General features: G+C 34.7%; 4 protein-coding genes across 4 annotated transcripts; all 4 read left to right on the top strand.

The window, feature by feature from the left end:
* Positions 1-5,071: 5,071 nt before the first annotated feature.
* LOC123549313 (uncharacterized protein K02A2.6-like) lies at positions 5,072-9,070 on the top strand. Its single transcript, XM_053551971.1, has one exon. It carries the CDS (start codon positions 5,072-5,074, stop codon positions 9,068-9,070), a length of 3,999 nt encoding a protein of 1,332 aa, XP_053407946.1.
* Positions 9,071-17,518: 8,448 nt separating this feature from the next.
* On the top strand, positions 17,519-25,250 carry LOC123547662 (insoluble matrix shell protein 6-like). The gene is made up of 4 exons (XM_053550735.1): positions 17,519-17,677; positions 22,319-22,448; positions 24,235-24,378; positions 24,971-25,250. Exons 1-4 carry the CDS (start codon positions 17,638-17,640, stop codon positions 25,017-25,019), a joined length of 363 nt encoding a protein of 120 aa, XP_053406710.1. The 5' UTR covers positions 17,519-17,637; the 3' UTR covers positions 25,020-25,250.
* A 25,705-nt stretch (positions 25,251-50,955) lies between these two features.
* Positions 50,956-58,670, top strand: LOC123547661 (probable cyclin-dependent serine/threonine-protein kinase DDB_G0292550). The gene is given in 5 exon segments (XM_053550734.1): positions 50,956-51,114; positions 52,159-52,309; positions 55,244-56,510; positions 56,512-57,296; positions 58,481-58,670. Coding segments are annotated over 5 exon segments (2,280 nt in total). The 5' UTR covers positions 50,956-51,074; the 3' UTR covers positions 58,518-58,670.
* Positions 58,671-62,163: 3,493 nt separating this feature from the next.
* LOC128559382 (putative uncharacterized protein DDB_G0286901) lies at positions 62,164-70,292 on the top strand. The gene is made up of 4 exons (XM_053550733.1): positions 62,164-62,336; positions 64,574-64,721; positions 65,740-69,506; positions 70,098-70,292. Exons 1-3 carry the CDS (start codon positions 62,297-62,299, stop codon positions 68,468-68,470), a joined length of 2,919 nt encoding a protein of 972 aa, XP_053406708.1. The 5' UTR covers positions 62,164-62,296; the 3' UTR covers positions 68,471-69,506; positions 70,098-70,292.
* Positions 70,293-72,089: the final 1,797 nt, after the last annotated feature.

Here is a 72,089-nt window from a genome sequence, read left to right as displayed (position 1 = left end):
CACCACATCTGAACTTGGCAAATGCTGACCTATGAGTACGAGGTAAAACCACATTACAGTATTCTTCAGTACAATACTCTTTTTTGAAAAGACAATAAGTTCTTAGTTTGTTTCTACCATTGCCTCTTACAGCATTTGTTCTGCTTACAGTATTTTTCCAGTCATTTTTGTATTTTCAAACATAGTGCTAGAAACCTTATCACCAGGTTTTCTTTTTGATACAGTCAAATGACGATTACAAAACATATCTAAATCTAACTCTATAAAAGTTTGTTTTACACTAAAAACCCAATTCTTACAACTAGGCTTTGCATTATCTCTAGTCCAGAGAAAAATTCTACTATTGAGACGACTGTTATCCATTGTAATTAGTCTATACCACAAATTACACACTGTTTTATATTGTTTAACTAAAGGTGGTAGCCATCCCATATCACCAGCCACAGCGGCAGTCGGTGTGTATTTTCCAACGCCAAGAAAGAATCGTAATGCTCTGTTCTCTACTGCATTAATACACGAGTAAGACCGAGTACCCCAAATGGCAGATGCATACGAGATGACAGGCCACACAGTTGAATTATACAATTTACTAAAAACTGAAAAGGACATACCACCTAGACTCTTATATCTGGCTATAAGTAGACCAAGAGCTCTACTGGCGCTTTGAGCCACAGATTTGACTGTTAGATTATAATCTAAATGCTCAGTGAGTAGCATTCCTAAGTATGTATATTTAGTAGTATATTCTAATATATGATCTCCACACTTAAACACAAAATCTGACCTTGACAAGGATTGTGGTCTGAAATGAACAATGTTACTCTTATTACAATTGATAACCATACTATTCAATGTACACCAACTGTTAAGAACATGTAACATGGACTGTAAGTCCTCCTCATTCTCAGCAATCAATACTAAATCATCAGCATAACACAAAATGCAAACCTGCTCATTATCAATACTAATACCTTTACCAACAGCCTTGATCTGCAATGCTAAGTCATTTAAGAACAGGTTGAAAAGCAAAGGCGACATCGAGCATCCCTGACGTAAGCCGGAACTAACCGAGAACCAGTCTGTACAAAAGCCATTTATCCGTACACATGCAGATACTGAATTGTATAAAGACTTTACTGCCGACAACATTTTAGAAGATACACCAATGCTGTTCAACCTCTTCCACAATAACGCTCTATCAATACCATCATATGCTCGCCTAAAATCAATGAAGGAACAGAATGTTGATTTACGTAACTTTTTGCGAACTTCAATGATATTTGTAAGTGTAGAAATGTGATCTATTGTACTACGTCGCTTCCGAAAGCCATTCTGTTCATCCACAATTTTAGCATTTAACTCTGACCAGCGGGATAATCTATTATTAAGAACACTTGCATAAAGTTTATACATACTAGAGGCCAGGCTAATGCCCCGATATTGGAGAGGGTCTCTTGTATCAATGGTGCTGGACTTTGGGATTGGGTTAATAATGGTCTTTCCCCAAAGAGACGGTACCATTCCGGTCTCAAAACATACACAAAATAATGAGTGCAAAAAAGTGACGGACATATCATTTTTCAGAACCTCGTTAGGAATGCGATCAATGCCAGAGGCCTTATTTAATTTTGCTTTATCAATAGCCGCTTTCACTTCAAAAATTGAAATGTGACTATCCAACTCAGGGTCTGACACATGACTATCTTCTCCCAATAATGACTGATTAGAGTAGGAACCATTACTCGTCTGATTCAAGAGATTTGAGAAGTCACCTTTCCACCTTTCTAAAACATCTTGTAATTTGGAAGAAACCTTCCCATCATCCAGCACCACCTCCACAGGTATACTCTTCTTACGTTCTTGGCCAACCCCAACAGTACCAATTGTTTTCCAAAATTCTACATCATTTTCTTTAGCCAAATTTGTAAGCTTTGTCTGAGTAGTAAACCAATGGAATCTCTTGGCTCTTTGAACCTCTCTATCAAATATTTTTCTAGAGTTAACATAAGCAGATTTAAAACGGACTTTATCAGCCTTACCATTACATTTTAACCATTGCCTTTCTTTCATACACATATCTGACCATAAGTTGTTCAAGGTATTACTCCACCAAGGCTTACCAGTCCGTTTCTTCCTCATACTAGAATCAAAAATTACTGGTTTAAAAGGAATACTTTCATACATTTCCTGGTGAACAATATTACACCAATCTTCAAAAGCTGTATTAATATCAGTTTGGGTTCGATATCCTTGCTCTAGTTCAGAGATACAATTGTTAATTTGCCAAACTACCTCTTCACCCAGCAAAAAAACTATCGGGTACATTTGAACAGTCAAACTTGTCTACTGTGGGACAGCTTAGATTTATCTCATTATCTGAGGATCTGGCACCCATATGTATTTCCCAACTCAAAATCGAATGATCAGAAATGTTTGAAGGACTGATATTATTGGATACAACAGAACTATTCATAACGTCTAATATTCTATGTACATAGAATTGGTTGAACAATGACAAATTTTCATGGGGTATAATACAGTAATCTACAACTGCGCACCCCTTTGTTGATACAGATGTAAAATCATTACAAATAGTATTCCGACCATTCAAAATGCAAAAATTACTATTTATTAAAAAATCTATTAGTAATTCACCATACTTATTTGTTTTAAAATCAACAACCTCTCTCTCAGTAATATTGTCTACACCTGCTATGTAATCTTCCAGATCCCCACAACGGCTGTTAAAGTCACCGCAAATAAATGGTAGTCCTAGACTTTGGTACTCGTATAAGTGTAACAACAAAGTGTCATAAAATACGTATGGGTCCACCTGCCTTGAAGAGTTTTCGGGGGGGGGGGGGGGGAAGGAAAGATAACATACACAAGGCAAAAGACAAATATTGTCAGATTTATGTGTGAGCTTTAACCATAATATATCTTCACATGAGTCATTCAATACAGACACAACAAAATAATTTAAAATAGAATTTCGTATTAAAAAACCAACTCCTCCAGATCCCTTTCTAGCATTTACATGAATTTTCTTACGGTTGTTACCAAACCATGTAAAATTAGGTACATCAATAAAATCAGAATTTAATAAATGTGATTCTGCAATGCCAATAATGTCAAGATTCAAAGATAACAATGTTTCCTCTCTAAGGATAAAATTATCACTTGAGCTATTACTGCTCCAACCGTGCACATTCCAAAAGCCTGTTCTTATCTAATGTCCCTTCCATCCCCGAGCACTGCCCCTCCTCTGACTTCCTTGCTGTTGCCATCCCTGATTATTACCTCCACTACCACGTCCGTTACCGCCACGCCCACGCCTGTTACTAGCTCCACCACGCCCAGGTGGATTACCCTGACTATGGGAACCATTGTTTGAATTACTTTTGTTATTAAAGCTATTAAGATTAGTATCATTATAATGGTCACCACGAATGTTTAATTTATGTATCACTTTATTACCGCGTACACTGATTCCACTAGATTTCAATGCACCTACTACAGTTCTGAAGTTATTCATCATCAGACGTTCCTCACGTGTCTGGTCACAGTGAATAAATACATCTGAGTACTTGCTACTATCACGGAGGTTAGGTTTTGATTTCAACACTTTTTGCCGATCTTCGTATGAGTACATAGTAGCAATAACTACCCCTGGTTTTGAATTATTAACACTAGGTTTCCTTTCAGTATTACATACTTGAACACTGCACTTAAGACCTTCTTTCAACAAATTATTCACTTTGGTGTTGAGATTTTCACCTTGATGAAAAGGTAGACCACGGATAGCCAGGTTTTTCGAGATATCTGGTCGACCATGATCTGAGCCTATTACATGAACTGAAGCACATTTTCCTGTAATTTCATGAAGTTCTCCGTCAATCTTTTCCTTAAATGATACTAGCTGTGATTGAACATCACTCTTAACTTTACTTAACTCTGTGTTCACACGCTTATCTAACATCTGCGCAAATTTATGTGAAAGTTTCTGCTCAATAGAACTTTCAAGCTTGTCAATGCGCTCATTAATAGAAAGATTCATACTGTTTATATCTGAACTAAGTTTACTTATCAAGAACTTCAAGTCTGAATAATCACCACCTGAACCTTGCTGGTCATCCGTCAATGTTGGTAATAGGTTTTCATTAGGAGTCCCAAGACCATTTGTCGGCTTTGGTTCACTAAACTCACTGTCTGATTTAGCCTTCTTTCCTGAGCTAATCCCTGGGGATGAATTAGTGCGTTTCCTTGAACCCTGACTGGATTTCAATGGCGTATAATTATTCACCTTTACAACTGATGGGCTCATGATAGAGTCTACATATGCACTAGCTTCGTCTCTTACTTGATTAGCCATTTTTAGAATAAGTGTATTTAAATGTTCCACTATTACACAAGCTCACTGCAGTTAACAAAATTCCACTAAAGCTAACCAATCACAAATATGGTATTAGAACCTCTCCGCATTAAATGTTACCGTGCACTCACTTTTATTTGTAACAATTAATAACTGTCTACGCTACAATCAATATATCACTCAAAGTTCTGCAGTGTTTTTATCACGAAAACTAGTGACACAACCAATCGAACCGGTGACAGGGTAAATTGTCCCCCGATGGATGAGTCCTTCCGAGACAATACTTTATTTTTTATCCCAATTACCGGATTTATCCGCTAGGGATCACTATCAAAGAGTCCTGTGCTTCTAATAGTCTATATGGCAGATTACCTAACAAGAAATCGCCGTTTATCTCTCAGAAAACTTTGAAATTTTTCCTCCCTCGAAAAAGCGCGTGCTGATTCAAGGTATCTGTAGTAAATTAATAGTTTTACACCTTAACATTTAGTGGTTCTTAACCTGAGTAAGATGACAACGATATTGTGTTATATTCTAATATGTGTACTAGTATTCGGAACTCTTTGTCTTTATCGTTGGTAAAAGGTCGATAGAAAATTCCGCCAAATAAATGTGTAAATCTTGAGAATTTCTCTGCTTATTGTGTTCCCAGAGGTGCATTTACAAAAGTGGCGACGAGTATAAACATTTGTAATCATCATGCCTTTGTTTGGGAAGATAAGTGAATTCCAGGATGGCCAAGAAAGCTTTCTAAACTATGAGGAACGGTTGGTACAGTTCTTCGAAGCCAACGAAGTGCCCGATGAGAAACTGGTCCCTGTTTTTCTGTCCGTGATAGGATCGACAGCGTATGGGGTCCTCAAGAACTTGGTTGCTCCTGCACTCCCCAAGGATAAATCTTATGCAGACTTGGTCAAACTGTTGAAAAATCATTATAACCCCAAGCCGCTCACAATTTCAGAAAGGTTCAAGTTTAATAAACGCAATCAAAAAGAGGGGGAAACAGTATCTGAATATGTAGTCGAGTTGAAACGATTATCTACACATTGTGATTTTGGAACATTTTTAAATGACGCATTGAGGGATAGGTTTGTCTGCGGTCTACGGTCAGAAACGATTCAAAAGAAACTGTTAGCCGAGGAGGAGTTATCATTTGATCAGGCCATTAAGATAAGTACCGCTATGGAAATGGCTGAGAAAGACACTGTGTCCTTTGGTGGTATGGCAGCGGCAGCTGTTAATAAAGTGAAAATTAAGTCGCGTCCTGTTTCAACACCGTCTGAGCCTAAACCCGTAAAAACTCCGATGAAGAAAAATGGGTGTTATCGTTGTGGTGGGAATCACCGTTCAGATTCTTGCATGCACAAGAAAAGTAAATGCTATAATTGTGGTAAAATTGGTCACTTAGCAAACAATTGTAGGAACCGGCAGTTTGCGAAGAACACTAACTTTGTCGAAGAATCAAGTGATGAAGAGCTTACTTTGTTTGTTTATTCTAATTCAGAAAGCAAATCAAATCATCCGTTTAAGGTGAATTTTATGCTTGATAATGAAGATGTGTTATTCGAACTAGACACGGGTAGTTCAAGAACTCTAATCAATGAACAAACTTACCGCGCACAACTAGGTGGTAATAATCTTCGTCCAACTAACATTAAGCTGAAAAGTTATTCAGGTCAGAGCATAGACACTTTAGGTGAAATTACTGTATCAAGTGAAGGGAAATTACTGACTGCTGTTGTTGTCAAAGGAAATAGGCCAAATTTGCTAGGTCGTGATTGGCTGAAACAAATAAAACTTGACTGGAAAACAATCTTTGCTAGTGTTAACAAAGTAGATAGCTCTGATCCGGTAGAAACTATGAAACAAAAATTCTCAGAAGTATTTGTGAAAAATGACAAACCGATTTTAGGTTTCAAAGCAACTATTCATTTGAAAGAAAATAGCAAACCATGGTTTCATAAAGCCAGACCGGTACCCTATGCATTAAAAGACAAGGTGACTGAGGAATTGAAAATTCTTGAAAAAGATGGTGTAATTGAACGTGTCGATAATAGTTCTTGGGCAAGTCCGCTGGTTGTCGTGCCAAAGGCGGACAAGAAAAGTTTACGACTATGTGGGGACTATAAAGTGTCGGTAAATCGTGAAATTAGCGAAGATCAGTATCCGCTACCGAACATTGACGATATGTTCGCGACCCTTGCTGGGGGTAAAAAGTTTACTAAGCTGGATCTTACGCAGGCCTATGCACAGCTAGAACTTGATGAGAACTCCAAGGATCTACTTACAATCAATACACACTTGGGATTGTATAAGTATAATCGGTTAGCCTATGGAGTGAGTTCAGCACCTGCGATATTTCAGTCAGTGATGGACACTGTACTGGCTGGTCTTTCTGGAGTGGTGTGCCGTATAGACGATATACTTATTACAGCTCCATCCGATGACGTGCATCTACAGCGACTCGAGGAGGTGTTGCGACGCCTTCATACACACAACATCAAGTTGAATGCCAACAAATGCGTGTTTATGGCAAAGAATGTAGTGTTCATGGGACATCTTGTAGATGAAGAAGGTATTCATCCTACTGACGACAAGGTAGAGGCTGTCATGAAAGCGCCAGTGCCTACCGATGTTGGAACCCTGAAATCTTACCTGGGACTCCTGAATTACTACGGTTCATTTATTCCGAATTTGTCAACAATGCTTCATCCGTTACATCAACTGTTACGTAAAGGAGCAAAGTGGGAGTGGTCGGCTGAGTGCCAAGAAGCTTTTGACCGCTCTAAGGACGAACTCTCAGGTACAGGGGTACTCATTCACTATGATGAACAGAAACCTGTGATTTTAGCTTGCGATGCTTCGGCATACGGAGTGGGGGCAGTTATCTCCCATGTTATGGAAGATGGAACGGAGAAACCGATTGCTTATGCTTCTCGGACACTTGCTCCAGCCGAAAGGAACTATTCTCAGGTAGAGAAGGAGGCGCTAGGAATCGTTTTTGGAGTAAAAAAATTTCACAAATATCTCTATGGGCGCAAGTTTTCTCTACTTACCGATCATACCGCGTTGACAACAATTTTCGGTCCTACCAGGGGGATACCTACCTTAGCCGCGTCACGTTTGCAGCGATGGGCTATACTCCTATCGGGTTACCAATATGACATAAAATATCGGAAATCGTCTGCGCATGGCAATTGTGATGGGTTGTCACGGTTACCTGTAACCAGTAGCGAGGTTGAAAGTACAGATGACTTAGTATCTTTCATTGAGGAACTTCCGGTTGAGGCAAGAGTGATTGCTGACGCAACTCGAAAATGTCCAATTCTGAGTAAGGTCATTGACTTTGTATTAAGTGGGTGGCCAAAACATAACGACGATCCCAAAATACGACCATATTTTAGCAAACGGTTTGAACTTGGTGTTGACCGTGGTGTGCTACTATGGGGTCTACGTGTTATAATTCCAGAGACTCTGCGGAATACTATTCTTTCAGAACTTCATGATCAACATCTTGGAGTAAACAGAATGAAATCGCTGGCTCGCGGTTATGTCTGGTGGCCTAACTTGGACTCTGAACTTGAACACCTTGCTGCCACCTGTGGAACCTGTCAGTCGTTGAAAGCACTTCCTGCAGAAGCACCGCTGCATCCATGGGTTCGCGCTTCACGCCCTATGGAACGAATTCATATTGACTTTGCAGACTTTAAGAACCATTCATTTTTGATACTAATAGATAACTACAGCAAGTGGTTGGAGGTTATACCAATGAAAAGTACCACCAGTGAAAACACTATAGACAAACTAAGATCTATTTTTAGTTACACGGGGTTACCTGAACAACTGGTTTCTGATAATGGCCCACAGTTTACATCAGTTACATTCAAGGACTTTGTAAAAACGACAGGCATTAGACACACTCTTACTCCGCCCTATCATCCATCGTCAAATGGGCAGGCAGAAAGGGCCGTGCAAGTAGTTAAAAACGCGTTGAAAGCCAGAATTAAAGATAATGCGAAAAGTGTAAAGTCAGTGAGCTTAACACATCTCCTTGCTGATTTCCTGCTGAAATATAGAATTACACCACATACTACCACCGGTATCGCTCCATGTGAACTGTTCATGAATCGTCAGTTACGCACGAGATTGAGTTTAGTGAAACCATCTAAGGACAGCAAAGTGAAGGACAGTCAAATGAAAATGAAAGCTGTTCATGACAAGTCAACTAAAATGCGAACATTTGAAAAGGGCGATCAAGTGGCAGTTAAAAGCACAATTCAAGGGGGAAAATGGGAGTGGCGGCCAGGCGTTATTCATAAGGTACTTGGAGCAGTTTCGTATCTGGTGAAATGTAACAACCGAATTCGATACTGTCATATTGATCATTTGGTTACCCGGCATGCAGAGTTGCCATTCAGTGAGACTTGTTCTGTGCCATCAAATGACTTAGTGGCTCCGGACGTTCATGATAATCATAAGTCCGTACTTTCCGAATGTTCTATTCCTACGACCGAAACTCCTGTGGAAGTCTCCTCTTTACCACCTGGACCAGTATCTCTGCCAGGAGAACCTTCGAACCCACCATCTCCGTCTGTGCCATCTACTGAAAGTACTGATTCTAGTCCAGTGAATGAAAGACCGAAACGTACAATCAAAACACCAAGGAAATTGAAAGACTATGTGTGGGAAAAACGCTAGTGCATACACAGTGTAAGGGCCATAATAATGCCCGTGGTGCACAACAGAACCTTGGTTCTGTATATCTGTCATTCACAAATTTGGATGTATATAAAACTTGTATGCAAAAGATTCAATCATAAGTTTAATAGTTTTTATACAAGGAATAGAAACATAATATGGTGTCACCACTGTGCTTAAGGGTCAAAATAACACCCGTGGGACACAACAGAACTCTGGTTTTGTATTACAAAACATATACTTACAAAATCAGTAAGCTTGAATATGCAAAACTAGATTTTATACTTTGTGTTAATCAATAGTTAGTTCTTACTTTGTTTTCTAATGTGAACTGTTTTGATCTTGTGGAACTGATTACTGAACTGTGGTTTCAAAGACATATCTAGTCAAGAAGAAACAGTATTAATTTTTAACCAGTATTATGCTTTATTTGATTACATGAAAGAATCTTGTAATTTAATGTTTCTACTTTAAAGGGGGGAAGAGTGTAGTAAATTAATAGTTTTACACCTTAACATTTAGTGGTTCTTAACCTGAGTAAGATGACAACGATATTGTGTTATATTCTAATATGTGTACTAGTATTCGGAACTCTTTGTCTTTATCGTTGGTAAAAGGTCGATAGAAAATTCCGCCAAATAAATGTGTAAATCTTGAGAATTTCTCTGCTTATTGTGTTCCCAGAGGTGCATTTACAAAAGTATCCTTTAAGTTGATTTGTCAAATACGTGTTTGATGTATAGCTTTAAATAATAAGTTTTAGCATACGCAACAGAACATATATATATCACGTATGCAAAATTTGTGATCTCCAACAAGCATTGTACAAATGATTCCATAAAGCTGTCTAATAAAATCTGTAAAAAAGATCCCCTGGCAGCATAGATTGCAACCAAAAAAAAAAAAAAAAAAAAAAAATTAATAATAGCAGACTCGGTTTGATTAAGTTTTTTCATGAGAGGTAATGAAAAGTGCAACATCTCTCACGCCCCCTAGCTCCGGCATAAGCGGAACTCTATTACACATCTATTGAATGGACTCCGTGATCCCAAAGGACCAGAAAATATAAAACACTGAATCCAAGTACAGGGAGACTTTATAGGACTTGTGAATAACAAAAGTTAGTGTCATTTAGATATCATACTTAATTTGACACGTAACCAAAGTAGTGCTACTTAGTGCGTTTCCAGGCCAAAAAGAATTTCAAAACACGCTAAACGGCGTCATATGAAACTGTATCAGAAATATTATATCAGTAATCATATCGTGTACTATCACTATTTCAATGAAAATGTTAGGTAATCGTTTTATCTTTCACTGAGGTTTTGTAGCTTATTTCCTCTCTCCACTTAAAAGTGCGATTTACAAACCGAAACAATTTACTTCTGAATAATACGTCTAATGCATAACAATTCCCTGACATGTTCAGCATACTGTAGTAGATAATATAAAACTTGACATTTTTATATATTTGTTTCAATAATGTTCAGCGCAACTGTTTAAGTATCGTATCTTACGTGAAACGACTGTAGCTGAATGCAGTAGATAGTATTAAACTTGACAACTTTATACTGTATATGTTTCTCTGTTCAACTTGTCAAAATGTGAGAATTCAGCCGTATTCTTGTAAAATATGTTAATAAATAAGTGATTTGATATTGGCCCTGTTGTTTGTCAGAGGGCAGTCGTATTGGCCCGAGGCCGAAGACCGAGGGCCAATACGACTGTCCCGAGGACAGATAACAGGGCCAATATCAAATTACTTATTTATTGACAATTTTATTAAATAACTACATGTACTTAAAAGATTCAAAATTTAAACACAATCAAAGAACAACTCTTGTGATTCCTGTATGTGTGAATAATTTTGAGAGAGATATATTCCTTGACATAATCAGTAATAGCTGGAACTTACCTGTTTTTTTTCTCTAGTGAGTGTCTTTCCATTTGAGCTGTGATAGAAACTGCTTTAAATAATATTTCTTTGTCGGCTGCAGGCAACGAGACATAAAATTGTAAGCATATGTGTTGATCAAGATAATACAACCAACCAATCACATATTATACATCTCCATGCCTCGTTTTATTCTTGTCCGAAATTGTTTACAGTATACAACTGAAAGTGACATTCGAGTTCGCTATATTATTCATCCGCTTCCCACCCAGCATGTGAATCGCTATTATTATTGAACAAATAATTGATCCAAGTAAATAAACGGCTTGTATGTGATTTAGTGAAAATTTTACGTTGTAAATGATTACATACCAGTAAATCGTGTTGTTCTTGTACGCTAAAAATATTATTGAATAAATTATGTGCTAAAAATGTCAACGTTTACTGTCTTTAAAAGAAAAATGGCTGTCTTTTCCGAAATTCCAGCTGTGAATCTATATCACTTTTTTGGCCCTATCTAATTAGCCAATCAAATTCCTTAAAATGCGGGCTTTATATCTATATCACATTTCGGTCCGGGGCCGCTGACTGATATAGATATTGGCACTGTTATAGAGGAGGCCTTTGTGCTATTGGACGAGGCAAATACTGTGTTTAAGGGCTAACAATTAATAGTTATTAAATAAAAATCATTACTGAATCTGACAATTATAAACAATACTTAGTACATGTACTGTAATAGCAGTCAGGTTTAACATTTTGTAAATTTAAAAATGGTCCTGACAGGCCCCGAAACAGCAGTGACGTCGTCAAAGAATATTGCTGCTGTAAGACGTCTGATCAATGAAGACGCCAGGTAAATTGTGTCCGATATAGCGTCTTTTTTTCGTATTTCAATGGGAAGAACTCATTAGATTCTCACCAAGCACTTGGGTTTAAGAAAGGTTTGTGCCGATGGGTGCCTCACACGTAATAACCGAAGAGCAAAAGGCTGTTAGGGTCAAATGTGCCAAAGAAACGCTGAAAACGTTCTTAAATCTATATTATCACTAAATGTCACTTCAGCCTCTGACAGAAGATAAGACCTGGTACACTTTTATGAACCACAGCGTCACTGAAGAAAATTCGTAGGGACTAAGTATTGAAGATTGTTAAACGAAATGTACACGAAAAATGCGTCCATAGACTGGTCTTCACGGTTTCAAGTTTATCCATGACAACGCTGCGAATCAAAAAAAAGCGCCAGCTGAGAGAGAGGAATAAATGGTACAAATCACTCGTTCCGTGACTTGTTCTCTTTCGGATGTGCAGGCTGACCACGATCTTCACTGGTTGCGAGGGCAGAATCAATCGTGTCCAGCATGATACTGATTAATATAGTTTATGTCCTTATATGAGCAGTGACGGAGTATTATTGTACCCTTTTAATCCTACAATAAGGTCGTCAAATTGAAACATTTTTTTTTTTCAAATGTTTACTTTTCTCTCTGACGACATGTAATAGTATATCAAATGGAGGAAATGGTAAGTATTTATCCGCTTAGATATTAAAAGACCTTTCCAAAAATGTAGGTATATATACTGTCTAAACATTTGAGGATTGCATAAAGCCCTATTATTTGACTTGGTTGTGTTCTTTTAATGGCTCTTCTTTGCCTGACTGTCTTTACGGTAGGTGTAGTTGGAATGCAAATTAAAGTAAAGATGTACATTTATGCTTAAATTCTTTGCTAAGATTTTGTTTTTCACTGTGGTGTTTAAACATTTAGACTACAATAGCTCATTTAAAGGTGCAGTCTACAGTTCCAACCGTGCCATAGGTCTTTAAATCAAAACTTATGGTTATTACTGATGTTGTTTTAAACAGACTAAATTCTCTTGTTAATTAACTAATTTGAATATTCATGAATATTAATGAGACTGTTACAAAATTACAATATTTTTAATCAATTTAAATGTAACAAACAGATTTGATCTGTTTTGAAAGTCTTCCAGTGTTTTCGTAAGTAGTATTTTGTAACTGTGTTGGTGTTATTTTTACTCCGAAATAGGTATGTTTTGCTAATTTGCATAAAATGAAACACTGCCGCAACCAACGTCTCTGAAAACAGGATACCACAAAAATTGAATAAAGTGATATAATTAATTGTTAATTTCTTATCAATAAAAGAACACTTATGTGAGCTATATAGATTAGAAATATAGTTTAAACACCTTTTTGAAGGTGGAATCAGTTTGTAATAAATTTTACACAAGTTACGTTACCATTTCAATAACCTTGTTTTATTACATCAATTATTTAGAAAATGTATATGAGATCTGGTCTTAGTTTCTCTCAGTGTTTTCTAGAATAGTACTTTGTTACTCTGAAGGTATTTTTTTTCTACTTGAGTATTTTAGCTAATTTGCATAAAAAAGGAAGAATAGGAACAAACGATTCTAAACAATGAATGATTACATGTATATTGTATTTAGATTTCTACATGCCATATATCAGTTTTGCATTGAGCCCTTTTGGATGCATAGTTTGTAATTTGTGTATCCAAAACATTTCTTTACTCAAAAGACTAAACTCATTACTAACAGTATTAAAAGGTATAAATAAAAAATCACTAATTGAATGTCCAGGCGAATTAAAGTGCGCCGTCACGTGAAAAGAGTAAGTCGGGTCTAATAAGTTTTTTTTTTTTTATATCAAAACGATATTCATACGTTTTGAAACATTTTGATTAGTCTGACCGACATATTGTTTCTGACATTGTATACATGTAGCTAGATATATCACATTCTTTGAAGTACAGTCAGTATTACAGTTATATCAAATTTCTCACCGGTAACTGAACTGGCATTTTTCGACAAGTAACAACAATGGGAACATCTACGTCTATTACATTTAAAGGAACTGATACTGTCAATGCTGTGTTCTGAAAATTTAGATTTAACCTACATGTCCTTTATGTTCAGTGGACGTTCGATGGCAAAAATAGGTTTGTAAGTATGCAAATGTTTGACACTTTTACTGTTCGATAACCGTAACAGATCCCATTACTTATGCACAATACCGCCCATATTAGGCCATGATGGGTTGTAACTTACAGTAAACGGTACACAAACACTGTCATTGTTTTCACTCCGGATAAGCGCATCAGCCTGTGATATGATTCTTACTCACTGGAAGACTCCACATATCAGCTGTATGATCATATGAATGCACAGATTGATGTTATTGTGTGTTTTATTGAAATTCCATCTAAAATTATAGTTACATGGATGGTGCAATATATATTTAGGCAAATTCTGAAATAATAGAAGAAATACATATTAAAACTTACCTCTAACAGTTCAGATAAATCAGTATATGATAATTATGGCTTCAATTTCTTCTTAAATATTTTTTAAAAAGCAACGGTAGTGGTAACGTATTTTAAAGTGTGTTACGGAAAAAATCTCATTGTGTGACAAGTAAAAAAGCATATTGTTTTCTTATAGTACAAAATAACTAATATTAATTCTGTTTTTAGAATATTTTCTGAATAGTTGATGCAATAAAACAAGGTTGTTGAAATGGTAACGTAACATGTGTAATGTATGTTACATTATTATTCCTCCTTTAAGTGTTAGCGCCATGTCTGCAAACATTATAGATCACATAAAAGTCGTTATTTCATTGATAACAATTGATTATATCATTTAATTAACCCGCCCGCATAGCTCAGTGTGTAGAGCGTCGGTCTACGGATCGCGGGGTCGTGAGTTCGATCCTCACGCGGGGCGTATGTTCTCCGTGACTATTTGATAAACGATATTGTATCTGAAATCATTAGACCTCCCCTTCTGATTCATGTGGGGAAGTTGACAGTTACTTGCGGAGAACAGGTTTGTACTTGTACAGAATCCAGGAACACTGGTTAGGTTAACTGCCCGCCGTTACATGACTGAAATACTGTTGAAAAACGGCATTAAACCCAAAACAAACAAACAAAATTTAATTAAGTTTTAGTGGTCTCAGAATTTTATTCGTTGTTTGTGGCACTGGTTCATTTTATGCAAATTAGCTAAGCACACCTAGTTTGGAGTAAAAAGAAATACCATAAAAGTAACAAAATAATATTTAAGAAAACACTGAGAGACTTTAAGACCAGATTTAAACGGATTGGTACTTTTAAATTGATTTGAAACTTAGAAAAGATTATTTTATCTAACAAAATGTTGTCATTTTGTAACATTCTCATAAATTTTCGTGAATATTTAAATTAGTTTATTAACATAAAAGTGCTATTATTTTAAGACCAATGTCTCAGCTCCATTTTGACACCATTTGTATTGTTTTATCACCAAATACTGACCAAGATGTGACTGATATTCATATATATGATTGTTCTTTCCAAAAATGAACGGTTGCCATGGAAACAGTGAACTCATATATAGTTCAAAAGAGTTTTTTATGCAATGCTGTGATAATACAAGGTGCTGAGTTGAAATAAATTTACTTAATGATTTCAAAGTTATATCCCAGACAAGAATGTTTTAAACTTCGAACAATATTTTAAGAACATATTTAATTTCTTCTGACTTTACCTTGAAATTGAGGCAACGTTCTGTGTACTGTTGTGATATATACTCAGAATAAATAAATTCAGATTAAGAGTAACAAATGCCCGAACAAGGAATAGTAACATTTCGTAAATACTTGAATATTAAATAACAATCTGTTCAATTCAGTCCACAGTGCTGTGACAAGTACGTTCTGTGAAGTTACAATACACCCGGAGAAGGGGCTATGACAAGAAGTGTGTGTGTTCGGACGCGAAAACACAAGTAAAAAAAGAACAGACGGACAAAGCTTATATCATAGGGTTGACCTTAATCAGATCCATAATTATCTAATCATAGAGTTCAATGTATGTTTACGTTCTCTTTGAAGTGAACACTTGAGCTTTTTCGGCTCTTATAGTCTTATTCCAAACATTTAGTTGCAGTACTGTACTTGGATTGGTAATTGCAATCAGTATTCAATTTTCGATTTGTAATATCACTAAGGCATTAATCTTGGAGAGGTGATAACAATCAGTTTTGAACTCTGTATTCGTAAAATCAGTTAGTCTTTAACTTTAGATTGGTAATAACAATCAGTATTTACCTTTGTACTTGTAAGATCAATAAGCCTTTAACTTTAGATTGGCAATAATAATTAGTATTTAGCTTTGTACTGGTAAGCTAAATTTAACCTGTAACTTAGTATTGGTAATAACAATCAGTATTTAGCTTTGGACTGGTAAGATCAAATAGCCTTAATTTAGGATTGGTAATAACAATCGATATGTTAATCTGGACTGGCAATTTTACTTAGAATTTACCCTTGGATTTTTATAAACAATCAGTGATTAACTAAGATTTGTAATATATCCTTCTTCTTTAATATTGAATGGTAATTAGAATAATTATTTAATCTTGGATCGGAATTAACAGTCTTTTATTTAAGGTTTTATATGGATGATAATGCGACTGTTGTTCAAATAGTAGTCCAGATGTTTATAAGACTTTCAATTCACTTTTAAATTATAATGAAATCCGTCGAACTAAACTGCATTAATATTTGCAGAAAAGCATATATAAATATTATATATTTATGAGGCTATGAATTGCGTGTTTAGTGCAAAATTAAAAGACATTTATCAAAAGTTGAGGATTTCTGACAGTTTATGAACAGTTAAGCATAATTTGCATATAAAAAGTTCTACTAAATTTAAATATATATTTGCAAGTATTGTTAAAGACAATATGATAATTCACATGACTTAAAGTTTTAATTTTCTTTTAACAAGATTTTACACTGTGATCGTTTATAAACATTAGATTGGTTATTTACACCCTTTTACATTCAATGTTAGATCTATAAGATATAACAGAATAATATATACAATTTACTCGCACTAACAACACGTTGATTGCTTCCCAGAGGTAGTTTGACTTTCAGAGAAAAAAGTCTTTCTATTACAATATGTTTGGAAAATAGTATTTTGGCCTATGTTGTTTTAATTTTATCACTAGAAACATATTACAGCACTTATTTTGTTCCTGTCTTACTGAATTATTCCGTTTGCAGAGATGAATAGCCAAAAACTTGTCAACAATTAAGGTGAATTGTAGCTGAATATATTAATTGAAATTCAAATTTTACATATCAAATGGTCGTTTCATAGACATTATGAGTCGAAACATTAAAGCTGAAAATGGCAAGGATATTTTTTGGTATGTTCAAGAACAAAAAAGGTACTGCTATATATTTCACTACAATAAAGAACGATCATAAATCCATCAGGAAATAGATAAACATGTACTGGCTATTCACCACACGTTCAACAATGACACCAGAATGCTTTGTTTGCTAAAAGATTCTTGAAACAGTTTAATTGCATATTGATAACTTATATGTAAAATCTGAAATTTGCATATACAAAATACATCTTTTGTTGAAAATTTGATTCGTTATGTCATAAATTTATGATCTTTAGAAAAGCATAACCAAAAATGTATATCCGGAATATGGCTATGACGTACGAAATATGGGAGTACAAATAGGCTTTACTCGTCTTACTTGCATACTTTTCTAGCTGCATTTACAGTAAGAATCTCTGTTAGGCAGTTTAGAATACTTGAGAACAATTTAATTATGTACTCCGCAGTTATTCTATTGGCTTTCTTTGCAACAGGTATTTGAATTTTGTTTGCTTTTTTATATCATAATGTAACTTTGAGTGAAATGTACATAGCTGGCACACTGTTAAGAAATGGTACTTTTTAACACACTCATTTTTAGTTAAACATTCAACAGAATACAGTAATGTAGCTAAATGTAATTTTTACACTATTTTGACATTTAAGTAACCGCATGTTCATTTGAAATTGGTCTCAACTTGCCGATGACGATTGTTTCAGGCGAGCTGGGGAAATTCATGTAATATTCAGCGAACCGTTTAAGATACAGTTGGATTTTACTTGCATAAGAATGTTTGCATATGCTTATGAGAAACAGGTTGATTCTGTATATTATATTCACGTTTCATTAACATACGGTATTATGTTAAGGACGGTTGCAGCAGTTTTGGGTAAAAAGATCCCAGTAATAGAACTTGTTCAAACTTTGTTAAAACTTTATGAACACAGTGTCATGTTAGGAACAGACTTAAGAAAAAAATCGAAGGTCGCCATGTTTGTTCAGGAGTCGTCTGCCATTGAATAACAAAATTTGAAGAAAAATCCAGTTTTAAAGGGAAGATACCTCCTAAACAAGTACGGTGACCTTTGTTAGTTTTTGCATTTTTCTGTTTCTAACATGAAACTGTGTTCATATACAAAGTTTTAACAAATTCTATTATTGGGAATATTTTGCCCCATCTCTCATACAAGAAACTGCAGCAAGTTTAGTTCATTATTTAACTCTTAACGAAATGTGAACCGCACCGCATGCTCCAAGCGCCAGTGCAGGAATATATTTAATGGACTCTATGATCCCAAAGTATTTAAGCAATCTTAAATAATAGACATTTTTTTAATCTCATTATAATCTAGTACATATTATGCAAAACACCATACAACATATTCAAAGAAAGACAAAAACCCTCTAATTTCGGGCTTTTGTCATGCCATCATAATATTTTCAAACAATGAAAAATGATTTCCATATGGAGGTTTTATATTAAATAAGTATGAAAATTTTATACATTGTAACAAGGAATGAAACCCCCATTGGCTACATGATACCGTGATAAAAAATCGCTCTTGTAGAAAATACTGGAAATGAACGTATTGAAATGAGCCACGCCATGAGAAAACAGACATAGTGGCTGTGCGACCAGCATGGATCAAGACCAACGTGCGCCATGCTGTTCGCTCTCAAAGCATATTGCTATTAGAGAAACTGTTAGCGAACAGCATGGATCCTGACCAGACTGCGCGGATGCGCAGGCTGGTCTCGATCTATGTTGGTCGCAAAGCCACTATGTTGGTTTCCTATGGCACTGCTCAAATATTTTAGAGAATTAAAATCTAACTAATTGAAACGAAGAAGTAATGAAATAGTAATCAAACTAAATAATTATATGATTGATCATCAAAGTGTAGTTCTGTAATACAAGTATCCTGCAACATACGAGGTATGTGATACACATTCGATAACAATAACACTCTTAAAGTAATAAGGGAAGTAATAAACCATTGACTGTAAGGCATTTTAGGTTATCAGGACATGCACGAAGCCTCCTCTGAAAACAGGAAATTGGTTTGGCTTTACTTTAGCACTTTCCTCTGCGTCAAAGTATTTAGATTCAACGTAATGAAGGCTTTTATTTTTAGCAAAAGAAAGGTCAAATATAAATATGAGGACGAATGTTGAAAGCAGAAAAGGGAAAAAATGTCAAACAATTAAGTAAGTAGTACAAAGATATGAACTGACACGTGTTCAAGACTAAGAGTACCATATTAATCATATTTAAAAAAAGTAAATTAAATACAGTTTTAGAAATGTTTTTTACGGGTCTGGCATTCGAACTCCCGACGAAAAAGTATAACACGAATACCTTAACAGCTCGGCCAACGAGGAATCACTGATTGCGTCGTAAACATAGTACGGCTTATAAATGGAAAACGATAACGTAAACCTGATCGGAAAAGTCGATTATGCCTTTATTTGTTATTCAGGGTTTACTTCATGGTAAATCAGTGTTTTATTTATAGTCAATACGAACACACTGTTTAGGGACATACTAAAAGCATAATAGCTCAGTGTGTACGATAGCGTGGAAAGGTATCCTATATTTTTTAAGCATTTCGGGCATAGGTTCGAATCTCACATGTTTTTTTTTCGCTTAAAATTATATCTGTGTGTTTTCTTTTTTGATTATTATTTCATTGGTTTTTTTTTTCGTTTTTCATTTTTCTTTTATTATTTTAATCTTTTCAAAATACAATAAATTTTATTCAAACGTACTGAACATTCACTGGTGGTGTCTGTAGCCTCTTCATCGCTGAAATGAATAATGAACCTCTCGACGGCACGTTCAACGGCTACGTTGCTGCGCTTGAACTGATCCTCAACCCCGCACGTGTCTGCAACAACGGGACCATTCATCTGCGGAAACAGATGAAATAGCCTCCTTAGACAGCTGCTGAACTGTTTTCATGAAGTACGTCATGTTCCATTGCCCAATCTTTCCTTTTACCTGAAATAATACAATGTGTTATATATGCTTTGTGACATAATTATATTCATATGTTCATTATTGCTAAATTTAACAGAATTTAACATTAACAGAAACGTGGTAGTATTTTCTTAATTAATTTTTCAAACTATTTTTCCGTATTTACCTGCGACAAAATAAGCTCTATGGCGTTAAGCTCTGCGTGGTAAGGCGGCAGTCTCAAGCAGTCATGACCGTGTTCCTTGAGAGTCTTGTCGAGGATGTACCGTGGTTCTGGTTTGCTGCGCCGACAAATATCAACAAGTTCTGACTTGAGCATGTCTGCAGTGTGATGTATGTTATTTCTCTGAAGCCATTCGAGAATTTCCCGTTTGGTCCTGGTTTGGGTTGGGCACTTATCCCGCTGTAAATTATGATAGGGCGCATTGTCCACGACTAGAACAGATTTTGGAGACAGATTTGGAATAAGTTTCCCCGTAAGCCACTTGTAAATGTTGGTACCATTCATCTCGTGGTAGTCTCTTGTAGATGAACTGGCCTTGAAGACAAGATCAGCTCCGGTAATAAATCCCCGTTCCCACCCGGCGTGTACAACTATCAGTCGCTCTCCTCGTGTAAAAGGTATTTTCAAGGTAACGTCAGTGCCCTGCCAGCACTTCTTGGCGCTATGCGTGGAGTGGACGTATATTTCATCGGTGTAAATGATCGGCCTCCCGTCTTCACGAAACTGTTTAATGGTTCTCAGAAAGCGTAGTCTCACCATTAAGACTGTACGATTGTCGAACAGCGCCTCCATATAAAGCTCAGCTCCTTCAAAATGCGCCTCGAGAATGTCGAACTTCCGGTGAACGCCTTCTTTTCCTTTACTTCTCTCATAATGACTTTCACCGTAGGAACTTCTTGTCGCTCCTGTATCAGATCGAATACTGCCCGGCAAATAATTTCACGGTTGAAGCTGTCGATTTCCTTCTTGTCAGATCTTGGTTTTCTAGGCTTTTTCTTACAGTTAAATGACAAACTGGCAAATTTTCGACAAGATGAAAAGCTCAAACCAGTGTATGTCACCGCCCTCAACTTTGTTTTTGCCAGTGGCATGACCGTCCTGCCAGATTTCTTCTCTTCCTCACATACCTGAAATATAATAAGAAAGAGGATTTGTATATATTATAATTATTATATTAAGAATATGGATGACATTTTAGGACCATTTACATATAAAAACACCCACCAACCTTCATAATATTCTGGACAATTTTTACACTTTTTAAATCTATTTCAGTCATTTTTTCTATGATTTCAATATTCTTTTAGACAAAACTAAAGCTAATGTGAAAACCGGTTCGTGAATAATTGTGTACATATATATGGATTAAAATGCCTCAGATTTCACGAGGATTTTGTGCACGTTAGTTTGAAATAATAGTATTGATAATAATAAAAATTACAAAAAAATACTTTCAATGATGTAAGTCTTGAACCTGGGACCTTTTGACCATAACACCAACGTCTTACCACTGCACAAACTCGCTCGATATACTCCATAAACAGTAAGTCAGTCTTCGAAGTTTCAAAAGTAGTGTTATTTTGTCATGAATATTGGTTCCACTACCCGATTCCCCTTTTCTCAACAATAACATAAACGTGTTATCGTTACAAATACCGTGCGCGAGTAGTACTTTTATGTTATTGTTTTGTTTGTTTACATTTCAAAACGCCACAATACTGTGCGATACCTTATAAATGCATTCGAATGTTTCATAATAATGAATTATGTCGCCACGTGTACAACAAACGCAAAAGTAAAGTGAACGCAAGATAATAGCAAGCGCGTGTACAGTGAACGCGAGTATAGCAAACGCGTGTACAATTAACGCAAGTAAGTAGTGAGCGCGTGTTAAATTAAACATTAAGATTTGGCGCTGGGTATATTGTACAGGAAAAGAAATCCTTTAGATACAGACATGTCCGGCTAACTTAGCCTACCTCTTTGCGAATAGACAGATGATTCTTTTACATGCCCGGTATGTAGCACAGATAAACGCGAATCCGACTTTCCATGAAACCTCTGTTTAGGTGGGAAACACTCAGAAGTATCTAAGAAATTTTCATGCCTAGACAAGGTCCGAATAATTTCTGACGCAATTTCTGTTTCAGTGCATTGTATGTACTATGTGCCACAAAAGCCCAACTTTGATTGTGACTATTTTTGCAAATCCCGTGGGAATAAGCCCGTATGCTCCGAGAAGAATCAAGAATTCAAGAATGAGTGTTACTTGGAGTGCAAGTAAGTGATTTCCTCGTTTGTGTTTTCGCCTTTTAAAAGATCAGTTGGGTGATCAAATTTGCTAACGTTTTGAAAACCTTTATTAAAAAAACTGATTGTATTTTGAATTTACCTATATAATTTACCATTAAACTTTCCAGTGAATGCATGACTGAAACTGGATTGGGTACCTGTCAATCTTGAAACTGGTAATTTACATTGTATAGCTAATTGTTGGTGTGGCCACATCTAAACCTGGTTTATCCACATACAATTGTTGCCAGGACACCCAACACACCCTTTGCGCCCCTGCCAAATGTTATCCAACATTTTTAACATAATAACACGTACTGAGCATGGATGACGATCATAAAATGTGTTTTGTTACAATTTTAACATGTTTTTAAAATATACCTTTTTACCATCAATGCTCTTTAAAAGGCAAGATGGGCATCTGTGAAATAGACACTGGGAACACTTGCTTGCGCTGGACCCCACGCTTTGTATCGTGATTGTCATAAACCGGGTACCAAAATTAATACGCTTACGACTGTAATAAACCGGAGCACCACGTCCTATGATTAAAGCCCGATTATGTACCCGACCAGTACATGCAGTACAAAGCAGGGATCAGTTCACTGGGAAGCATTCCACACAAGTAAAATTGGTATTTATTTCTCGTTGGAATCCAAATGTCAGTTATCAGGACCGGTGTTATTTGACAAAATGGTTACAAACCTGTCGATTGAAATCAGGGATTCACAGGTAGGTGCTGATTTAGAAGCAAACTCGACTATTGTTTCTTAGAGTCAGTCTCACAGATGCCCATCTTTACTTTTAAAGAGCATTGATGGTAAAACGTGCATGTTGTAAAACCTGCTGAAATTGTTTACAAAACCGTTTTATGATCGTCTCTTATGTTCAGTACGCGTTATAATGTAAAAAAACATATTGGCAAACAGAAGTCAGGGGTGTGTATATATATATATATATGTGTGTGTGTCTGTGTGTGTGGTGGGGGGGGGGGGGGTGTCTGTGTCTGTGGGTTTAACCATATTCGTTGGAAATTTGTATAAAAGAACAGTACAGTCCACATAATCAAAGAAATAGCGGGTAATATGAATATAATTTGGGCAGTCATGAATTAACAAGATGCAAACTTTTGATCGAAAATGTCATTCATGAACCGTCTTTCTGGGGTTAGTATATTACCTCATATAACACGTAGAACAATCTTTACTTCAGACTAAATCATCATTTTTCCTTTCCTTATTTGTAGTCCTGTTTTTCCCATAAAACTTAATATAACTAATCAGATACATAATTGCAGCTTCAGTTTAGCCCTAAACAAAACCGCTGCAGATTGTATCATTTTCACGTTACGTTTACTTTGCGGGTGCGTGACAATTTATAACTTTTCATGTCACTGCATTCTTTCACAAGAAAACAAATATATTACACCGATTTACAGGATGGTGATTTTCCTTCATTACAGTAACTAACCTAGTTTTTTCAGTTTTTTTAATTATTTTACATTGATGGTGAAACACATTCTTACTTGTACTTGTTTATTCCGGACACTTTTGTCCCTTTATTAGCCTAAAATGTGCCTTGCTGTAAATTTAATGAATGATCATGATTTTTCAGTTGTATATGTTTTCCTAGGCAACTTTTGAGATAGAAAGTATGTCGAACCTTCTAATGAAATCTTTGTACTGGACTTAATACTGGTGTATATATGTAGAGTATTTATGTTAAATAAACGCTGCCAACTATCTTTCCTATCTCGCATTCTTTTTGCATATAGATGGGAATACAAGGAGTGCGATGGCAAATGTCCATGCATGGTAAAAGTCCAGAGAGAAGCCTACTGTTTGTGTCCGAAAGCAAAAGATTACGTTTGCACGTATGGTGGAGAAACTGTAGACAACCAATGTATCGCTGACTGCCAGTATGTATACTTAATTTCTTACATTGAAAAACAAGTTAATGTATCGCTGACTGCCAGTATGTATATTTAATTTCTTACATTGAAGAACAAGTTAATGTATCGCTGACTGCCAGTATGTATACTTAGTTTCTTACACTGAAGAACAAGTTAATGTATCACTGACTGCTTGTATGTATACTTAATTTCGTACATTGAAGAACAAGTTAATGTATCGCTGACTGCCAGTATGTATACTTAGTTTCTTACATTGAAGAACAAGTTAATGTATCGCTGACTGTCAGCATTTATACTTAATTTCCTACATTGAAGAACAAGTTATCTCTCTCTTGTTATTTCTGTATCAAACTTGTGTGTATCACTTAACTTTAAAAAAAAACAAAAAACAACAAAAAACAAACAAAAAAAAAAACAAAAAACAAACAAACAAACTTACAGACAACGTTAAATCAATTATTTTATTTCAGCTCTTAAAAAGTACAAATTTCAATGTCTGCTGTACATGCTGTTCTGTAAAACCTGACTTCATTTTGAATGAGGTCTTGGAATTTGCCGAAAGAAAAATTGAAATACATTACTCTTGCCTTTATTTCAGGAATAAGCCCGTTGCGCATAAAGGTCGATGCCCGGAATTTTACAAGTGAAAAGAAAATGATGTAGGCAGTGCAAAATGATCGTTAGAAATGACTGTTACACTACCAAACAAGACATCTTTTCCTTCTTATTAAAATAAACTCATCAACATTTTACAATATCAACAAATGCATGGTCTAATTTGTGACACAAAAATTGCTGACAGTGAATTACTTACATATAGAGGCATGAGCTTTAAACATTATTTCACACACAGCAAGACAAATAAAGAATTAAAAGTATCTTTGTTGTTATCGTTTTAGTATATAAGCAATACATATAATTATGTGTCTGCAGCGTTGCGATTGCTTTATTGACGTTTTATGTACGTCACTTCCTGTTTAAAAATAAAGCCGAGTCATATAGGTATGAAGTGAAATGACAATGAAAGGAGTTAATCTGAATTAAGTTCATCGATATATATAAGGTTTAGATATAGATTCCATTTAATGGTAAACTTTCTGTTACACTACCAATTTAGAACAGATCAGAACAGAACAGAACAGAATAGAACAGAACACAACGAAACACAACAAACTTTATTTATAATAAAATGACTAGAACATAAGCATTTCTTCGTCGTTAGAATATACGTACAGTGAAAGTGAAATATGTGCAGGCGTCAATATAATAAAATAAAGTGATGTTCATGTTCAAAATGGTTGTGTTTATATGAAGTACATTTTCTTACATTCTCTACTAGTTTCAATTTTTAAAAAAAAATAAGAAAGGGAAAAAATCAACATTTATAGTTTAGCGATACTATTTCGCAATTTAACACAATTCATTTTATTTAGATTTCCAGACGATGTAAATGTCAACAACTCATTTTCGCACAAACAAAGTGATATTATAGTACAGAATAATTATTGGTTTCAATACAAGCCCTAATACCAACATAACCGCTAGATGGAATATTTTGTTAAGTTAAATGATAAGATATGATGCTTATAATTGGAAGTTATATGTAAAACAAACAAATTTCGTTTTCATGTCACGTTTCAACGCGAATTTACCCTATTCATAGTTTCCAACGAGTCAAAATATATTTGATAGTTTTCCCTGTAAAATATCTGTATTCGCTCTAAGTTTCCAATAACAAATACGTGTTTGATGTATAGTTTTAAATAATACGTTATATAACACGTATGCAAAATTTGTGATCTCCAACAGGCATTGTACAAATGATTCCATTAAGCTGTCTAAAACTTGTGTATAACAAAAGTTAGTGTTATTTTGATATCATACACAATTTGATACGTATCCACAGTAGTGCTACTTTGTGCGTTGCCAAGCCAAAAAGAGGTTAAAGTTCAAACGCACTTGGCTCCCGAATTTCAAAACACGGTAAACGGCGTCATATGAAACTGCATCTGAAACACATGTATCAGTAATCATATCGTGTATTATCACTATTTCAATGCGACTGATAAAACAATTTCTTGCTAACGTGGGTAGTTGACGGAAGTCCCCACCTTGAATGGATAAACAACTTATTTCCAGCCGAGCCCATAGCAGGCCTCATATTTACCTCCCAAGCATCCAGTCTAGGCTGATACTACTAGAAACAGTACCAATTTAAGTAAATCAACCAGCACTGAATACTAGTCGGGATATCAGCCGTGGACCGGATTCGAAACCGGACCGCTGGCGTTGTAGTCCAACCTGCTAACCACTGTGCCACTGACTCCCTGAAGGCAATAGGTAATCGTTATATCTTTCATTGGGGATTTGTTGCATATTTCCTCTCTCCACTTAATAGGGTACTTGGGTAGAACTACCTCCATTGCTTAATAACATCTATAAAACATCCTCAGATAGCATAGATTTACAAACCGAAACAATTTACTTCTGAATATACGTCAATATAGTGATACCCTATTAAACTTGACAACTTTATAGTGTATCTGTTTTTCTGTAATTAATATTAGTGCAACTGTTATATGTCATTCGATAAATTGAAACTTATGTGGATTAGCAAAGTGATCAAAATTACGGAGCAGGTCTTTTAATTTTAATACAGATGATGTTTAGTTTCATTTCCGGGTCGATGCAAAACGGCACTTTCATCTAAAATATAAGACAAAAACTGTAACATTATACTTCATCACGAAATTGATTTCCTATTTTGGTTAGGCGGGGATGTGTTGAAGGAGGGGAGGAGGGGTTGGGGGGGGGGGGGGGGGAGTTGGGGCTGGATCAGGGTTTTTAAAGTAACAGTGACATAATTTTACGTTATTGTCATGGCGATCTTACAGCTTTGATGGCGGAAGAAGATCTCGAGCGCCTCTATTTGTATTTTTTTAGCACGTACGGGTACTTGTGCAGAACCACCGTCATTGCTTATTAACATCTTTAAAACATCCTCAGATAGCATAGAACGTCATCAGTTAACAATAAAAGCAGACTCGGTTTAACTGAGCATGTTCAATACATCACATGCCCCAAGCACCAGTTTAAGCGGAAGTCGTATTGTCTATAAACATTGAGTTGACTCCATGATCCCGAAGGACTACAACTGACACCAAGAACAGGGAGACTTTACATTCGCCACACAGCACTTAAGCCAGCGGGATTGTTTCTTCACGTGACAGATAATCAACACCCCAAATTAAACATGCAATGATGACGGACAAGTGAATGGAAGTCAGAGGCCTTAAGCACTCCGTCGCGGGTGCAGATTATATCTATATTCTATCAGATGATTGTTCCTAATTGATTGATTAATTAATCAACACAGTTTTCAATCGTTTTGAGCTGCATTGACATAAAACATCTCTGCGCAATTCAGACTTATAGATCTCCTAAATTAATCTCTCAAGTTACTGACCGAGAGCTAAAATACTCCTTATCGTTCGGCCCATGAAATAGGTGTCTGTTAGTCTGTATTCAGATTTTATTTCTGTTGTTTGTTTGTTAGGTTTAACGTCGTACCGACACATTTATAGGTCATGGGGCGAATTATCAGCTTTGAAGGTAGAGGAAGACCGCAGGTGTCTCCGTGCATTATTTCATTACGGGCGAACACCGATCTTCCAAAAGCCAGCTGTATGGCTTCCTCACATGAAGAAATCAACGCCCCGAGTGAGGCTCGAACACACATCGGTGCATGGCAAGTGATTCGAAGACGGCGACATAACCACTTAGCCACGGTGGCCCCCTTTATTTCTAACTTCCTTGTCTACCAATTTAAGAAAATCATTGGCCTGTGATAAGGACCATGTAAACGACTAAATTCAGCTTACAATTTTATAAATACCCACAGTAATACTTTTATGGATTGAATTAGCTGACATCAGTCATTAGCAAAATGTACCAAAGTAACAAGAATCGAAAGTTAGAGCATCATGATTTTAAACTATATTTTTTCTAGTACTTTTATTTGCAACTACATAACTCCAAAGATACTGGTCCAAAACGGGAAGTCACGGACGTAACGGGTTTTTATAGATCTGGTTAGTTAATGTATTTTACCTAGATTTTTTTATAAAGTTTAAAAGGAGACATCTTCTGTACAAGCACAATTGAGATCAAATTGTAAATAATCTATTAATGAAGCGAGTACTGAAAATATGCAATTCAAATTTTCACAAGGAAGAGTATCGATCTTACATTGAATGTCGGTTAAGCAAAGCTCAAATCATAAGAAATATCACCAAAATTCAAACCAGGCAGCTGTAAGGTCGAAGTTCAAATTATTACCGCTGGACTTTGAGTTAGCATTATATGGGAGTTAATATCAGCTCGATGATCGGCTTATGAAAATTTGAATTTCGATCACCGAACTGACTCAAAATTCAGCTTCTTGAAATTTCGAAAATTTATATCTGAGCTTGATTGAAATTCAACTTTGAAATTTCGATTTCCGAACTGACTTGAAACTTTATACGAGAATGACTTTCAACTTCTTGAAAATTTGAATTTTGATATTTGAATTACGAGAATGTCTAACTTTAATTCTAGAAGTAAATTTAGATTTTCCAAAATATGAATTTGATTTTTTAGCAGATTTGAGATACAAGAAGCTTTATTTTATGTCGGATAAGGTGTAACAGTAGAAAAGTAGCTATGAAGCTATTTGCCTACAAAAACAAGTAATGTAACAAAACAAAACAAAACAAAAAAAACTTCTAAAAAAGTGGTTCCTTAAAAATTGAAATGTTGAATAAGTAATGAGATATCATATTATCTTCAACATTGAATTAAAATGTAACTACTAGTATATATCAAGTATATTTATAACACGCACTACAACATGACTATTTACAACATACATGCCAGGAAATTACAAGCATTAGTAACAACGCATATGCGGTTCATTTTATAGCAAAAATATAAAGCTAAAATTACAATGATAAAAGCAAATCATAGGGACTTAAACATACAAGATAAAAGTTTTGACAGTAGAGCAAAATCAAACACCAGACGAAGCAAACAATAAAATAAAATAAAATACAACTAATAGCAGGAAACTAATTTAAACCGAAGCTGACTCATGATGCACATTAAATCCATGCAGTAGAGTATAAAAACGAAAACATATCGGATTGGATCGAGATTCAATGCTAGATCGAAATTCGGTTTTTATTTATTTTTTCGAAAATGAGTATTACAACCTTCCAGCTGACTCTATATTCAATACCAGGTTAATATTCAGCTAATGGAAATTTGAATTTCTTTAATCGCGTCGATTTTCAAAACATCGAACAGGTCCGGCATTATTTACACGAAAGAAATTAAGCTTCAAAATTTGTTCGACACTTGATGCCAGCTTTCAGGTCGATTGCTTTTATAAAATTTTAGTTTCGATTTTCGAACAGTTTCAAACTGTACTACCAGGAACAATATATTTGGCTTTTTGAAAACCTGAGCTCTGATTTGCATGTATAAGATCTGACTTTAAGTGCAGCGCAAGATGTTAGAATTCAGAAACGTTACCTTGAGCAGGCCCGAAAGTCAATACTATATCGAAACTCAACTTTTCAAATTTAAAATCTGTCGTTGGAGTTAACCGGTATTTGAGGCTAGCTCCATATTCAACTTTACAAGTTAGAGCTATGATCTCGGAAACGAATAACTATATCAAATTCACCTTCTTAAAAATTGAACGGTTACCTTCGAATCGAAATTCGACATATCACGAAGTGGAAATTTCAAAACCCAAAGATAGTTTTGAATTTTGATCGCCGATAACAGTGTCACAGCTAAGACTGGAGAATGAATGTGAAACCATTGTTATTTGATCATACGCAAAACCTACTGTAAACATGTTTTTCATTCAACATCGACATAAAAACATAACTAAGACATAAGGGCAAACTAAACGTTGAAGCTGCGGCTCAGATATATGCATACCTTAAACCAGGTCAATCTCGGAAACTTTTGAAAGCACATATGCCATAATAAGTCTGTGGAACCGGTATCATTATTTCGTTGTTAACTGCATAACTAACGTTTTTGAGAGTTCTTCTACATGATGTACATATTTCACGAATGCTTTTATAAACAAGTACTGTGAAGATGTCAGGAAATCCCAACATTTATGATTACTGACAACTGAAATTGAAAGTACTTTTGTTTGATTGCCCAGCTGTATTCATTTGTTTGTTTTTTCCTTGTTGTGAACTTGTTATACTTTGCATTTCTGCAAGACTGATGATAGACACCCGGATGTAGGATTTCTTTTTACATAGTTAACTCTTTTTAAATAAAATAATTAAGTTGAACATATTCACAAACAAAAAATGGTAGTACACAGCATCTTCTGTGAATGACTGTGCTATTAACGGTAAAAAAGATAAAAGGGACAACAACCTTAAGTTATTCGTAATGACTGTTTCATTTTGCAGTGTAACAAATTCTTGCATGTCCGCACATATAAAAGTATCTATTACCAATACACAGTAATGCATAGAAAGTTGTTCTACAAAAGAAACAAAACTCTAACACAGTGTTACTTCCCCTTATTGGTATATTTTGACAATATTCCTCCGCGTAGGTTGCAAGGGGAACTAAAATGGTACCGACAGTAAATGACACAGGCCACTGAAAATGCTACATACAATAATGTAGTATACCGACGGATCAATAATGTTATTAAGTAAATAAATGGCATATCAACTAAAAAAAATGAACACAAAAACAAATGAGCAGGTCTAGTTGATGTTCATGATGCTTGAAATGTCAAAAAATGTAGGAAACTACATTGTAATTGCCATAATCGTCAAAGAAGGGCCACCACTCTAGACAAAATAATTGACCATAAAAGTCCGGGCAACATTGCATGTCCACTTCATGTTGTTGATGTATACCAAGTTTCAGTTCAGTTAGATGGAAACAATGTTATGAATCATTTCAACTATATGGGTTTCAACTATATGGGGTTAAGTTCTTCGGCACCACGGACATAGAAGGAGTTTATTATATATCAACACCATGCCGATTGGAATAAATACGCTTTAAAAGATTTCATAACGTATTAAGCTGGTTTCATTAATCTAGTTTAAAGGGAGATTCCACATATAACACTGATCTTTGAGCTAGACGTCCGAGCCATACATTTAACATGTTATCTTGTTGATCAATATTTGTTCCACGTGATGTAAGTTGCAATACATTCATAAAAAGTTACAGGCAGAAAAAATTGACTACTTATTGTGACCTTGGCCTTCGGGCTGATTATCATTTGAATCTAGCATATGTCACATCGGACAATAACATTCAATGAATGTGACAAATAATTTGAAAATCCATTCAACTGACAATGAGAAAAGCATTATTTGAATCTCACTTTCTAATACAAAGGTTACTTCTCATCAGAAGTACTTGGTAAAAGCAATAGCACATTTACATTGAAAACATCATGAATGTTTTCTAAAAAATAACAAGTACGAAAGACTTTTATTTCATACACGTAAATATGAAACAAGTTACATAGATACAGAAAAAAAACAAGGAAGAATATCCAACAGGGAAAGCCACGTTCAAAAAACGCAGCCTCCCCGAAGACACAAACGAAAAACTCTCGCACACCACACACAAAAATGGACACAAAAGGACAAAACAAACAAATACAGGAATACAGCGGGGCATCGCCTAAGAACGGTCAGTGGCAAAACCACCACTGGGGAGTTTAAACCGGTTTATGGTGCACCTAACCTCACTCTTACTCAGCCCTCCCCCACCCCCCCCCCCCCACCAGAGTCTTACAAAATGTCCAGTATACGATACATGTATTTCTTAGTTATATAGAACTTTTGGTCGGGCACAAAAAGACAGACTGACAGACAAACCGTAAACTTTTATTCCCTAAAGCAGGTTTTCAATTAATTTTTTTTTATGTAGAACTATGCTCAGAAAATTAAAAAACAATATATTGTGCCACTGGCCAAGTAGATGATTAATCAAAATGTATGTTCTAAACTTCCATATGGATAATCAATTGCGAGGTTTCAAAGTATTTTGCAAATTAATCTAAAGCAGGTTCCTCATTCATGATAAATTTTTCCTTTTCCCTGGTTCTTGATATTTCTTCTCTTATTCTCCCAATTTTTGTTTGGAAAAATGATTGCACATTTCCTTCATGCAGCCATGTTACATTTTTTATGTTGAATTATGCTTAGAAAATTGAGTTTTGTTTTGTTTTGCAGTATTGGCTGGACACACATTTTCAGAAGAGTACACCTTCTTAACTTTCATACGCATTATGCCAATAACAATTGCGAGATTACAATGTATTTTGCAAGTTGATCTAATGCAGGTTTTTCTACCATGATGTATATTTTTTTCTCCCTAATCCTTTACATTTCTTTTTCTCTGATTCTCTAAATTGATGTCTGGAAACATAATTATTGTACATTCTGTATGTCAGAATAATTTGTATATTTGATATATTGATAACTTAATACATAAGCACAGATAGTGCTTGACTCCTTTTCATGCTATCATTGCTTTAATTATTGTTGAACTGCTGTTGATAATAAGATTTAGGTCATTTGTAAATAATTTGTGTTCATTATGTTGATAGCTGGATCTCAGCATCACACACTATGTCATATACAACAGTTAAATGGAACCAGATATTTGTTAGAGCAAGTGCTCGTTGTAAAATACTATGTATAAATTTGGACCAATCAGAAACAAGTTCCATAAATAGCACGTCTGCTGAGGTATAAATAGGTAGATGGATGACAGAGAGAGCATTCGGTATCCGGCGATAGAAGAAGACACATTGAGGATTCAACTAATAATTTATCCCAGTACCTTGATAAGGAAGTTATTGCAACTACCCTGTCATGGCGGATAAATTATTAAAAAAGAAGAGGTTTGAAGTCCATAGACTAAAAAAGTGTTGCAGAATTCAAGGTTTCGAGCTATAGGGCCAGCGCATAGGAGTTTTACCTCAACGGTATTTGAATGCTATAGACGATAGCAAATATAGGCTGAGCACCGGAAAGCTGAGACAGAGACCCAGAGTTTGGTTATCTACTGAGATAGTAGGAGAGTTCCAGCTTATAGACGGTTCAGCATTATCGGCGAAGTACAGCCAAGGCATCGGGGGTATACCTATATGGTACTTGAATGCTACATATGATAACATATAGACGCTGAGTATTCCATGAGTCAGGACATTCATATACATTTGTAACTTCAATAAAGAGGACAGAGGCCAAGCATCTATGCAAAAGTACTCGTATGTTGTTGATTCAAAGACAATAGAGAGTTTGAGATTTCAACCTTCGCCTTCCCCTTCAACGTCTCTCATATATATTTTGGGTAAAACGTCACCGATAAGCGTGTATTTTATTTATATCAGACGTTGTTACTAAAGTTTTCCATGTAATATCAAGTAAGCCTAAGACTTCTCTTTATTGCTATGTGAAATAAAAAGCTTAATTTCAGGATTTCTGCTTATTAAGTCAATCGATTATCCATATGTATAATTAGACTAAATTTGATGCGAAACACTATCAATAAGTATAAGAATAATGAAGTTTTGTATGGCTAGTGATTTTAAATAAATACATTGAATTGAATCTGGAAGTATAAAGTTATCAACTGATTTTGAGAAACTTTGAGATTTTGTTCAAACTTTAACTTCTACGGCATATTTGTGTCCCCAGGCGGTATCGATTATACCAGATGAGCCTTTTTGTCGTATGAAGTGAAGTTTTGAACGTCCGAAGATGTGATATCACGAAAGTCAGAACTTCAGTCTTTTTACATTTACTCTGTCCACATACTCGGCATCAAAGACTGAAATCTGGATGGAGGCACATGGCATGACAGTCATTTTACTTGAAAAATGAATAATAACGCGCGATTATCATTTGGTGGAACATTTTATTTTCACTTCCAAATAAAATCAATCCGTTTCTGTCGGACACTTAATACGACAACTGCGCTTTAATTATAAACATAAAATGGTACTAGTAAGACGGAAAATTCTTCTGAAGTAGCAGACAATTTCAGATCTATGATATCATGATGCGAGAAATTTCCTGGTGGCCGTATGGGATAACTCCATTCTTTACATGCACGGACCCAGAGCCTGGCAGAGGGGCATTGTGGGTCAACCCCCTACCCCTTTGATTCTTACATTTTACAAAGAGAATCAGTATTGAAACTCGGTGTGATCCCCCCCCCCACCCCCCACCCCTACCCCCTGAAATGGGTGACCCCCTCTTTAAATTTGGTGTCCCTCGTCCCTCTAACCAAAATTCTTGGATCTGCACATGCTTTACTTACGAAATAGTATATTCAAACAAATACGTGTATATGCCCACATGTTATTTTGTGCAACAATTTTCGTCTCCACCTAACATTTCTTGACTGTTACGCTAGACAATTGGTGACTTGGCACGATTATATTGTGCTGTCTGAGAGTTTGGCATTATACAGAGTCATACAGAGTGTCATGAGGCCAAAACTTATGATATCAGGTATCTTACATTTGTTTCAAATCGCTTGTTAAATATATTTATAAATTGTTTATATTGGCTCATTTCATCAACATATCTTTTAAAAGGTTAGATTTTTATCAGGTACATTGTTTATGAGAGTCTACAAGTAGAACGCGTCTTTTAAGGAATTCGTTGTACAAAGTACCAATTTAAAGTAAAACAAAATAAAGCAAAACCCTTTAAGAAAAACTATGAAATACTAGTCAACAGCATGACGAATGAGTATGTCCTTTACATTTTATGGTCATGCCTTTTGTGTTTGCTTTATCGCATATATTCAACTTAACTTCAAAGTATATCGAGAAATGCATTTGTAATAGTTGGTGTCTCATGTTTTTGTTTAAAAAATATTAACTGTATTATCTTTCAAGAACACCATCAACATTAGAATACGTTGATATGATTAACATTTTAATTCTCTCATGTATGATTTACAATCGTGCATTGTATACTGACATCATTTTATATAAAACCTAAATGTTTGGAGCAACACCAACGAGTATTTACATTGTTCACATTGTTTCGTTTCTTTAACCGTAATCGCACTAATATCCGTGCGGTGATTATATTAACTGAAATGTTTTTATTTTATTTTACTTTTAAAACCTCTTGTAAAAGTCCTGCCCTTTCGGACAATTGATATCAAAATGCACGAAAAAAAAGTCGATCATAATTACGGATAAATTGAATGGGCGGAATAAAAGAAGTAAGGTTCATTCTAAAGTTTGAAATCTCAAGGAATTTTAATCGAACTTCAACTTCATACGTTAACTTCGCAAGAGACGTTGAAGGGGAAGGCGAAGGTTGACTCTCTAATGTCTGGCGAGAACTTCAACAAAAAGACCAGTCAAGTATAGAGTCTCCAGCCTATAGGATTTTGAGCTAATTTCTATCAGTTGAAGATTGTTAGTTTGAAATATTTAGTGATTTGCCTGATCCTTGAAATTAACTAGCTTATAACGGAAATCATTTACGAATCATTGGTACACGGATCATTTAGGTTAGGTAGCCAGAGGAAAAAAATATATATACGAGATATTTGGTCTCACCAGCTATACGTTTTAACAAAGGACATTCTACTTCGTTTGTCAGCTAGTCTAAGACATAGTCACTTTAGCGATAGGACCCATTTCAAGGCGTAAGCACTTCCCTGGGTCATATAACTCGTATCCTGACACTGTATGATCCATCAAACAGTTTAGTTATGCTGATCAGTGCTTCAAACACTTGTGGCCCTTTAGATGAGCATCTGAAAGGAGAAATTGGAGTAATTTGTACACTAGTATAAGTATAACTCCTACAGGTTTCGTTTGTTCATAAAAAACACACATTTTAGAATACAAAATGTTATATCTTAGAATTATAACAATAATTATCAGTCTGACAGATATTATTTAGAAAACATGTCATGACTTTATTACGAAGTGGTAAAACAGAACCCCATAAAAGTAATAAAGACTAAGACCTCCGATTTTAACAGATGATGTATATTTGTCTACATGTCTTCATACAACTTGATTTTCAATTAACACTATGCACATGATTCCTTCATGCTGATGATGTATACTAAGTTTCGTTTGAATTGTTTAAAAGTACGAATGCACAACTGTTCAAGTGTATTTGTAAAGGGAGAAAAGGAAACAAGAACTGCCACAGTAGACAGCGCGCTCGACCATTTCGATGCTGGACAATGAAATTGAGCACATCCGAGAAACCTGGAGCGCGTAATGACTCCAAACAATAGGTTAAGTCTGTGTCAGAAGTATTAAGTATTAAGAGAGATAAATATAAAGAATATCAAAACATTAAATAAGTATAATTCTAAGCAAAAAGGGGCTGAATTCATGAAATGTTGATGCAAGAGTTATAAACTATGTGTCCCATGATGTGGGTGTTGATGTGGAACAACTACTCTAAGTTTGAATAAAATCCATTTAGAGACAACTGAGAAAAGAGTGAAAGTGCACCAAAACTTTTACTTGAAATTGTAAGTAAAAAGGGGAGATGATGCATGAAATACTAGTGCTATAGTTCTAGTAATTGTGTTATATAATGAGTGTGATGGTGTTGAACAACTAGTTTAAGTTTGAATCAAATTCTCTGTAAAATAACAGAGATATAGTGAAAATGTATCAAAAGTGGCATAATTCACGAATAATTGCTGCTAGTGTAATGGACCTTGTGTCATATGATGTGGGTAATGATTGGAGACAACTATTTCAAGTTTGAATCAAATAAATTTATTAATTACTGAAACAGAGTGAAAGTGCATTAAAAGTTAACTTTTAAGTAAAAAGGGGGGGTGGGGGCGGGGGCGATATTTCATGAAATATTGGTGTGACAGTTGTAGCCCTTGTGCCGTATGATGCGGGTGATGATGAGAACTAGAACATTTAAGTTAGAAACAAATCCATGAAGTAATTACAGAGATAAAGAGGAAGTGCATCAAAACTTTCCGGACGCGGAAAGACGCCGACGCCGGGTCGAGTATGACAGCTCTCCATACTTCGTATAGTCGAGCTAAAAATAGTCTGAAATAATATACTTAAGGTAGAATGTTTCCTATCCCGAACCAAACGTGTCAAAAGTGAAGTCGCCTAATCAATTTTACATAAAGTTTGTGAACATTTTCACTTTTATCACCGCCGGTACTTATGATTGCTTGCTGAAGGTACACTATCAATTGTTTTGATCTTAATTTAATGTTTTTCGCTCCCAAAACTTAACATTCTTTTATAGTTTCCACAGATTCCTTTTTATTAATACCACATAAGTTTTGGACAGTCCAGTTGCAAAACATTTTCGTTTTGGAGTTTTTAATGGCGAAAATGTCACGAGTCTCTTAGACAAAAATCTGCACTTTTTGAAACTTAGGAAATAATTCATCTCTTTTTAGACAAACTTTGCATATCCGTCACCTCTTCATTGCGCCGTTTATTGTTTTTTATTTCGCTTTTCGTTCGCTAAACTTAATAAAGACATTTTTTAAACCTTGGCATGTCTGAAACTAGTCTTTAAACTTAAATACTGAAGGACATTAAAATTACTTTCAAATTATTGTTTAATGAGATCATCTTTTAGAGATTAAAAAGTCAATGCAGTCAATTGTAAGTCGCACATTATATTCTACCAATTTTCATGAAAATATGCCGTTTTTTTTATCAAAACTAAATTTTATTTCAAAACATTTAAAGACCGCGTGATGTTACACAAAATGTATAACCCAAATCAGAACAAATTTTGTATATGTAATACAATCAACATGTTCTGAGAGTTGGACACTTTTTTCTATGTTGGCATATTTCTGCCACGAGATAGCTAGGTAACTATTGCTATCCTGTTTATTACTGAAATGCTTTCAGAAAAAAATGAACACATTTCCAGGAAAGTTTACAAAATATTGTGATAGCTACCTAGCTATCTCGTGACAGAAATATGCCACCATAATTTTCTAAGTAAAAGTTTGCGTCCGAAATTGCTTTAGTACGAGTCTGCAACAAAAAAAGAGCTTGAGCAAGATTTATTTGAGTATAGAATGATCTACGAAACATGCAGAACCAAACGTTTTGTCTCGTTTAAGGGCCTTAGAACAGGCTAGTTAAAAATCGGTCAGAAACGAGCCTGTGTAAATACCAAAACATGCACATGACCATTTTTTACCTTCAAAAACTTCGACAATTCGAAGTCTACAACGCTGAAACGCGAAACAGAGTGTGACGTAGACATAAAACTGATGCATGTACATATCCGTCGTGTTCAAAATATCAAAGAATCCTACTTACCTGATGAAAAATAAACGTCTGATAATTTTAGCAAATATCCGCCATATTGCAAGTTTGCAACCATTTCGCTCGCTTGAAGTAAGTGCGCAATCGCTTCATGCCTTGCCCCTTGATTAGATACAAATATAATTGTTATATTTTAAAAGACATAACATCCCTAAAATAGGGCGTAATGATGTACAACAACTTTCATGGGAATTGGATAGAAAGGGAAGGAGGGAAGCTGAGTACATGAAGTACAAAAGAAACTGTAATATTTAATCTCAAAAAGTCAAAAATGGGCCATAACTTTCGAAAAGAGTCATCAGATATAAAAGTCACGATAGTATGTGTATGTCTGCATGCTCAATCATTCATGTATTATGCAGTTTTCTTGCCCTCTCCTTCCTTAGAAAAGAGATTTACAGCTTTTCAAATTCACTGTCAATTTGAATGAATAAATTATACATGTCCTAAATAAAAAGTACATCATTGACCTTTTTTCTATGACAATGACCCATTCTGATTGATTTACTATCTATGAATCAACGCGTCATTTCTGCATCTAATGATAACTCTGCTGACAGTGATACACGCATATGATCTTCACTCAGGGCATACGTTTAAATGGTTATGACGTGGTATATCGTTTCCAAGTCTTGAAATACAAGTAGCTGAATATCAAACTCGTTTTGAAAACGTTGCAAAAACAATAGTTTATTTATAAACTTGCACTTACCAGCAACTCAACCTGTCAAAATATGTCAACACATGGGAGGCCTTTAACAGCCCAGTCATGTAAACATCCGAAGGAAGTCGTCCTAATTTGTTCCACTTCTATTCATATGCATAATGTATCGCATGTAGATTTAAACATAAATTGAACGTTTGTGAATCCTGTCCATTAACTGTTTTTATGTTAAGCGCCGAAAATTATGCACTCAATAATAAGACCATGTTCTTAAGCCTGATCACATTACTACGCAGAAAACATTTTTGTGTAAAAAAAATGCCGAAATTTACATTTTATTCTATCAATTACTTTGTGACAGCAGCCGTTTCTAAAAATAAAATTGAGACATCTGACTTTTATTTGTATTGCCCTTACAATGAGATTATGGATTTTTGTCGTAAATACATATGTTTATTTCAAATTAGTAATGAGATGACGATGAAAAGAGAAAATAAAAAAATGATCTAAAATGGTCGGCACTATTTTCATCAAATTTATTTAGGAAGTGATTCCTCGCAGTAAGTAGATATTTTATTCATGTAAGTTTCCGTCACAATTTTAGACAGAATATTGCTTGCATGTAGTAGCTGTCGATTTTGGAAAAAACATGACCTCCTAAAAAAGATGTTTTTCTGTCTTTATCCGGGTTTTCAGGTAAAAGTTAGCATTTATGTTTCAGGATATATACTTCAAACTAGAGCTTAATCATTTTCAATTGGCCTTTCAGTCATCAAAATGTACAACTCTTCAATACAATTTCGCAAAATGGTTGTTAAGATAAGCACTTAAATGTCAATATTTTGGCTATAGAATGTACCTTTAGCCTGTTCATCATACGTAAAGATATGCATAACTCCTCACGCTCCTACACCCCCATCCCCAGCACCGATTTTTATGGAATTCTATATTTGAAATTTGAATGATTCGCCTGAATGGTCAGAAAAGAGAATATAGCAACACCGAGTTCACGAAGAGAAACATCAGTTTATAAGAATACGACTGACCTGTGTACTCAGTTTGTAAGAATACGACTGATCTTTGTACTAACAGACAAGTATGTGCGTGCATGCATGCGTATGTGTGAGCTTCACACTCACTACGGCTTCATACTGGTAGATAATGGTATAAATAGAGTTGTTAAATATGAACGTTATTGTACATACTGCAATAAACATGATTTAGAATACGAATATCTTTTCATACCAATATGTCATTGCTTTATGATATTAAAAAATATCACTGACTTGACGCCATGATTCCAGAGGATCAGAACTAAAAGTTACACTGTACCCAAGAATGGGGATATGTTTTACGGCCGTCACATTAAAATTAATTACTTTTAAAGGTAGATACTTTTCACACTAAGAATCCTACAAGTTTGCAACACATCAGTTGCTAAGGAAGTAGAGCGTATTTTGTTGATTATTTTATCAAGTGTGGAATTGGTTAATTTTCGGAGGATTTGATGACAGAAGGGGCACCTTCACATATAATTATAACAGTACATGTATTTTTTTTTTGTTCTAGACTTGTGTCTAGAGACAGATGGAATACTTTCTTGGCTAGGACAAAGCGCTTGACTAGATCTGTCCCATGTAGGGGAAGTTGGTACATGTAGTTACTTGCGGAGAACAGGTTTATAATGGTACAGAATCCAGGACCACTGATTAGGTTTACTGCCCGTCGTAACATAACTGATGTAACCCCAAAACAAACAAATACATTAACAACACAATTTAGTAAAATCATTTAAATAAAGCATAAAGCAATGTTTATGTTGGCGTTCCATACAATTTGGCCTTGCCTTTTTCATTAATAACGAAACGAACTGAATTTCAGTTCGAGGTATTCACCAAATGGGAAACAGCTTTTTCAAAGGATGGCAGTTGAGTTGTCGTTTAATTGCAATACATTGTGGATATAATTTGTACTTTCTTTCAATTTAGCATAGTGCATTAAATTAAAGTACATGAAAATGCCCATGGAAGTGTAAACGCATATTAATGATATTGCAGAAGCCAGAGCACCAAGAGAAACACCCTTACGGTAACGATAAAGCGGGACAGGTGATAATTATAAAGGGAATGTTCGAGCTAATTGTCAATGACCCCCTTCCTGTCCAATCATCGCACAATCAAGGACGAACGCTTAGTGACCAACTGTTATACAAGAATACATTTTCCGGAAATATCAGAATATCACTGCAATAGTTATGTGCCATCTTTGACATGCTATCTAAATATTTGAACGGAGTTTTTTCAATCATTTACACAAACAATTTGAAATGGTTTGCTGATCACAGAGCGTAAATATACCATATCTATTTTTGATTATTTAGCAGCCGAGAGCATTAATCATTCATTCCGTTGCAAATGTGCATAAAATGCGCGTATCACTTTGATCAAAATTGCATCGTAAACTTTATAAGTTTCAAGCCACGCCTATGGATGACAGCCATATGAAGTAATGATTTCTAACATTCCTCGGTGGCGGATTCCTGAACAGTTTGCATCAAATAACTTACGACTATCATTGGACCGATAAGGTAAATAATAAAATAAAGATAATGTCATCTTTCTTAAATGTCACATTTTTCATGACAAATCATTTTACTTTGTCGCGGATTTCCTTTAATAGTGTGATAGATTTAAAACAAGATCAAGAGTATTTAGAAATATTGGTAATTTAGACTTTTCAAAATTCGTCTTCGATACATGAGGCAGACATTTCATGTGTCAGTAGACCGGCGCACTTCGGTTAACAACAAGTCATCGTTCATGTGTTCTAGCTGAAGTCTCTTTCTGATATATATTTTTTTATCAAATTATGGTAGTTTCAATGGTTTAATATTTACTAGTGATGTATTTTCTACTTCTTGGGTGCTTTACAGAACAATATATACCTGGACACATGACATCCATTTTGTCTCGCACAAACGTGCTACGTCTGGTTAGTCAAAGCTGACAGATTTTGTTTCTTGTTTCAAATCCGTATGTACATAATCTGTTAAACCGCTCGTGATTCAGGCGGAAATAGGTAATAGTCATATAAAACATATCTCTTCTTTAATAAAATACATGACGTAAACATGATTAATTTAGCTGAAAACGTCCCTAAACAATAAAGCTACACAGAACAAGTATTTGACCTTCCTAATTACTCTTCAAACAAAAGTTCAAAAGCATAAAGTACATCCTGTGTACCTTTCATTGTCGTTAAGATGTGCCATCACAACCGGAAACAACCTTTTAATGAGGACTTGCAATTTGAAGTACAACAGTTGACATATCTTATTAAACACAGATGTCAATTTAGACCAAAAATATGGTCTTCCCCAGATATTTACGCTAAAACTATTATCAGAATATTTTGATTAAAGCAACAGAGTTTTCATTTTGTTTTAGTCAACCAGTAAATTTAGCAGTGTTTGTTTTCATTTAAATGACCCGTGACAAAGGTTGTTCACACATTTATTGGAGTTTGATAGGTAGACCGCATGCAGGAACATCTTGTATCTCTTAGTTTTGTTAATAGAATATCCTTTAAATGACCTTTGTGAGGAAGGTCAGTCTGAAGTAAACATCAGACATAATAATTTGATATAAGTATATCCTCACTTTAAATGATCTAATTCAATACACTTACGCGCAATGATTATTACAACATTATCGACATATGTATTTGACAAAATTTGACGTGTATTGGAGAGAAAATAAATCTTATTCCGTACCCTTATAGTGGATTTAAGGTTGAATGACTGATGCAAAGCAATTACCGTACAGAAGTAGTTTTATTTTACAAAACATTTTCATACTGTCGATCATTGGATAATTTGACAAACTATTTTGGTACTGATATATACTGTAATTCTATTGTACATGACCAATATGCATTGCTAAAATGTTCTGTCATGATTTATGACGCCCATGTACAAGTCAAATAATTTCTGTTGTTATCTTTTTTTGTTTGTATTCATTGTTACCAAACATATTTTTCATATGAAACATATGCTCAAGATTCTTGAAACTTTCTCCAACATCCACATCTTAATAAGTATGGAAGCTAAAATGTCTGTGTTTTGATTATACATTCACATATAAACGAGTTTTTTAAGATATTTCATTTGAACAAATTGAATAGAGTCATAAACCTACTATCAATCCTTACATCTTCGAACTAAATATGTGATTTATTATTGCTGTAGTCATATCTATTAATAATTAATACAGAAGAATTGGAAAAGCGCAGAATAACTTCTTTAAACCTTGAATATCCTATTTATCACATGTTTGACGTCGCGGGAGTGTAATAAAGCCATTACATAAAAATGATAATGCACTATAGTGCAATAAAGTTTTGACGTCGACGTCGTTTACAATATAGGGGATGTTGGTCAAATTGACTTGTTTATAATAATTAAAGAAAGCAGATTTTTTTATATTTTCGACCGGAAAAACTAACGTGTGATAAATAGAATATTACATTTGTGATTTTCGACATTGAATTTATTAAACTCGTTGAAAAAAATTGATAAAATGCTCGGCAGAGCCTTGCATCTTATTATTTTATTCAACTCGTTTAGCAGATTCAATGTGAAAAGACACTCATGTAATATCCTCTATGTAAAGTGGCTGCTTTAAAGAACGAAAAGTAAAATAATAACTGAAAGAGTCATAATAAATTATTTAAGAAAATCACAAAGTGTTCAAGAAAAGCCTTTGGAAAAATAAAACACAGGTACACAAACAACACTCGGTTTGATTAAGTCTGTTCATAAGAGGCAATAAAATGCGAAACACTTTTCGTGCCGTTTTTACGGATGCAAAATGTTGCATGTATAGACATAAAAGGAGTGCAGTGAGTGAGAGTGTTTTGCTGACGATATTTTCCTTAGCTAAGATAAAACAATTTAGACCTCAGTGCAATTTGTGTCTCGTAATGTTAATATTGCATGTAACGTTATGTTAGAGGATGAAATGAATAACAAAAAATGTATATTTGCAGACGGATGCTCGTTCTGCCAACAAAGCAACTCTATTTTCATTACTTCACATAATGTCACTTGTGATGATGTAAGAATTATCTTAATATGAAAACAAAAAAACATTAAAGCCCTCTAAATCATATCATTTCTGTATTTGTTGACGTATAATATGATGTTCTCATAAATCATTCTTTTGTCTTGTTGTGTCTAACATGTCTTCAGTGCTTACAGATGACAAATTTATGTTATTTCTCTTTCCGGAATTATACGAATAAGGTAATTTTCGACAATTTTCCTCACAGAGAGATGAATTTCCGTTTTTTCTTCATTTGCATATTGTTAAGGCCGAAAAAAATGTTTAACTCAAATGAAGTGCTTACAAAAAATGATGATTGTTTCATTATTAAAAGAAGTATCAATAACGTATATGAGTGATGCTACTTTGTTGCGAAACATAATGCAAAAACACACACACAAAAAATGAAGTTTTTCATGTCACTAAGGATCACCTTGTCCAAATATTACTCAATTTAGTTCACGTTTTTATTTTCATTTTACAGTTTACGTGTCGTTTTAAATCGTTGTATTTTATGTATTGAGAATCATAATCCTGTTAGACGTTATTAAATCAATAATTTTCATAATAAGGTCTTTTATATCCAGCTGTTATAAAATCGATATTAGTTTCATGTACCTTGCACAATTGTGTATATCAGGTTGAAAATACAAGACATACAGATGACACAGGGTTAAACATACTAGTCACAGAAACAGTGTTAAATAAAGTAACATAGGGTTAGACATATGAGTGTAAGAAACACAGTGCAAGGCAAACTAACACGAGGTTAAACATGTGAGTCAACAAACACAATGTTGAAATATCAAAGGGTTAGTAATACCAGTCAAATACAGTGTTAAATGAACGAGTAAAAGTAACGCAGGGTTAAAAAAGTAACACTGGATTAAATTTTAGGGTCAAAGAAACACGGCGTTAAATAAATGAGTCAAAGAAACACGGCGTTAAATAAACGAGTCAAAGAAACAAAGGTGTAAACTTACGAGTCAACAAACACACTTAAGCAGAGGTGTAAAAGAAACCTAGTGTTAAATATATAAGCGAGAGTTATACACAAACGATCCTCTAAAAAGAGTTTTAAAATACAAGTCAATGTAACATAGTGTTTGACATATGAGTCAAAGGTACAAAGTGATACACATACGAGTCAAAGAAATCCAATGCTAAACATACGATTCAAAGAATCACAGTGGCGAACGTACGAGTCAAAGTAATGCAGTAAAAAACATGCGAATCAAAGTAACACAATGTTAAAGCAAGTAACACAAGCTTAAATTTATCACATCAAGAGAGCGGTGGTCTAGTGGTTAAGGTGTCGTCATTCAACCCAGGAGTCGTGGGTTCGAGCCCTTCTTCGGTCACGACCATGACTTCTCTTATGATATCAGTATTGGTTTTTCCTGGAAACGGATCCGAGTGTGGTTCAAATAGGCTTTAAGTCTGCGTGCTGTGGGTTTCGATTTGGGGAGGCTGCGTTTTTGAAACATGGCATTCCCTGTTTAATATTTTCTTTGTTTTTTAAGCTTTCATCACCATCGAGGAAAAATAAATTAGTATAAACTAAGCTAACATATCAGTCAAGGTAATACAGGTTCAAGCAATGAAGAATCAAACACATGTGGCTAAGCAGTGAAGGTTCAGACATTCGAGTCAAAGTATTACAGACTCAAACATATAAGTTTCAAATATTCAGGTCAAAGTAACACAGTGTTAACGAAGGAGCCAAACTAATACAGTGTAAAATATATGAACTAAAACAAGTAGGCCAGTGATAAAATAGAAGTCAAAGTAGGACAGGGATAAACATACACACCAACGTAATATAATACAACAATCATAGCTGAAAAGATACAAAAGATTTGTTTTTTCATTTTTTTCAGTAATAATAAAAAAAATAAAACACACGGAACACTTTTCGAAACTGTGATATCGTCTGCTAAAAACCAGAACCTGGTATCTGCCAACATTTTCAAATTATCAGTATGATACATATGGGTTATCAGATTTGTATCGAGAAATATGCATGAGTTCTGCAGCGGAAATATTGCGCGATATTAGGAGCGCAATATTATTCCGCGAAAGAACAAGTGCATATTTCTTGGTGCAAATCTAATAATCTTTTTATAACATACGCATCTACACTTAGAATTATTATATAAATGATTCATATTTGTTATTAAGCCTGTGTAAAATTGAAAAAATTGTCGTTAAAGAACTTTTAAACGCGGCGGCACACATAAAACTGACGTCACAAATGACGTCACACGCCCGATATGAAATTTGAACGTCAATATGGAAAAATATTGACGTTTTAGGTTCTCTTTAAACTTAACAGAGTTTTTAAATGAGTATGTAATAATTTGTAAATACATGATTGTTTCGAATTTCCAGTCCTATATCTTGATTAGTTAATCAGATTTTCACAAGTAAAGATATTGTAGATGTGGAAACTACATATTTTTGTCATTTACACAAGACATCGAAAATGTCAGATTATAACACTTATACATATAATACTTTAGTTTAAAGTTTTTGGAAGAATTCGGTTAAAAAGCTCAAACGCTTTCACATTAGATTTAACCTGCAACGAGACCGCATAAACCGTCATGGTCATCAAATAGGTTGACACACAATGTTCCATAACTCTTACATATATTTTGGTAAAATCTTCCCCATTTTTTGCCTTAGAAAATGCTTCATAAATGCTTTTTCCTTTAATACCTCTGCAGTGTATGCATATACTGGATTGCAACATGATACAAACCTTCAGGGTCATGTAGTAAGTTGACATGCCGTACCATGTCTGATAATTCTGACTTATGTTTACTGAATCATCCCCCTTTTCAACTTGTTCAACATGATGCACATATTTCCAATGTATAATATTTGATTTTCTAGATGTGGTCACACGATAATGATGACAACCTTATTGGCTGTACTACACAGATGGAACAGTTATTGATGGAAAATGAAATGTAGCTGAAAATGAGCTAGCACAGCGATTATTACCGTCACAGAAGGAAATGTAAGTGATGATAAAACACAATTAAAAGAGAAAAATGGACAGAAGGAGATAATTGTGACAATATGACACTATTAAGAGAGTACTCTGTTATAGTGAGTGATACTATGACAGAAGGAAATGAATCTGACAATATGACAGCATTGAGAGACAAGTCCGTTAATGAAAATGCTACAGAAGCCGATGACAACCGTAGATCAAATGAAATTTCAACATGTCTGAATTTGTATCTTTCAAATTTAGAACATGTTTATCTTAACTCTGGTGCGTGTACAGGATAAAACAGAAATCAGATTCCTCCATTCTGAAACAGCAGTTCCAAACATAATTGAACATAAATTTCGTAAAAGTGGACATACGCATAGTGAATGTGACTACATGCATGCAGCTATCGAATTCGCAAAATCGAAAACAAAATCTTGCCAAACTAATGGAACCTTGAAATATCCGTGGCATGGCCTTACCGCGAAGTGACACTCAAGCATTATGATTTCAAATTCGATTTCAAGACGATCAAATCTAATCCATCTAGAATTTCCAAAACGAAAAATGAGCAAAAATGAAACACAATAAAGCGAATGTGATTCATCAAAGATAAACCAGAGATGAGCCGCTTCAAATATGACTTAGGTGCGGCTGATAAGTTATAAACGGTCAAACACACAAACAACTTCCAGCTTTGTACAAAAAAAATTATCAATATCAAGCGCCAAAAAAGGACTTGATTGCTTTGTGCAGACAAGGTATTGTATCTGGCAAATTCCATGAGTATTATGAAGGTTTGCCTGCAAATCAGAATGTAACAATGATACAGACATCGAAAAAAAGATTAAAATGTGTTTGTTATATTTTCTGGTTCTTTGGGGTCATGGAGTTCATTCAATTGATTTGTAGTAGAGTTCAGCTTATGCCGGTGCTAAGGGGTGTGACAGGTGTTGCATACCTCTCATGAACAGACTCATAAAACCGAGAAAAATAATTCTGTAGATGTGCTTACATTTGTTTCAGATATTTGAATAATATTAAATTCTAAGAATCAATTCTTTTCAAGAAAATGTTTAACTGAGTGAGCATTTTGCATGTATTTATAAATGAACAAGCTAAGTGTCTTTGTAGTGGCAGAGATCATAGTTAGTATATGAAGTGTTCGAAATAAGTAATGGCCAAGGTGTACGGGAAAACGTGATTGTGATGGAATATGAGATCTACAGACCAACAAAGGACTACAGATGCAAATAGGTATGATATGAGATACATAGTGTCTACATATTTCAATAGGTATGATATGAGATACATAGTTACTACTGATTGCAATAGGTATGATATGAGATACATAGTGACTACAGATTGCAATAGGTATAATATGAGATACATAGTGTCTACATATTTCAATAGGTATGATATGAGATACATAGTTACTACTGATTGCAATAGGTATGATATGAGATACATAGTTACTACTGATTGCAATAGGTATGATATGAGATACATAGTTACTACTGATTGCAATAGGTATGATATGAGATACATAGTGACTACAGATTGCAATAGGTATAATATGAGATACATAGTGTCTACATATTTCAATAGGTATGATATGAGATACATAGTGTCTACATATTGCAATAGGTATGATATGAGATACATAGTGTCTACATATTTCAATAGGTATGATATGAGATACATAGTTACTACTGATTGCAATAGGTATGATATGAGATACATAGTGTCTACATATTTCAATAGGTATGATATGAGATACATAGTGACTACTGATTGCAATAGGTATAATATGAGATACATAGTGTCTACAGATTGCAATAGGTATGATATGAGATACATAGTGTCTACATATTTCAATAGGTATGATATGAGATACATAGTGACTGCTGATTGCAATAGGTATGATATGAGATACATAGTGTCTACATATTTCAATAGGTATGATATGAGATACATAGTGACTGCTGATTGCAATAGGTATGATATGAGTTACATAGTGACTACTGATTGCAATAGGTATGATTTGAAATGCATAGTGTCTACAGATTGCAATAGGTATGATATGAGGTACATAGTGACTACAGATTGCAATAGGTATGATATGAGGTACATAGGGTCTACAGATTGCAATAGGTATGATATGAGATACATAGTGACTACAGATTGCAATAGGTATGATATGAGATACATAGTGTCTACAGATTGCAATAGGTATGATATAAGATACATAGTGACTACTGATTGCATTAATCTGTAATGACTTCTGATTGCAACAGGCACAAAATGAGTTCTCACACGTTTGTCATTCAAATAAATCGTTTTTACAGCCTTACATAATTAAATGTCGTGTTTTAAGATTAACACAAAATCAGTTTATGTGTAAAAATCTTAAATTGATAATTGATTTAACAAAACTTACAATGATTATTGATGATATGCTAACATGTTTTGGTCGAAAATCTTTAGTTTGTTTTAAGACGTCTGTTTAACCAGAACAGCGGCTGTCTTTATTTTATAACATTTGTGTAATCATATTCATTGCATCTATGCATAGTATTACAAAGCAAATAAAATAATACTTAATATAATTTTGTTGATATATACGACATGTTTTGTCTCTACATCCACGTACAATTCATATATCGTGTCCTTAAAGCTACAAACCGCGTGGTATAATTATATACCAGGTTCTGGCATCAGACACTATTAGAAATATCCTTTATTCATGTGTGCCAAAGACATGCATTTGCATATATCAGTGCATAGCTAGCTCAGATTTCATTGCCCAAAGCCAGAACATATAAATAAAATGTTCTGCCTGGACCTACTGATAATTGAAAAAAAACTGCCAAAACAAAGAAAAAGGCTTTTCTGTCCTCATTTTAAGAAAATATAATAAGCATTCAACTGTGCAACGGTTTATCACATTGTTTAGAATTTGATATAAATATGCATGATTTTTTTTTATATATAACAGGGTCTGGTTTTTTTTTTAACCGACGATATATTTTAAATCTTAAACGATTTTTTTCCTGATAGAGTAATAATGAAAAGATAAATACAAAGGACAAAGTGTAGAAACAGTTGAGTATTGTTTCACGTATGACATGCATTGTTTGCTCAAACAACGTAAAAAGACAACATTACGAAAACTGTTAAAGACAGGATGAAACGCAAGAGAACATTTCAGGAAATTCACGTTATGTTAATTAGCCTATTTTTGGCCTCAGAATTATGCATGTCCAATCATGTAGCGGACGTACAAGTCAGGCGTTTATTTTGTTGAGACGTGCATGTGTTCTTTATGACAAGTTGAACTAATTTATCCTGGCAAAAGTTTAAGTATGTCAAAAATTTTAACTTTAGTGGCAAAATTACAAAACCTTGATGCTACAATTGTCACCATGCGTGAAACCGTCTGGTACAAAAGAAATTTCCTCCTAACAGTCTCCACCAGTAGCCTTTAGAGATCTGATACTGCATTTTCGGATTTTTACTGTTAGGCAGTGTTAGGTTTTGTTCACAATGAAGGTTATTGTTATACTAGCTCTTTGTGTCGTCGCAGGTATGTATATTAATCTTTGTTTACATAAAGTTAACTTTTCTTTTGCTATGCGAAAATGTACTCGAAAATGAGATTTTACAACGTATTTTAAACATAGTAAGTAGCTGATAAACCAACAAAACGTTTTAGCCATACGGGAATTTAAATATCATAGGTCACGTGTTACTGTTAGTTAAGAAATAATAAGTTTCCAAACGTGGTTTATCGTAGAATAACCAGAGTCTTGAGTTCTTATGCGTAAGAATATATTACGAAGGCCGTAGGAAAGTTTAAATGAAATAGATGAAGAAAAAATATACATTTTTATTTACAATGGCCTTATGATTTAGCTTCTACAACACACTATGGTTATAATGCTACTTATTAAATTTCTCGTAATGTAGGACTTAATATGAATTATAAAACTCGCATTTATATTTCTTGCCACATAATAGTTTTCTGAAGTTAACAATTGACAAAGTACATATTCAGTGAGGTAATTTAAGACTTCATCTGCCGGTATACATTTTAATATACTTCAAGAACTGACACAATCTCTTAAAATGTCAGAGCCAAAGAGACAATAGCATCAATAACTTATCGTTCTGATGGTTTCTCTTATCAATGTCATTAGCAGATACTCATTGTTGTTCTAAGAATTAAAAAGATAATATTCAAATTAGTTTGTCTATAGTTGCGCCACAGTACAGATAAACTATACTTTATAAACCTTATAGCACGTTCAAATTGCTTCAAGCCATGAAATAATATGAGAAAGTTGGTCATTATGGAAAAAATTATTTAAGATTTTTTTTATAGAAAATTTTGTTGTAGAAACGTAAAGAGCATGTTCATTTGATGTTGAAACGGCAAGACACATTCACTACCAGACAATAACATTCAGGTTTCTCAAGCGTAACTTTTGTGGCAATTACTCAATTTTAGGAAATATTCAAACACAATCTTTGATCATCTTTTGTTATTTTGCCCGGATTTATCAACAATGACATCGCATATGTATCTAGATTAAATATATACTTCTTAAACAATGCATTTGTGTTTCAGTGCAATGTAGTGACAATAGCAACAATAACGGCGGCGGCGGGGGAAATGGACCGAGACCTGATTGCAACAAGTATTGTTTACCATACGGAAACAAACCAGTATGCTCATCGAAAGGCATTACCTACGAAAATGATTGCTTCTGCGAATGTCAGTAAGTATACCCATACAATATTGATAGCTTCTGTGAATGTCAGTAAACACTACCCCAAAACAATAAGTTTTTCTCTAAATATCAGTAAATTTTCCATGATGGCGATGATAGTTTCTTCAAATGTTAATAGTTTTCGCCTAAGAAAATGATTACTTTTGAAAATGTCAGTAAGTATTCATTTACGAAAGTTAATGTTTCTATAAATGTCAGTAAATATTCATCTACTTAAGTGATTGTGTCTATGAATGTCAGTAAGTATTCATCTATAAAAACAATTGTTTTTACAAATGTCAGTTAGTATGAACATATCTGCGGATGTCTCTACATTTTTTTTGCACTTAATAGTTTTAAAATCAACCGTCCGTCAGCATTGGTTTCGCAGTTTTAGTTCAACTTTTCTAATTGTAACCATTGTTACCATGAAAGTTTTGACACGGAGTCAAATATTTTGCCTTAATCGCTCTCATATTCAGTTAAAAGTTCTGAAAACGGGTGTTAAACCATGTGGTAAGATATAAATCAACTGTTTTTAAACAATATAACGAAGTGTTTTATTGATTTGTTTAGAAAGTTTTATTTAAAATAAGACCGTAAAAAGTTTCCATAAATTGGCCTCCCAGGCATATAATTTTTATGAATTGTATGACTAAGAACGGTTCTGGTTGTAGAAACTTGAATTACAGAGTTTTTCTGTCATTAGATAAGTTAGGATATGCTGATATAGGTGATAAAATTACTTAGCATGAGCACATATATTAGAGACTTACCATGAGCCTTCTTTACACAAGGGAAACAATCTGTTTATATAGCCAAATTGTTTAGTGATCCCCGTTTGTTAATCCTAATCATGCCCATGTTATATCAGTGCTAATGAAAAGTAACTTATCTATGTTACATGTCATGCATGATAACACAGTTATGCATCTAACAGTCTTGAAATTGATTTCTTCGAGATTCTCATATTTTAGATATTTTTCCCATACTTTGACGTATATGTATGGGTAGTTGAGATTGTTCTCTTTGCAGCAGTAGCCTTTTTAACATATTTCACCTTGTGAAATTCTGTGGGTTTTAACTTTTTAAAAAAATGTTGACAAAATTCACCACAGAAAATGTCCCACTTTCCCCAAGGCAATCAATTATTTGATCTTTACATAGTTTTGTATTCAGATTGCTAATCCACGTGGCAAGTATGCATGCTTCTTCCATGGTTAGAGGTAAAAAGTACATAGTTTGCATGAGGTTCTAGATCAATAGCCACCTAAGCCTATCATAAAGTCTTTGCGGAGTTGTCTCCATTTTTTTCTAAATATTTTACCCGGGATCATTTTTTTCAGCTCAAATAACTCTTTTTCAGGACATGATATTTTAATAATTTTTTCAGTCCTTGTATTTTGATGCAGTTAACTACATGTGACCTGTACTCGTCATAGTTGCACCCATCCCAACAATTTTGGCAAAGGAATAATATTTTTTTTACAATTTAGACCCCAAAATGCAACAAAGGCAATCATTTCATTCATATTTAAAAAATGTCCGTGAGGATACCCTCTGACCCCCTAAATAGGAGGGCATGACCCACCTAACATGAGGGGTTACCCCCTTCCGTACCTAACCCTACTCGGCTCTCCGACGCCGCCTTCAGTCTTTAACTGTTGCCGCTCCCCGCACCCCAATGAAATATTCTGGAACCGGGTCAGTAATACATACACTAGTCTTTGTATTCTTAAAACGATGATTGACATCTCACATTTTATTGTATTGTTTTATAATCTGAAATCTCCTAATGCAGCTTTAGTGAATATAAATAAATTTTGAATTGGCGGTTCGTTCGAATAGAAAGAAAAATGTTTCTAAAACCCTTTGCCACTGGCTTCAGAATAACTCTACATTTTATAAGAGATGTCTGAACAGAATTTGTCTTGTTTTTGTGTCGGCGGGGCGAAAACACGACAACACGAAAACTCGACAAATACCTAATTTGTCGAGTTTTTGTGTTTTCCTGCCGGCTGGGCGAAAACATGAAAACTCGCCGTTTAATGGGCGCCGACACGACATATTTATACCCGCCAACACGATAAATCTGTCGTGTCGGCGCCCTTTAAACGTCGAGTTTTCGCGTAAAATTTGTCGTGTTTTCGTGTTTTCACGTTGTCGTGTTTTCGCCCCGCCAACACAAAAACACGAAATGGCAGAAATCAGCCACCATACCTAACAGACGGAGAAAATTTTACAAATATTTACAAATAAGAGTAGTGTACGGTTGTCCACCTAAACCCACTTTGATATTTTGAAAAGAAGTGATTTCTGGGGGGAGGGGGGGGGGGGGGGGGGGGGCTGGTAATGGAGTAATGTACATGAATTGGTATTATAATTTGAGCTGGTATTTTACAGAATCTAATGGTAAACCTTCTTTAATTGACTGAAGTACAAGAATTGTTACGTGTTCTTTTGTTAGTAATTATGCAAACATAATGTAATACTGCTGGTGTTAATCATTGGAATTCATGGCTGGTGTTAGACAATAGGTGTTTTATTTATATTTTAAAAACATACTTTTTCAAGTCATTAAATAAGAAAATTTCAGTGAAAGGGGTGCTTAACTTTGGTAAGACTAGCACTAATTTATATAATACTACATATTTGATACAGTGATAAGTGTTTTATTTATTGTCTGGACAAAGCCTTTTCATGTACAAGCGTATTTTATTAATAAACACCAACCTTCCATTTAGAGAGGTTTTAACTGAAACATATATTTTTAATAGTATGAATCTATTTTAAGCCTCTTGTAATTCTGTAAATACCGATGCTATTGATTATTTGTATTTATTTAAATTTGTAAATGGATGAGTCTCTGATAAACAATATGTGTATGCATTTGTATGCCTTTTATTAAGTTGAAGTGAAAATAAACAAATGTTACATTTTCAGGTCGGAGTACAAGGTGTGTGATGGACCATGTCCATGCAGCGGCAACAACAATTATAACACAAACAAGAACGGATATGTCTATAACAGCAACAATGGCAATAGAAATAGCTTGAATGGACAAAACAGCAACAAGGGAAACAGTAACGGCAACGGAAATGGCTTAAACAGCAATAACGGAAATAGTAACAACAACGGAAATAGCTTAAACAGCTATAATGGAAATAGTAACAACAACGGAAATAGCTTAAACAGCTATAATGGAAATAGTAACAACAACGGAAATAGCTTAAACAGCTATAATGGAAATAGTAACAACAACGGAAATAGCTTAAACGGCTATAATGGAAATAGTAACAACAACGGAAATAGCTTAAACAGCAAAAACGGAAACGGTAACGGGAACGGTGGCAACGGTGGCAACGGTTATGGTTTAAACAACAATAATGGAAACAGTAACGGGAACGGTGGCAACGGTAATGGTTTAAACGGCAAAAATGGAAACAGTAACGGCAACGGTGGCAACGGTGGCAACGGTTATGGTTTAAACAACAATAATGGAAACAGTAACGGGAACGGTGGCAACGGTAATGGTTTAAACAGCAATAATGGAAACAGTAACGGCAACAGTGGCAACGGTAATGGTTTAAACAGCAATAATGGAAACAGTAACGGCAACAGTGGCAACGGTAATGGTTTAAACAGCAATAATGGAAACAGTAACGGCAACGGTGGCAACGCTTATGGCATAAACAGCAATAATGGAAACAGTAACGGAAACAAAAATGGCTTTAATAGCAATAAAGGAAATAGTTACAACGGTAATGGCTTAAACAGCAATAATGGAAATAGTAACAACAACGGTAATGGCTTAAACAGCTATAATGGAAATAGTAACAACAACGGAAATAGCTTAAACAGCAATAATGGAAACAGTAACGGAAACAGAAATGGCTTAAACAGCAATAATGGAAACAGTAACGGAAACAGAAATGGCTTTAACGGTATTAATGGAAACAGTAACAGAAATAGTAATAATAATGGAAACAGCTACAATAACAATGGAAACAGTAACAGAAACACCAACGTAAATAGCTATAACGGCAACAAGAACAGCTTTATAAAATATGGAAACAGTTACAACAACAATGACAAGAACAGTTACAACAGCAACACAAATAGCAATAACGATGAAGACAGTTACAATAGCAACAAAAACAGCAACAGCAATGGAAACAGTTTCAATTTACAACGGGAACGACTTCAATTCTAACAGCGGTAACGGCTTCAATTCTAACAGCGGTAACAGCTTCAATTCCAACAACGGGAACAGCTTCAATTCAAACAACGGCAACAGCTTCAATTCTAACAAAGGTATCAGCTTCACCAACAAAAACAGCTACAATGGAAACAGTAACAATAATGGTTATAATTATGGCAGTAACAGTATCAACAACGGCAATTCTAATGACGATAGCAACATCAACATCAACAGAGTCAGCGTTGGCGGAAGTAACAGGATGGTTTACAATGGTAATACCAACGATGAAAACTTAAACGTCAACAGCATACTTGACATAGTCAAAAACATCAACAGTCAGAACAGCCTCAACAACAACGGAAACAGCTTTGGGAACAGTAACAACAATGGAAACAGTAACAGCTATGGAAACAGTAACAGCAATGGAAACAGTAACAGCAATGGAAACAGTAACAGCAATCGAAACAGTAACAGTTACAGTAATGGAAACAGTAACAGCAATAACAACGGCAATAGTAACAGCAACGGAAATTTCAATAGCTTCAACAGCAATAGTAATAGCAATAACAACGGCAATAATAACAGCAACGGAAATTTCAATAGCTTCAGCAGCAATAGTAATAGCAATAACAACGGAAACAGTAACACCAATGGGAACAGCATACCCGTTGCGGAGCCAACCATTATCATTATCCATGCCTCGCCGTCAAGCAACTGTTTCTGTAAACAAGATTACGAACCTTGTTGCACAACGGACAATGAAACATACAACAGTAAATGTGAAGCTGAATGCGAGTAAGTAAATTGTTGTCCTCTTATGTATAATAGTAACAATACTGAAATTGATATTGCTTACCAACAATGATTTGATTTGAATGGACGTACAAATAAGGTTTGTCCTCTAATCTTTAATGGTAAAAATAGCTAATCAACAATCAAATGATTTGAACAAAGTAAATTTTGTCCTCTAATATATTGACAACAATGTTGAAATCGATATTGCTAATCAGCAATCAATCGATCTGAATAGACCTGCAAAGAAAAATGTCCTCTAATGCATATTGGTAACGCTATTGAAATTGACATTCCTAATCAACCATCCATTTATTTGAATAGCCCTACCAAGTACATTTTGTCCGTTAATGGTAACAATATTGAAATGAATATTGCTAATCAACAATCACGGATTTGAATAGACCTACAAATAAATTTTGTCCACTTATGTATAATCGTAACAATGTTAAAAATTATATTGTTAATTAATAATTAATTGATTTGAATAGACCTACAAAGTAAATTTTGTACTCTAATGTATAACGTTAACAATATTGAAATTGACATTGCTAATCAACAATCAATTGATTTGAATGGACGTACAAAGACATACAGGACAAAGCTCGGCATGTATACAAATGATAATATTCAGTCTAAAAATAAGTTTTATGTAAAACAAATAAACATATAAAGCTTTGTAAAGAAAGTTAATCGTGTTGACATTCAGAAGCAAAAAATATCAGTTGCAGTTCGGTATTATAAGAAAGAAACACGTTTAAAATCTAATATATTGATACTGTAATATCAGCTGTGTTACGGTATTCAAAACGAGGAGTGGGGCCCATAGGGCCGAGTGGTTATAGTTGCTAACTTCAAATCACTTGCCTCTCATCGATGCGGGTTCTAACCTTTCTTAGGGCGTAGAATTCTTCATGTGAAGAAGCAGCCATCCAGAAAGCTTATAGCGGTTTTGTGGGTCTATCCTCCCCCATAAAATCTAGAACATTACCATATGACCTATAATTGTGTCAGTATGACGTTAAACCCAAGACAAAAATAAAAAAATAATGGCATCACGAAAAAAAAATCTAAATGATCCTCTGCTGGGGAATGATTGTTTTAGAAGATACTGATATCAATTGAATCTATAACTATTATGCATTTCTTGTTCTATTATCTAATTAGCCTGTTTTCTCTTTCTCTAGGGGGAAAAGTGTTTGGTACGATGGAGAGTGCTATTAGATTGAGATGAAAGATACATATGGAACTGTATCGTAAGTGAGGGCCTAGTAAGCATGGCAGAAGATATCAAATGTGTGAAGGAAATGACAATTCTATATTTATTTTACAGACAATTTGTGTCATGTTGTTTCTTTATTAAAGCACTAGAGTAGACATGGTATTGATTCTTTTTTGTTATTTGAAATAAAATATGTATTCCTGCCTGTGGTAGTTGATAAAAGCATTGGATTCAATTTCACGCAATAATATGGCGTACAATTCAGAAAGTATATAATGGCAGTTACAATTAGACCCACTCTAATTTTTCCGAAGGTAAACGTCCCATGTCCAAAGGTGCGTTAACAATGCACAACGTTTTTTATTTCGAGATACATTGTTCACATTGACATTTTACTGAGAACGATGATTTCATAATGAGAAATGAATTTCTTGTGCATTATTGACACAATACAAATATTTTGTCATCTTTTGTTACACTATAACGAATGTTAATTTGACCCTGAGACTAGTAAAAAAATATTTGGTTTTATTACCTTGAGTAAAACTAATATTCAAGATTACACCGACTACATCTCTTATTCTATATTATCTAAGCCTTTAAAATGTAACTGATATTCATTTCCTTTTTCTATTTACATCTGTGAAACACTCAAATTCAAACTATATACCAAGCTAAACGGATTGTAAAATCTACGAATCTTGCACACATTGAGCGTTTTAATTTAGAAATAAGATATCTCATTTTGTAATTGTGTTTGAATAAAATCGTTGTTTGGAGTTGAGATACGAAAGAATTATATCACGATGCCCGAGTGATATAATAATGCGCACCTGAACGACAAACAGCCATTATATTCAAGAGCAAATAACTAAATGAGATATATCATTTTGATTTTAACACGTTTCCAAGGGTTTCAGGTACATCATGTTTGACAGCCATCAAATATTTGTATGTTTTGTGTTGGTTTCTTTTCCAGCGCGCTGTTATGCCGTTTAACGCTATGGCGTAGTATGTATGACGTCCGAAGAAATAAATTGTTGTATATTCTAATACGACCCAATTTGTTTTCCCATTAAACAAAGAAGGCTGAAAACTGTATGTTATTATTTAACAGTTCATTTTTCTGACGTCACAATTATTACGTCATAGCGTCAGACGGCATGGCGGCGCGCTGGAAAGGAAATCAGCAGAAAATAGACAAATATGTGATGGATGTCGTCAAGAAGGCACATAATAATACTTGGTAACGTGTTAGAATCGGAGTAATATGTAATACAAACAGTGATTTGTTCATGTATAAAATCATTGTTTGTCGTTTAGATTCGTATTATAAAATCACTCGGACTGCGCTCTCGTGATACAAGTATGATTTTATTCATCGACGAACTCACTGTTTGGGTTATATTATTTCCTAAATAACACACACTTATCAGTTTTCTTTGTTTAATAGGAAAATGAATTGATTTGTGTTAAAATGGCATATATCACATAACAAAGACACATATCTTATGTCATACATTTACAACTTCATCATTCCGCCGACGGCGATATGTTGTACACCTACTTTGCTCTCAAAACCAAATGAAACATGTCGATTAGCATCTATGCCGTATCAGAATTCAGTGTTTATAACAAAAAGATACTATATGAGCCGCACCATGAGAAAACCAACATAGTGCGTTTGCGACAAGCATGGATCCAGATCCAGACCAGCTTGCGCATCCACATTACTGCGGATGCGCAGGCTGGTCTAGATCAATGCTGGTAGCAAACGCACTATGTTGGTTTTGTCATGGCGCGGCTCATATAGCTTTATATTTTTTTATTTAAACATTAACAATTTCTCGTATGAAATGTTTAGATGTTTTATCGAATTAATCAGGTAAGGCAATTCTATATTCTATATAATTTACTAGACTACCTGTTTCTGCATAATCACGACTTTTTAATGTGTTAACTTAAAATATTTATTGTCTTTCGTTATTGATATGCACTAACTACGTAAAGAAGTTAACCCAATACTGTGTTCAGTTTTGCAGAACAGAGCGCCAGTTGACACACACACACACGCACGCACGCACGCACGCACGCACGCACGCACGCACACACACACACACACACACACACACAAACGCGCGCAAACATGCACGCAGGACAAAACGAACAAACAAAGGAACAAAGTAGAGCACCGCCTTGGAATGGTCAGTGGCAAAAACACCACTTGGGAGCTGAAACGGGTTTATGTGCGCACCCAACCTCACTCTTACCCCCACCATGTTCCAAAGATACGGGACAGTGTAAATAAAAGTAATCCCCTCCAGGTGAATCTCTTACACACGTAATGGAAACAAAAAGGCATGGTATGTAAAACACAAAAATGCTCGTGTATAAATATAAAAAGCAAACCTTAAGAACCAAAAAAGTATGTACTCAATGTCTTTTCAGAAGACAGAGCAACAAGAGAAACAACCTTAAGGGCCCGACGAAACAGGCCAGAAGACAGATATTAAAACAGTTCAGTCCTGGTAGGATTTAAAAACTGCTTATCTAGAGTCGAGTCCTCCCCCTCTTCCGTCAGATACAATCAAAGCGGGAAGCGTAGTGTCCAGCTGTAAACGGGTTGAACACTAAACATGAAAGCCAGTTTTGACAGACGTAAATGTAATTTTCGTCTTTCGTAAATTGTAACGTAAGTCACTGCAGGATATAGCGCACTTAATTATTAATCATTTGGATTCCTAGGTGTTGACAAAGGTTAAAACAATTCAAGATGGCGTCTATTTTACTGCCTAGAAAGGAATATGATATTGGCCAAGCTGACTAAACCAAACAGAAATTGTATCGCTTTCGCCCGAGTTTGATTAACCAACCAAATCATAGAAATCTACTATTGGCTCATGTTACCTGTTCTGACTTGTGTAAAGCAAAATATTACCGAAATCTTCAGAAACTAGCATATTATTGCTACAAATATAACTTGCTATGCTACTAAAAGAGCAATCAACATGAACACAAGTAAGCTATTATCAAGTATTGTCAAGAATATAAACGATATTTCTGTTTCAATAATAAACTAAGTAATAAGGTAAACAATATATATGTACAAGATAAGAAAGCCAAACAAAGAAAGCAATTTTGGAAACAAATTAATTTTATACCTCCTTTATATTTTAATTATATACCTCGTATAACTTCATTTTTAAATTTCTAAAGTTTATACAATGCCCTTTGTTCTTTATACAGGAAAAACAGTATATTTAATGCTTTATATAAAAGATCGTAAAAACAACACAGTATTGTTTCACGTATGAAACGCTGCATTCCAAGTAAATTGCTCAGACAGAATTATGCTTTATAGGCAGAATACTGCAGGAGCTACTTTGACATTTTTGCAACTGAAAAATTGCTACAATACGAACACTGTTCAAGACAGGAAGCAACGCTCAAGAACTTTTCAGGAAATCACGTTTCTTAAATCAACTGATCCACAGAAAGACATTGCCGTTTTTTGCGGACATAGTTTTAAATTTTCATCATGTCGAGGACATGCATTTGTTTGACAACTTATAGTAATAAATTTCGACAATTTTTTAAAAGAATTAAATGTTGCATTGTCTTGCGAAATTACCATATATTACAATGATAAACTAGTCACAACGTGTGTAATCGTGTAGCACAAAACACTTGTTTCTCTTGTAATCGTAACAAGAAGCCATTACAAAGCTTATACTGCAGTTTCGGACTTTCACTGTTAGGCAGTATTAGATTTGTTTTCATAATGAAGGCTTTTACAGTGCTAGCTTTGTGTTTCATTGCGGGTATGTATGCTACTGTTTGATTTGTCCTTTGTTTGAAAAATTGTTTCTTTTCTTTAAATTTGAAATTTTATTTACAAACAATAGTTAAAACGTTGTTGAACATATTACACCATTGTTCCATTTTTCTGTTTGATATATAAAATCCGTAGCCTGAGTTACTGTACACACTGTTTAACATGTCATGACTTAGCAAAACTCGCAAACACTTAGCTCAGCTGTCAGAATGAATGTCCAGGTAACATTACAATGCTTGTGATCGCCATTTGGACAGAGTCATTCAAACGATTTAAATGATTTGTTTTATCATATTAGCTTTAAGTAGCACAACATACTTCATTCCGGCCACTTATATGGCGAATAGTGGTTGGTCAGCTTTAAACTGTAACTGACTTGCGAACCTTTTAGCTTTCTTTTCTCAACAAAAATGCATTTAGATCTGGCAATGCACGTTTTTTCTTTCAATCAATAAATATTCAATTCACACGATACCACATCTAAACTATTTGTATTTTAAGTATGATGAATTAAGTGTACAGTTACTATAGTTATAAAAGAACATACACGCACACACATTAATAATTACAATATATTTACGCGTAACGAAGTTGACAAAAATGTTTCGGTGATTTAAATACATTAGTCAAATTTCGAAAATATTTGGTTGTTGATTAGATGTGTGTGTGTGTGTGTGTGTGTGTGTGTGTGTGTGTTCGGGTTTAACGTCTTTGTCAACAATTTTTCAGTCATATAAACGACGGTGTCTACTTGTAGCAGTGAGCGCAATGCCCAACTTTATAGTGCTGCCTCACTGGAATATCACGCCGTAGACACGTGGCATGATACCCCACCCAGTCACATTATACTGACACCGGGCTGACCAGTCCTAGCACTATCCTCTTAATGCTGAGTGCCAAGCGAGGAAGCTGCTAGTACCATTTTTTACGTCTTTGGTATGACGCGGCCGGGGATCGAACCCACGACCTCCCGCACTCGAAGCGGACGCTCTACCTCTAGGCTACCGAGGCGGTTGTGTTGATTAGATATTATGGCCACTTAGACTACGTACAAATAGATTGAAAATGTGTATGTAGTACTACCATTTATAGTAACTTTGTAGTGTGATCATGCTCACGGTGTATATCTAAGTAGTCATTCTCTTATTAATGTTAAAATGTTACAATTAAATAATTAATGCAGAATAATTTCAAAAAATAATTTATAAGAGATAGAAAATATCAAGTTGTGCTTTGTAAAGTAAAGCATGAAGCGCGTTCATTGGATGTTGGAACACCAGAATATAATTTTGCTACAGAACAGACATCGTAAAATATTAACACCCTTCATTGCAGTTACAAACCTAAACCCCACAAGTGCTGTTTCAATCAATTTTAGTTTCAAAATAAGTACACATGTCGGTATTCATTGAAAGCATTTATTTAAAAAATACGTTTGATATAATAAGGTTAAGGTATGGCCCAGCTAATAGTGAATATTTCAAATGTTCAAAACAATGTTACAGAAATATATTGTATCCAGTGAGAGACTTGTATGCAAAATTTAAACAATTATTACCGTGTAGGTTTTTGTAACTTTTGTATAAATCATGATATTATCTTAAGCTCAAGTAGAGACAAATTTCAAAGTGATGGCCACTGTCTAAAACGTTTGCAGAAAATTCATAATACCATCAATTTGATAAAAGAAACTCCAGACTGTTTGTAAACAATTATAAAACACAAAATAAAACTGTGAATATCATTTTTTTTTCTAGGGTGCCTCAAGTAGAAGGATTTAGTCAGACAGAATTCGAATTCGAACACTGAAAAATTACGGTCGAGTCATGTGGTACTGCTTTAAATTTTGCTCACTTCATTTAAAAATAACCTTGAGGTAGAAGTAAAACCTACTTATATTTCTTCCACAATATGCAATCTAAAGAGTAAAGGCAAAAAAGAGAACTTTTACCGCATGTAACGCATGTATTTAATGTTCATGCCTTGTTCAGATAATCCTTGACAAAATGTTACATAAAATTATTCTAAAAATTCATAATAGCTGAAAAGAAAACTTTCTAGAATATAATTGAAAGAATGGGCTCAGTGGCTTCTGAACTTGTCTAAATTTAGTCAAAGTTAGTTTATTGTAGGATTTGAATACTCTTCAAAAGGAGGTACACTATTACACGGGTCATACCTTAATAATTACTTTTTAAACACGCAATGTATTTTTTATTTCAGTGCAATGTAGTTACAACAGTAACAACAACGGCGGCATTGGGAATAGTCTCAGCTCTGATTGTGACAAGTATTGTAGACCATATGGAAACAGACCTGTATGTTCATCCAATGGCAATACCTACGAGAACGATTGCTACTGTGAATGCCAGTAAGTATTCCCATAAGACAATAGTTGCCACTGTGAAACTCTGTAAGTAGTTTTCCTATGAAATGATTGTTTCAGCCAGCGTTAGTAAGTATTCCCAATTCAAAAACCTTCATTTGTGTGAATGTCAATGAGCATTGCCGAAAAAGAAAACAACAAAAGCAAAAAAAAAAAAAAAATAAAAATATAATAAAAAAAATAAAAAAAAAATAACAACAAGCAAAAAAGCAATGTTTTTTTTTCAATGTATGTCTATAAGTATTGCCGTATTGCCTCTGTAAATAATGATTAGTATTCCCCTACGAAAATAAATGTTTTTTTCTTTTAAATGTCAGTATGTATTCCCCAAATTCGGTCTTTTCTTCTGTGAACGTCAGTAAGTATTCCTGAATGCAAGCCATTGATTTTGTGAACGTCAGTAAGTATTCTTCAACGTCAGCCATTGCTCTTGTGAAATGCAGAAAGTATTCCTAAACGTCAGCCATTTCTTTTGTGAACGTTAGTATGTATTCCTCAACGTCAGTTCTTGCTTTTGTGAATGTCAGAGTAAGCATTTCTCAACATCAGCCAATGATTTTGTGAATGTCAGGAATGTCAGTAAGTATTCCCTCGCGACAGTGTTTGCCTCTTTGATTGTCACTAAGTCGTTCTTATGAAAATGATATCTTGTAAATGACAGTTACTATATCTCTAGGACAGTTCAGTGAATTTCAGAAATATTCTTTACAGCAATGATGTTGTTGTCAGTGAATGCAATTAAATAGGTAAATGCTAGGTCTATAACGTATAGTCATTCATGTCAAGAAGCTACTATCATTTATCTTGCCAAACAGAGTAAGTCTAAGTCAGGTTCTGCTCGCCTAAAATGCAGTCTTTCATATAACAAGGAGCTACTGGCATCTATCGTCAATAAGTGAGGTCATTCACGCTATTAGACGAGTAGGTGTTCCGCCACCATGATCTTCAATAGCGTTACCACAGATAATATTGAACTGACAATAAATGGACTTTTGTTTTTCAGGAGGGAGCGCAAGGCATGTAATGGACCCTGTCCATGCAGCGACAGCAGAAATAAAAATAGCAACTACAACGGATACAACTTTAGCAACAACGTTAGCAATAAAAATGAATTTAATGTCACTGACAAAAATGGAAACAGTAACGGCAACGGGAATGGCTATAACAGCATGAATGGTAACAGTAACGGAAATGGCAATAAAAACATAAAGGGAAAAAGTAACGGTAACAGAAACGGCTATAATGGCATAAATGGTAACAGCAATCTTAACGGAAATGGCTATAATGACAATATAGGAAACGGTAACGGAAACGGAAATGGCATTAATGGCAACAATGGTAACAGTAACGGAAATGGCAAAAGTATCAATATCGTTAACGGTATCGGAAACGTCTATAATTATAAAAATGGCAATATTAGAAACAATAACGAAAGTGTTATTGGCTATAATGGTAACGGTGACGGTACCGGAAACAGTAGTAAAAACAAAATAAGAAATGGTAACGCTAACGGAAATGGCTATTATGACTATAATGGTAACAGTAACGGTAACGGAAATGGATATAATGGCATGAAGGGTAACAGTAACGGTAACGGAAATGGCTATAATGGCAATGATGGAAACAGCAACGGTAACAGAAATGGCTATAATAGCAAAAATGGTAATGGTTACGATAATGGAAAGACCAATGGCAACGATGGTAACAGTCAAAGTAAAGGAAATGGATATAACGGCAATAATGGTAACAATAACACGAACGGAAAGAGCTCTAACGGCAATAATGGTGACAGAAACGGTAACAAAATTGACCATAATGGCAGTAATGGTAACAGTAACGGTAACAGGAAGGGCTATTCCGGCAAAAATGGTGACGGAATTGGCTATAATGGCAATATTCGGAATGATACCGTAATCCGAAATGGTAATAATGTTAACAGTTACGGTAACGGAAATAGAAGCAAAAACGACAATGGAAATGGTAAGGGTAACGGAAATGTCTATATAGGCAATAATGGTATCAGTAACGATTATGGAATCGGCAATAATGGGAACAGTTACGATAACGGAAATGGCTTTAATGGAAAAAATGGTAACAAAAATGGTTATAATGATAATAATGGTAATAGAAGCAATGGCAGAAATGGCTATAATGGCAATTATGAAAATAGTAACGGAAACGGAAATGTTTATAAAAGCTACAATGGTAATAGCAACGATAACAAGAATGGTTATAATGGCAAAAATATTAACAGTAACATCAGCGGAAAGGGCCAAAATGGTAATTATGGAAATAGACACGGTAATGGAATTGACCATAATGGCAATAATGGTAATAGTAACAGAAAAGGAATTGGCTATACTGGCATGAACGGTAACAGTTATGATAACGGAAATGGGTACAACGGCAAAAATGGTAACAGTAACAGTAACAGTAACAGAAAGGGCAATAATCATGGTAATTCTGGTTATACAAACGGAAATGGAATTAACACTAATGGAAATGGATATAACGGCCAAAACAGTAACGACAACGGTAGCAGAAATGGTTTAAATGGCAATATTGGTATCAGCCATGGTAATAGTAATGGTCATAACGACATAAACGGTAACAGTAACGGTAACAGAAATGGCTATAATGGCAATAATGATAACAACAACGGTACGGGAAATGGCTATGGTGGCAAAAATAGTAATGTTAACGGTAATGGAAGTAGCTATAATGGCAAAGATGGTAACAGTCACAGTAACGGAAATGGCTATATTGGCAATAATGGTAACAATAACGGTAGCAGGAATGGTTTGAATGGCAATAATGGTATCCACAATGGTAATAGAAATGGTTATAGTGACATAAACATTAACAGTAACGGTAACAGTAATGGCTTTAATGGAATGACTGGTAACAATAACGGTAAAAGAAATGCCAATGATGGCAAAAATAATAATGTTAACGTTAATGGAAGAAATTATAATATCAAAGATGGTAATAGCCACAGTAAAGGAAATGGTTATAACGGCAATAATGGTAACAACAATGGTTATAATGGCATAAACGGTAATGGAAATGGCTATAATGGCATGACTAGTAACAGTAACAGTAACGGAAACAGAAATAGCTATAATGGCAAAAATGGTAATGGTTACGGTAACGGAAATAGCTACAAGGGCAATAATGGTAACAGTCGCAGCAACGGTTATAACGAGAATAATAGTAACAACAAAGGTGACACTAATGTCTATAATGGCATAAACGGTAACAGTAACAGTAACGGAAATAGCTATAATGGCAAAAATAGTAATGGTAATGGTAATGAAAATAGCTACAATGGCAATGGTGGTAATAGTCGCAGTAACGGAAATGGCTATAACGGCAATAATGGTAGCAACAACGGTAACAGAAATGCCTATAATGGCATAAACGGTAGCAGTAACGGTAACGGAAGTGGCTATAATGACATGACTGGTAACAGTAATGGTAATGGAAATGGCTATAATGGCAAAAATAGTAATGGTAACGGTAATAAAAATAGCTATAATGGCAATGATGGTAACAGTCGTAGAAACGGAAATGGTTATAACGGCAATAATGGTAGCAAAAACGGAAATGGATACAATGGCATAAACGGTAACAGTAACGGTAACGGAAATGGCTTTCATGGCATGACTGGTTACAGCAACGGAAATGGATATAATAGCAAAATGGTAACAGCAACGGTATCAGAAACGCCTTGAATGGTTATAATGCTAACAGTAACGTGAACGGAAATGGCTATAGTAATAGCAATGGAAACAATGAAAGAAACGGCTACAGCAGAAATAGCAACAGAAACACCAACGTAAATAGCTATGTAAACAGTAAAAGAAATAATTTTAACGGTAAAAATAACAACAACATAAACAACGGAAACAGCTTCAACGGCAAAAACAGATACAATCGCAACAGCAGTAGCTTCAACGGTGGTAACAACTATAACAGCAATAAAAATAGCAACAATAATGGAAGGATTTACAATAGTATAAAAAACGGAAACAGCTTTGGTAACAGCTACAATTCCAACAATAATGGTAACAATTACAATTCCAAAAACAATGGTAACGGTTACAATTCTAACGGAAACGGTTTCAATTCTCAAAACGGGAATAGGTTTAACTCAAACAGTAACAGTAATGGTTATGACTCTAACAACATAGGAACAGGCAATCACAACATAAATAAGAACAGCTTCATTGGAAACAGAAATACAAACACACACAGTTATTACGAAAACAAAAACAGTAACAATAATGCTAACGTTTATGACAGTAACAGCCAGAACCACAAACTCAGCATTGGTGGTAGTAACAGAATCGTTTTCAACAGCAATACCGTCGATGACAACTTAGGCAGTTACAGCATACTTGACATCTTAAAGAACTTCGAAAGCAATCAGAACAGCTTAAACGATAACAATAACCTCAAGTTCAGCAATATTTATGGTATCAATAAGAAAAACGGAAATGGTATCAATGACGTAATTGGTAATAATTTCAACGGCCTGAAGTTCAGCAATATTTATGGTATCAATAAGAACAACGGAAACAGTTACAACAATTGGAACAGTTTCAACAACAATTACGACAGTAACAAGAATAGCGCTTCCATTCCAGAGCCCATTAATATTGTAATTCATGCCCCCGAGTCAAGCAACTGTTTGTGTAAACCAGATTACAAACCTTGTTGCACAACGGACAACGAAACCTACCGTAATAGATGTGAAGCTGAATGCGAGTAAGTAAATTAATTGTCATCTAATCTATGATGGCAACACTATTGAAATCGATATTGCTTATTTTCAATTAATTGATTTGAATAAATCTACACAGCATATCATGTCCTCTAATCTATAATGGCAAAAATATTCAAATTTATTTATTGATAATCAACAATCAATAGATTTGAATAGACCTACACAATAAATTTAGTCCTCTAATGTATTATGGCAATACTATTGATATTGATATAACCATGGAATAATTCTATTACACTACATAACTCATTGTTTAGTCAAATCGCTGGAACACTTTGCAAATGTTTTATATAAAACGCTTGCGGATACAAAGGTCACGATGTATTGACCATTGTACAGAACTAGAATAGATTGGTATTGCGAGCGTAGTAATCAAAGTAATATCCGTTAAATACAGTTTTGAAAACGACTGCGCATGTAAGAAATAAAACCCAAACAAGAGCAGAGCAACGGGATAAGAAGTTGTTCAAATATCCCACCATTTGTTAATGTTTGTTTAATACGAAACTATGAACATCAACTGAATGTTTTGTTTTTATATTATCTAACAAGTCTTTCTTCTTATTTTCTAGGGAGAAATTTGTATTGTACGAGGGAGTATGCTTTTAAAGTAACATGAAAGATACATGTGGAACAGTATCGTAAGTGTCGAGCGAGCGAAATCATGAAAATATGTGGAGGAATGATAATAATTACATTTGTATTGACACTGATACCTTGTCTCATGACGTTTATTTATTACTAAAATCAATAAAATGAGAAGATATGCTATCAGTTGTTTTTCTTTACGTTAAAATAAATAATGTTTCTGTTCCGCCTGTGGTAGATTAAGGAAAACCGTTCATGCCATTTCGCGCAATAATATATTATGTATGATTTAGAAGAGAAACATTGAAACATTGCTGACCATGGTAATTTCATAACAAGAACAAAATGTATGATATAAAATGAAACTTCGTTAAGATTTTTTTTTGCGCATTTTTGTAAAATTAGAACGAATGTTAACATTACATTGAGGTTGGTCAAAAAATTACTCATATTGAAACGTATGGTCAATTTAAAACCTAGCTGTAAAAATATTAAAACATGGCCTGTCAATTTTCTCATATGTTTTAATATTTGTAGATTAATTTGTGTTTTTGATGTATTGAAAACGTTATGAAATTCTATGGTCGAATTTGGTCCGATCATAAACAAGTTCTATAAATAGCACCAATCAAACCGCATTTCTTCTAGGGTATATATAGATGAAGTAACTTGTTATTGATGTAAACACATCGAGGATTCAACTTATAATTTATCCCAGAGCTATTGCAGCGGATAAATTATATAAACGAAAAAGTTTGAAACTAAAGTAGAGCTTTTGTGCCACGCATAGAAGTTGAATCTTTAATGGACAGTCGATAGCAAATACAGGCTGAGCATCGGAAAGCTAAGACAGAGATATATGGCTTGAGACGGTAGGAGAGTTCCAGCTTAAAGACATGGATCAACTTAATTTGAGGCAATGGGGTCATACCTATAAGGTAGTTTAATGCTATATGAGTATCCAGGAGTCAGGGTAATCATATTGACTTGCAGCTTCAGTTAAGAGGACATAGGTTGTACATCTATGCAATAGGACTCGTATGACATCGTCTGACGAGAACCTCAACAAAAGGACAAAAGTCAAGTACTTGTATAGTATCTCTAGCCTATAATTGTTTGAGCTGATTATCATTAATTGAAGGTTGTTAGTTTGAAACATTGAGTTGCTTACCTGATCCCTGAAATGATGTAGCTAATAATCGAAATCTGTTACGAATCATTGGTACACGAATCATTTAGGCGAGATAGCCAGACATGTTTTTTTTATATCTCATCAGCTCTATGTTCTTTCAAAGAACATCATGACAATATCTATAACTCGTATCCTGACAATAATGAAGAGTCTAAGGTTTGCACCTGCACTTCCGGTACAGCTTTTAGTTGAGTAAAGTGATCATGATTGCATTACGATTAACCGAACTAATCAAGTAAATAAATGTTAGGTGAACCCACCTACATGTATATTGTTTGAGGAACAGACTCTGAGATGGTGAACCAACATATACTGTTTGAAGAATAGTGTCCGAGATGGTGAACCCACATACATATATCTCGTTATGAAAAATTGTTATTGTCCTAGTTAATCGGAAAACGACTTGATGATCGTGTCACATGTTAGGAAAATGAGTATTTTATTGTCCCAGTTAATCGGGAAACGACTTGATGATCGTGTCATATGTTAGGAAAATGAGTATTTTATTGTCCAAGTTAATCGGAAAACAAGTTGATTTATATTAAATAAATTATAAGACGTACAACATTATTCAAAGATCGCGCGATATCCTTTCTCTCCAAACATTAGTTTCCTTTTACTAAATAAGTTCGAGGTTTTAGATAATTTTCAGCATTACTTATGTTTTAATTGAATTTAAATGTGTAATGATAGGAACTTAAATCTAGATTTTAAGACATCATTTGTATTTCTGTTTGAAAAGGGTGTGCGAGCGTGTTTTTTCCAGGATATCCGCCATTTTGGA

This window comes from Mercenaria mercenaria, chromosome 9, assembly GCF_021730395.1.
Source record: "Mercenaria mercenaria strain notata chromosome 9, MADL_Memer_1, whole genome shotgun sequence".
Lineage (NCBI taxonomy): Eukaryota > Metazoa > Mollusca > Bivalvia > Venerida > Veneridae > Mercenaria > Mercenaria mercenaria.
Note: the sequence above shows the minus strand (reverse complement) of the source record. Positions and strands in the feature narration are given on the sequence as shown.

Coding starts and splice junctions, on each gene's coding strand:
- LOC123549313 (XM_053551971.1), top strand. CDS start 5,072: ATGCCTTTGTTTGGGAAGATAAGTGAATTCCAGGATGGCCAAGAAAGC.
- LOC123547662 (XM_053550735.1), top strand. CDS start 17,638: ATGTACTCCGCAGTTATTCTATTGGCTTTCTTTGCAACAG. Junction 17,678..22,318: donor ATTGGCTTTCTTTGCAACAG/GTATTTGAATTT, acceptor TTTCTGTTTCAG/TGCATTGTATGTACTATGTG. Junction 24,379..24,970: donor CAATGTATCGCTGACTGCCA/GTATGTATACTT, acceptor CCTTTATTTCAG/GAATAAGCCCGTTGCGCATA.
- LOC128559382 (XM_053550733.1), top strand. CDS start 62,297: ATGAAGGCTTTTACAGTGCTAGCTTTGTGTTTCATTGCGG. Junction 62,337..64,573: donor AGCTTTGTGTTTCATTGCGG/GTATGTATGCTA, acceptor TTTTTATTTCAG/TGCAATGTAGTTACAACAGT. Junction 64,722..65,739: donor GATTGCTACTGTGAATGCCA/GTAAGTATTCCC, acceptor TTTGTTTTTCAG/GAGGGAGCGCAAGGCATGTA.